The sequence below is a fragment of the Geotrypetes seraphini genome, chromosome 11 (assembly GCF_902459505.1).
Source record: "Geotrypetes seraphini chromosome 11, aGeoSer1.1, whole genome shotgun sequence".
In the NCBI taxonomy this organism is placed as follows: domain Eukaryota; kingdom Metazoa; phylum Chordata; class Amphibia; order Gymnophiona; family Dermophiidae; genus Geotrypetes; species Geotrypetes seraphini.
In genome coordinates this window covers 75,529,125-75,601,213 of record NC_047094.1, presented here as the reverse complement: position 1 = coordinate 75,601,213, position 72,089 = coordinate 75,529,125, and the positions used below count along the sequence as shown (strand labels likewise).

Below are 72,089 nucleotides of genomic sequence, written 5' to 3'. Positions count from 1 at the left end.
CAGTGTATAATTATAAATAGTGCTCAGTCACCAACCAATTAGTGTCATAAAAATGCCAGCAATGGTTGTAAGAAAGGGACCATCATAGCACTTCAAAGTCCCTTTTGCCGTCCTCCTGTTTGATCACATATTCTTACTTTAGAAAAAATATATCAAATAAGTAAAAAATACTTATCTGAGAGCAGTGTAAACTTGGTTGGTGACTGAGCACTATTTATAATTATACACTGGTATATTTTTTGGCACGTATGAAGTTAAGCATTTATGATGTTACAATATAGAAGAAAATAACTTGTGGAGTCATTGTTTTCAGTTTGATTTTCAACACAAGTCTTTATTATTGCTCCTGAATTTGTTTAGTTTTGATATTCTGGATACCAGAAATATAGGAAAGTATACAGGTCACACGCGATGTGCCATCTTTCTGTTGTGGTTGCATTTCAAATTATACGACGGAACAAATTGTTTTTGCAAATCACATTTGAAAAACAATTCTTGCCATCTAATCTATGGAAAACCAACATCCTTTTCTGGAAGCGCTTTATTGATGATGTTTTCATTATATGGCAAGGCACAAGTGAGCAATTGAATTCCTTCTTTATATGGTTGAATCACTGTGACCGAAACTTAAAATACACTTTTACATATCATGATCGACAGATACATTTTTTGGACCTTAAAATAACATATGAGGAAGGTACCTTCTCATACTCAATTTTTAGGAAGCCTACGGACAGGAATACATTATTACACTACACAAGTCATCATCCCTTACATCTGAGATGGAACATCCCAGTCGGTCAGTTCCTCAGGTTGCGAAGGATCTGTTCCACTATAGAAGAATTTGAATCACAGGCAGGAACTTTAAAAGAAAGGTTTTTGGCATGTGGCTATCCAGCCTCGTTTGTGAAATGGGCATACAAATGAGTAAGATGGGCAGAAAGGACATATTTTTTACAACCACAACAGAAAGATGCTACCTCCCAAGGGGGGAGGAACCCAAAGCGCCTGAGCCAATCAGGGCCTTAGGCTCCTCCCTGTGTATCACATGATGCACTGGGGCAGGGCCTAAGGCCCAGCAGACATGTCACTGGACCCGGAGGAGCAGGAGGGACTGAGCACCCCTCCTGCTCCCAACATAGAGGTACTAGGGGGCCAGACCACGGGTGGGGTGGGGTGGGAGGCCTACAGAGAAGGAGGGACTGAGCAATCCTCCTGCTTCCAAATTTTAGGTACGGGCCGGACACGATGTGGGCCGGTGGAGGGATGACTGCTGTGCTGGGGGGGGGGGGGTCGAATGCTGTGCCCAGGGGAGGGATGTCGAGTGCCGTGCCGGGAGTGGGCCATGCCGGTTGGGAGGCTTTTTTTTCCATTTTTTAAAAATAGGCCTGATATTTTGTGGCCTAGTAAAAAAAATGGAAAAAACCCCCAAAAAAACGGCGGAGCCCTGACAGCAGTGACAGGAGGCTGCTTCTCCTGTCACTACTGTCAGGGCTCAATCCAATCCATGCAGTCTATTGGAGGCGTACCTCCAATCACCTCCATTTGCATGAAGATGGTTGGTGAATCGGTCAGCCTGTCTTCAATCGCACATGGATCAGACACGGATCAGAAGGTTAGTGAATCTAGCCCTATGTACAGTCTTCTTCCTGACTCCTTTATAAGATAAAATCTAACAAAAGATCCTCCATTTTGGCTGGATCATGATTTGTTGGGAGAGATCTATCCAAAGACAATTCTCCCGTCCAAAGCATGAGCTTAAGAGCTCCTCTGATGATGTCACTCATTTGTTTTTTTTTAATCCATTATTCAGAAAAATCCAAGCACTGCCTGGGTCTCATTCACTGCACATTTCCAGAAGTTGTTGGAACCCAAAGGCTGGGTCTCCAACTGCTTTTTAAACTTTGTTTAACCTTCATTAGCAGTGCATATTGCCTATGGCCTGGCTTCCCTAGGTAGGCCTGCTCTTGCTGTCAAAAGCTAAGCAAGGTCAGGCCTGGCTAGTACATGGATGAGGGAATATCAGGTGTTGTAGGTTGCAGGGCCATATGTTGGGCAGCAGCAACACAGTAGAACCACACATTGTGCAGGAAAAGACAATGGCGGACCATTCCTGTACTCTGCCTCCGGTACATGCCTCATTGTGCATGCGGCCATGGGTCGATGGTCAACTAGAAGGCATACTCACACACACCAATGCAAATCAGATTTCACATACCAGCCACCTTTGGCAGCTCTAAACCTAGGAACTGCTATTAACCATTATACTATAACTCCACAAATCATGGTAAGGGGAGACTCATGCACCATTCTCCTAGCTCCCTGGAGCATAAAATCTACCCCTTGCTACATTACGTTTATGATTAATAGTTTACATACTACATTATCTGACTTGCAGTTCAATGTGGTTTACAAACTCAATTGAAAAATAGGTGAGAAAAGGAACTCCAAATGAATAAAAGGAGAGATCAATCATTCATGGTTTGACAGATCATGCTAAACAAATTTAATCAACTTTTTTCACTGGTATCTAAATATTTAGACGGGATGAATTCTGAATACGTTGAGTTAAGCTTTTAATAAAGCTTTTAACACTGCCCTACCCAGGAGTTTCATAAATAAACTGAACAGCTAGGGTTGGGTCTGAGGTGAATGACTATGTTAGAAACAAGTGGAAGCAGGGGCAAAGAATATTTGTTCCTTCCAAAAATACCTCTCTTTTATATTCTTTTCTTTATGTATGTCTAACTTTATCAGGGAGAAGTGGCAATAAAAGTCTTTCTCTTCACCTCGTCTCTGATGTATTTTTAGTGTGTTTGTTGTTTAAAAGGGGAAGGAGCCTCAGATCCCCATGCGTTGTGTAGTTAGTTAACTGAACAACCGCACTAGAAAGGGAAAATACCTCACTAGCTCCTCTCCCCCTCCTGTCTAATACAATCTGTTCAATGTTAACTCAGTAAAGAATATTTATCCCAGTGGAAATGCACTTATTAGGGGAGCGCCTCAGGTTTTAGTCCTGGGGCCATTTATGTTCAATATTTCCAAAAGTAATAGCATAGATGAGTTACTAAGGGTTACCATATGTAGGAAGACAAAAAAGACACACGACCCCACCCCTGGTCCCGCCCTTACCCTGCCCCTGCCTCCCACTGGTCCCAGCCCTGCCCCAGTCTCACCAATCCTCCTATCCCCCATTTCCTTATTTCGCCTTCTCATCCTCTGTACCCTTTTAGCCCTCATCTACCCTTCACTGCATCTCATCACCCTTTCAGTCCCAGCTCCATCTCTGTCTTTCCTTCCCTTCCCTTTCATATTCCATCCCGTTCAGCTTCTCTTCATTCTTTACCCTTTTCTCCTGTACCCCCACCCAGGATTAATATATCTCTCTTCTCTCCCCTGCCCTCTCCCCATGAATTGTATCTCTCTCTCTCTCCCTCCCTCCCTCCCCAGATCTATCATCTTTCTCAATCTCCCCACATTCCAGCTGTAAGGTTTTGCAGGGGTAATGTTGCAGCAGACAAGCCCCCAATTATATAAGATGGCAGCCTTATAATCCGCCAAGCCCCGAGTTCAATACCCTCATAGAAGGTTCAGTAGGAAGTGAAATTAGTGACAATGACAGCCAAGAGTGGTTGCATAAAGAATATATTATGCAGGAATAGGCTTAATATTACAAAAAGGCAATGTTTAGAAAGATACATCAAGAAATGAACATAAGAACATAAGAATTGCCACTGCTGGGTCAGACCAGTGGTCCATCGTGCCCAGCAGTCCGCTCCTGTGGTGGCCCTTAGGTAAAGGACCAGAGCCCTAACTGAGTCTAGCCTTACCTGCGTACATGCTGGTCTAGCAGGAACTTGTCTAACTTTGTCTTGAATCCCTGGAGGGTGTTTTCCCCTATGACAGCCTCTGGAAGAGTGTTCCAGTTTTCTACCACTCTCTGGGTGAAAAAGAACTTCCTTATGTTTGTACGGAACCTATCCCCTTTTAACTTTAGAGTGCGTTCTCGTTCTCCCTACCTTGGAGAGGGTGAACAACCTGTCTTTATCTACTAAGTCTATTCCCTTCATTATCTTGAACGTTTCAATCATGTCCCTTCTCAGTCTCCTCTTTTCAAGGGAAAAGAGGCCCAGTTTCTCTAATCTCTTGCTGTACAACTCCTCCAGCCCCTTAACCATTTTAGTTGCTCTTCTCTGGACCCTTTCAAGTAATACCATGTCCTTCTTCAAGTACAGCGACCAGTGCTGGACGCAATATTCCAGGTGGGGTTGCACCATGGCCCGGTACAGCGGCATGATAACCTTATATTGGGTTACAAATATACAGAAAGAGATAGAAATAAGCTTTACATATACAGAGTGGATTTAGAGACTGTTTCTGTGTGAGAGAGAGAAAGGACATTTTACCTGCATAGGTGCTGTGAGGGCAAAGAGAGAGCGGGGGTATATGGGTCCAGAGAGAGAGAGAGAGAAAATGAAGAAGAGTCTGGAGGGGAGGGGGGGGGGGCAAACAAGGGTCCAGAGAAAGAGGTGTTGCAGAGAGGAGGCTTTTATAGGTTGGAATCTTATTCTAAAAATAGAATCTATTGTATTTCCCAGTATCTTTCTGTTTATAATTTGTAAACTGTTTGAAACAATGGTTAAGGAAGGTGTGACACTTACAGGAATGGTAGATAGGATTAGTCTGGCTGGCTTCTTTGTCCTATACAAGTAGCATATCTTCTTGATAAACAATCCATCTGGCTGGATGCTTAATGTATGTGAATTCTGTGCAGGAGCATTTAGGGTCTATCTGCATAAACATTTCAGAGTCAGACTGATATAATGTCCCATAGGCCTCTGCTGACATTGGTTAGGCCAACTGAAAATGCTGACTGCTAGTAATGCTAGGTTGACACCAGCATCTGCCTCTATCTCCCTCTTCACCCTTTATTCCCCAAAAGCTCCCCTGTGGTGGCATCTCTCCCAACCCCCTAGCCATGGGTGCTTCTTTCTCTCTCTCCTTCAACCCCACTCAGCAGGTGTGTGTCTCTCTTTTTCCACCCTCCACCAGTGGAATTTGGACAACCTCTCTCTCCACCTCCCGAACCTTCCATTTACCTCCTCCTTGGCCGCTGTATTGAATCTTTCGGCAAACAGCAGCAGCAGCAGCAGCAGCAATGAAGTGAGCCTGCTGCTGTGGCCTGCATTGGAAGCTGCCTCTCTGCAAGTTCCACCTATGCAGAAACAGGAAGTTGCTGCAGAGAAGCGGCTTCTAGGGCAGGCCACGGCAGCAAGCCCACCTCATTGATGCTGCCCTGGGAGACTCCTGAAGGCTCCCTGAAGGTGGCTAAGCCCATGACAAAGCTGTATCTCATGGATCAGGAATTCCAGCAAATGTTTGCTATGCCAAAGGTGGTTTCTCTGGTAGCTCAGGTGACCAAATGCACTTCCCTGCCAAGTGAAAGAGGTGTGGTTTCAAAGGATCTACAGGACCACAGAGTGGATATGGTCCTCAGGAGGCAGTTTGAGGCTCTATCCTTAGGGATTAAGGCTGCTGCAGCAGCCTCCTTTGTGGCAAGCACCTGTCATTCCAGGCTATGAACTCAGAACCTGGAGGAGGCTGAGCTCCTATCACAGTTTGTGTTACCTGGGGTAGACTACATAGCAAATGCACTCTATGATATAATCTGAGTCATGGGGAAAGTCTCAGCATATTCAATCTCCCCCATTGTATGCTTAGGATCAGACAATGCACATAAAAGTCACAATCTGAAAGAAAGAGCTTGCCTTGAGGATTGTATACTATATGGGGTTGCAATCACAAAACAATTCCACAAAAAGTAATCAAAATGTTTAAATAGTGAAAAAGCGCCCTCAGTGTGGGGTTGTGAGCTCTGAAGACCTGCTCCACTGAGCCGTTCTAATGCTCTTAACACAACAAAGTCGGCACCACTTAATGGATCAGCCACACACCATCTTCAGGCCGCTTCATGTGTGTAATTTGTGCCATAAATTTGTGCTATAACTTAATCCAGTGAAAAACACTTGTGTCTATATTTGAAACAAAAATTGCAACTCCCATATAATATACAAAACCCCACTAAAGCCAAACCCGCAGACCCACCGGCAATGAATTTTGAAAAGTCAATCAAAGTACTTAGCTGAACTTGTAGCTTGTAAACACCAAGGTACATTCAAATGTTCATAAATAACCCACTCATTCAATTCCCGCACCCAACCAAGGTCCAACCGAGCTGGGTTTCAGGGCAAGCAGCCCCTTCATCAGGGACCAAACAAGAAAAACAAAAGAAATAGCTCTTTAGCAAAGATTTCACTGTCAGTCAGACTTTTGGATTATGAAGAGTCTGCATATAGGATTACAAGGGAGGAATGAATGAGCTCCATAAATGTTCAGGCTGTTTATGTTTCTCGTTTAACTTGTATTTTCTTGGATTCATTTTTTCTTCTTAGAGCTTGTTAATGTTTTAACTACATTACTGTTTTTTTCAGTGATTGTCTTAAATTCATCTGAGCAGATCAGATGCCTGGTTTCAGGGAATTCCCCATATCCCTCCTTATCCTGTCTTCTTTTGTAGGGGCAACAGAGACCACAGAGGAGGAGTTGAAAAGCTGTGATTGATATTTTCTGCAGCATGCTCTTAAGCACAAATGGATAAACTCATGGTTCAGCATACCAACCACTTATCTTAACTTCCAGAAGACATACCTCGTCTCTCATCCTCCTATCTTTTACCTCTTCCCTTTAACAACTGCAAGATCTGACTTAAAAATGTAACTTGAAGAACTAGATTAAATTCTTATTGTAAATCATATAGATTCCTTGCAGAGAATTTCAGGATATGACACTGTATGGTATGGTATGATCAACTGAGATCCATGGTACTGCAATGGAAACTTGGGTAAATTAGTTCTTAGTCACCATTATATCTCATTCTGCTTCATGATGGTAGTCAACAGTGAAACCATATCTTAGAGATCCCTTGAAGAGCATGTCAGAGTAGATCCAAGCATGTTGTGTAGGAGATATTGATAGAGGTAGGACATGGGGAAGTGGAACTCCTAAAATGAGAAGAAAAACCAGAGCCAGAGTTCCATATGCCAGTGAACCACCACCAGATTGCTAGTTGGACAATCTCTTACCCAATGAACTGGACTCTTAGAAACATAGAAACACTAGTCTTATAGCCCGTTACATTAACGGGTGCTAGGATATATGTGTGTGTATCTGTCTTTATTTCTTTTTCTCTCTCTTTAGCCGCTTTCTGTATTTCTGTCTTTTCTTTTTTTTTTTTTTCCCTTGGCTGTCCACAACCACCCCTTGCCTGCTCCCCGTCCATTCTCCCTTCCTTTTACCTCCCCTGTGTCCTCCACCATCCCATCACTGCTCACCTTATCCAGCAGCAGCCCTTCTCCCTTTGTTTTACCTCCCCCCTGTCCATCATCACCTCCTTCCTGCTCCCCCTGTCCAGCAGTAGGCCTCCCTTCATTTTTCTAACCCCCCCTCCCCGTCCATTACATAGGCTCATTCCATAGAGAGCAATGGAGAAACCATAGCATTCAAAAGCTGCTCCTAACAGTCTGGAACACAGTTCCACTACTTTTCAGACTCTGGAGCAGCAGGGGTCATCTGCTCCTGCCCCTCCCTTCCAGACAGGAAAAGGGGCAGGGAGGCTATGAACTGGAACAAAAAAGAAAACAGTTTCTAATCCAGCCACTCTTCTTCTGCTGCTTCTGTCCCCTGGCCAAATGGCTGGCTGGCTGGCCTACTCCCCTGGATCGGCGTTCTGTGCAGGAGTTGCGGCCATTTTGAAGATCGGTCTGCCCTGCTCCTTGCCTTAGTATATTTTTAAGTTGAAAGACGCGGCGGCGGCGGCTCCTCTCAAGATCCCCGACTGCATCGGACTTCCGACGCAGGTGGGGATCCTGAGAGGAGCCGCTGCCTCGTCTTTCAACTTAAAAATATACTAAGGCAAGGAGCAGGGCAGACCGAAGAACAGCACGGCCGACAGCCGCCGCATCCGACATCCACCTCGGGGGAGGAGAGAGAGTGTTTTGCGCGCATGTGCACTCCTATCTGCGGTGCCCTACAGCGCACGGAAAACGGAACACGCGATGGGAGTGCGCATGCGTGGCTTAGGCTTTTATTATATTAGATAATGGCAGATAAAGGCCAAATGGCCCATCCAGTCTGCCCATCCACAGTAACATAGGCGTCGGAATGGGGGCCACAGGGGCCATGGCCTCCCCAAAAATTGCCCCTCCTGTGGGTGATCCAGTGGGGGGGGAACCCCCACTTCTTGCAAGGCTGGGAGCTTGCTACTGGCCATCGTGCCTCTCTAATGCGCCCCTGCCGACATCTACTTCTTCCCCCATCCTCCCTCCCACCTGCTCACCCGCCACTTCTTTGAAAGGCACTGCGCCATGCTGCCGCTGGCCTTCGTCTTCTCTCCACTGTGGCCCACCCTCTATGACAACTTCCTGTTTCTGCTAGGGCTGACTGCAGTAGAGAGAAGATGCCAGGCCAGCGGCAGCGCGGCACAGCACTTTTCAAAGAAGTTAAACTTGGCTGGCGGGTGAGCAGGTGGGAGGGAGGAGGGGGGAAGAGTAGATGCCGGCAGGGGTTTGTTACAGAGTGCCGACCAGCAGGCACGCTGGCCGATAGCTAGGTGTAGAAGGGAGGAGCATATTGGACTGAGGGAAGGGAGAGATATGGACAGGAAGTAAGAGAGGGAGAGATGGACATGAGGGAAGGCAGAGGGGGGAGGAAGGGAGAAATGGATGTGGAGGGGCAAAATGGGGAGAGGGAGAAAGATTCGGGGAGGGGACAGAAGGGGAGGGAGAGATATGGAGGTCTCACCAGAGTCTTATATCAGTACCTCCTATTCCCTACTGGCCATACCTCTCCCTATGCCTAGCATCCATCTGGCTTTTGCCGTCACCTTTTCAACCTGTTTGTCCACCTCAAGATTATCACATACAATCACACCCAAGTCCCACTCTTCTGTCATGCACATAAGTTCTTCACCCCCTAAACTGTACCATTTCCTTGGGATTTTGCAGCCTAAATGCATGACCTTACATTTCTTAGTATTAAATTTTAGCTGTCAAATTTCAGACTATTCTTCAAGCTTTGCCAGGTCTTTCTTCATGTTATTCACACCATCCTGTGTGTCTACTCTATTGCAGATTTTGGTATCATCCACAAAGACGCAAATCTTACCCGACATCCCTTCAGCAATATCACTTATAAAAATGTTTTTAAAAAACAGGCTCAAGAACAGAACCTTGAGGCACACCACTGGTAACATCCCTTTCCTCAGCACGATCCCCACTCAACGTGTTCTTGACCCAGACTTTGAGACCCATCCTGAGGACACAAAAGCTCATGCTTAAATAAAATGATTTGTCTACAAGGTGCCACCAGCCTCTGCCATGTTTTCTACCCCAGACTAAAATGGCACACCCCCTCTGAACGCTTTTGACCAATAAAGGATTGTTCCTGGATGCAGGGCTAGTCAAGCCATTAGGCAAGACTCAGCAATCACCTAGGGCAGCAACATCTGAAGGATGCTAAAGAATAGCTGCAGTTACAGCAAAACATTAGAGCCTGACAACCACACAAAATGAAACAACAGGAGGTATTTTTACCAGTAGGGAGGACAGGCAGTTTTCAAATAGCCCATTTACCCAAATTATCTGCCAAGGGTGGTGTTCGGGTGATCATGATTGTTGCACATACAGGGGGGAATTTTATTACAGGAAACCTATGTTGAAAATCCAACTATCCATCTATTTAAATCCATCTATTTAATTCCAATTTCATAAAGGCACCTATACACCTTTATGCTCAGAACCAGCCCCAATACTGTACAAATATAGTTGTGATCTTAGCACGCTGAAATATTCCACCCAGTGTGTGGCAGTGGCCAAAAAAGCAAACAGGAGGCTAGGAATTATTAGGAACAGGATGGAAAATAAGACAGAATATTATAATGCCTGTATTGCACCTTAATTATAGCATTTAGTTCTAGCCACTGTATCTCAAAAAAGATATAGCTGAATTATAAAAGCATCAAAGAAGAGCGACCACAATGATAAAGGGGAATGGAACTCCTCTCATAGGAGGAAAGGCACAAGAGATTAGGGCTCTTCAGTTTGGAAAAAAAGACAGCTGAGGGGGGATATGATTGACATCTACAAAATCCTGAGCGGTGTAGAACAAGAAGTACAAAGACTCAGGGATACTCAATGATGTTACATGGAAATACTTTTAAAATAAATAGGAGGATATATTTTCTCAATCAACAAATAGTTAAGCTCTGGGACTCCCTGCCAAAGATGTGGTAACAGCAATTAGCGTAAGTGGGTTTATAAAAGATTTAGACAAGTTCCTGGAGGAAAAGTTCATAGTCTGCTATTGAGATAGACGTGGGAGAAGCCACTGCTTGTCCTGGATCGGTAGCATGGAATGCTGCTTCTATTTGGGGTTCTGCCTGGTACTTGAGACCTGGATTAGCCACCGTTGGAAGCAGGATACTGGGCTAGATGGACCACTGGTCTGATACAGTAGGGCTTTTCTTATGTTCTAATGTAAATGCTGGAAATTGGTACGACAAGTGAGGTGATTAAATTTGCAGACGATACGAAGTTATTCAGAGTAGTGAAGACGCACTCGAGAAATGGGCTGCGACATGGCAAATGAGGTTCAGCGTGGAAAAGTGTAAGGTGATGCATGTCGGTAACAAAAATCTTATACATGAATACAGGATGTCCGGTGGAGAGACTCCCCAGGAAAGAGACTTGGGAGTATTGGTCAACAAGTCAATGAAGCCGTCTGCGCAATGTGCGGCAGCGGCGAAAAGGGCGAACAGAATGCTGGGAATGATTAGGAAAGGGATCACAAACAGATCGGAGAAGGTTATCATGCCACTGTACCGGGCCATGGTGTGCCCTCACCTGGAATACTGTGTCCAGCACTGGTTGCCGTACATGAAGAAGGACACGGTACTACTCGAAAGGGTCCAGAGAAGAGCGACTAAAATGGTTAAGGGGCTGGAGGAGTTGCCGTACAGTGAGAGATTAGAGAAACTGGCCTCTTCTCCCTTGAAAAGAGGAGACTGAGAGGAGACATGATTGAAACATTCAAGATAATGAAGGGAATAGACTTAGTAGATAAAGACAGGTTGTTCATCCTCTCCAAGGTAGGGAGAATGAGAGGGCACTCTCTAAAATTAAAAGGGGATAGATTCCGTACAAACATAAGGAAATTTTTCTTCACCCAGAGAGTGGTAAAAAGCTGGAACGCTCTTCTGGAGGCTGTTATAGGGGAAAACACCCTCCTGGGATTCAAGACAAAGTTAGACAAGTTCCTGCTGAACCAGAACGTACACAGGTAAGGCTAAGTTAGGGCACTTGTCTTTGACCTAAGAGCCGCCACATGAGAGGACTGCTGGGCACGATAGACCACTGGTCTGACCCAGCAGTGGTAATTCTTATGTTCTTATGTTACACCTACTGCAAAGTTGATATAAATGTAAAAGTGTAAGGTACACTTGTGCCCATAAGCCCGATATTGAGCCCCCAGTGGAAGTGTCTGAGCCACTTACAGCCACAGGCTGACCTGACCCCAGATATTCAATGTCGGAATATGTGTGGCTCCCAATATTGAAAATCTGGGTATCAGCGGTCACCCAGAGATTATCTGGGCAGTGGGCAATATTAAGACTGGTGACATAATAAAATATTAAAAGACAGCAGATAAAGACCTGAATGGTCCACCCAGTTTGCCCAATAGTCACACTCATTATACTGTATATTCATGGTTAAATTGTCTTTTCTTTAATATTTCTAGGCAATAGACTATAGATGTCCGCTCAGTACTGCCTTTACATTCCCACTGCTGGAGTTGCTCACGCCAGTCTATCCTATCCATCCTGTCACTGGAGCTTCTATCAAAACTCTCCCCAGCTCATCCTAAATCAAATCACCATATACGAGACACAGACCATGTAGGATTGCCTAGTACTAGTCTTAGTTTATTTTATACCTGATAAACTTCGGTATATAAAGTTAGGATAGCTTTTTTGCTGCCCTTACTTTATGCAGTTTCTTAGCCTGTAATACCCTTTGGAAATATTGGGCAGATGTATTTACAAAATGTCATGCATATATTGCACCATTACTTCTACTCCACTCCTATTATAGTGCAGATACATCTACATATGGGACTGAATTCTACATATTGCGGCTAAGAAATAGGTGTTGAAAACCCCTCCTAAGCGCTATTCTATAAAGTTAGGAACGGTTTAGAGAATAGTGTCCAGGAGCTGTATCTAACTGTAGGCATGACCATTTGCACCAATGAAAATGTGGTACAAAACCTTGCGCCTAAAGGTTGGCACGGTTGCCCCTTATTCTATAATTACACACATGACCCTTCCATTTCCACGTCCCCTTTTTGATTCCATGTGAAAATCTTTGTGCGGATTGTACACCTAAATTTACATGCACAAAGTTAAATTAAATTCAAGTAACATTAATAATTTCTTGTTAAGAAGCCAATTACAGTGCTAATTGGCTTGTTATTCAATTAAGTTGGGCATATTCCTAAATTGGGCATATTCCTAAATTTGAGCACACAACTCAAAGTGCCATGTATAGCATTTGGGAGATAAGAAGATATACAACAATGACCCTATCAACTTAGAGGATCCCTCCATAGGCCTTTTCAGCCTAGTGGGATTATAAAAACCTAATCCTGAATCTGTTGATGAGGCTGCCATGGACTGGCACAGTGAGGTAAAAACCATATATGAAGGGCTAGCACCAGTCAAGAAATCAAATACTATCCCTGTAAATACTCGTCCCCCTGGTTTACCGATGACTTAAGAACCAAGAAAAGAGAATTAAGGAAAGTGGAAAAGAAATGGTACAAATCCAGGCTTAACAGTGACAGGTCTAAATGGAAGGAACTGCATGAAGAATATAAAAAAAGCCACCCTAGAGGCTAAAAAGATACACTACTCCCAACTATTAAAGATCCCCAAAAGATCAAAAATACCTTTTTAAACTAACAATGAAGATACTCATAACATCACAAGGAGGCAACCAATGCCTTAACACTGAACTTGACAGTGAAACGCTTTCAGACTACTACGCTGACAAAGGAAATACGGTCTCACCTCGACTCCACCGTGCTACAGACATCATCCCCCCATGACTCAGACAAGATAATTAAAACTACAACTGGGAACCTAACTCATTTCAAAACTGTCTCCTAGAACGACATCACCAAAATACCAGACGCTATTCGCCCTTCTGGCTCCATTCTAGACCTCTGTCTGTCACACCTCCTAGTGGCTGTAAAAGATTGCCTTTAAAGATTCCATCCTTCCTCTCATCAACACCTCTCTACAAACAGACTTAGTGCCCACAAACTGGAAGACAGCAGTCATCAGACTGATCTTGAAAAAAACCATACTCGACCCTAACATGCCTGGCAATTTTAGACATGTCTCCAAAACTAAACTAAACTAAAGCTTAACTTTATATGCCAGGTCATCAACCAAAGGAAGCTCGACATGGTTTACAATAATTAAGTAAAAACTAAAGAAAGTAAAAACAAAAATATGAAAAAAATTAATTTTTGAAATGTTTAGCAAATAGAAAGGTTTTTAGAAATTTACGAAAAGATTGAAAAGGACTGGGGCTCCTCAGAGTTAAGGGAAGTTCATTCCATAGTTGCAAAAGTTTGAAAGCCAAAGATTGACTAAAAATCTTAAATCCTTTAATTCCTTTTCTGGAAGGAAGGGAGAGTTTAAATTGTTGGATGCCTCTTGCATAGAAAAATCTGTAAATGTTCCATAATAAGGGAATGAGGGGAATAAAAATACCATATAAAATTTTAAAAGAGATACAAGCACATTTGAATTGAATTCTAAGATAAACCAGGAGCCAATGAAGACTCAGGAGCAAAGGGGTCACATGGTCACAATTTACTTTCCCAAAATCAACTTTGCAGCAGTTTTCTGGATTAATTGTAATCTTTGGATACAGATCTTTGTGATACCAAAGTAAATAGCATTGCAATAATCTAGCCGGGATAATATGATTGATTGGACCAAAACAAAAAAATATCGATGATGAAAAAGATGTCTAACCTTCCTCCAACCTACCCTTCGTCTCCAAGATCCTGGAAAAAACAGTATTAAATCAATTACACTCTTTCATCAACAAACAAGAGCCCTATCCATGTTCCACAGTACTGAAACCATCCTTCTCGACATCATTGATGACTGCTGAAGACTCATGGATAAGGGTAATGATATCCTTCTGGTTTTACTAGATCTCAGTGTGGCATTCGACACTATTAATCATCCTCTCCTCATTGCACGGCTCTCTGAAATTGGAATCCGAGATGTTGCATTATAATAGTTTACCTCCTTCCTGAATAATAGATCTCATAGCGTACTACTCAATGATGCGCTATCGAAACTGAAACCAATCAAATATGATGTTCCACAGGGGCTCTACTATCCTCCCTATTATTCAATCTCTACATTAGACCTGTCCTAGACATAGCCTACAAATACCAAATACAGATTCACTTCTTTGCGGATGACATCTACTGCTAGGAGAAAATTGTGACGCCCAGATAACAAAACTCCTAAACTGCCTCTCGGAAATCAAAAACTGGATGTCCATCAACAAGTTACAACTAAATGTCTCCAAAGTAGAACTCCTTTGGATCCACAAAGAACACTGCAACCATGCCCGTCCTTTGCTATGCTGAGACTCGACTACCATAACTGCAAAAGACCATGCAAGCCGCCTAGGAATTCTCCTTGACTCCAACCTATCACTTTCCAGCCATATCTCTCAGGTGGTATCTTCCTCAATTTACTACCTGCAACAGCTCTGAAAAATAAGGAACTACTTTTATGAATCTGACTTCACCCAACTACTCTATGCCTTAGTCTTCGCCCACATGGACTACTGCAACGTGCTATTCAACAGTCTCACTGTGAAGAACATATGACGTCTCCAGCATGTACAAAATTCAGCAATCAGACTTCTAAAAAACCTCCATGCGCATGACCCTTTCTCCAAAGCTTTATTGTTGGTTCACTGGCTGCCCATAGCCAAATGTTGTGTCTTCAAGGGTCTGATGCTAGAAGTCAAATTTTTGCATGACATGGTGCCGGACTACATGATGACCAAGCTTCCTCAATATGTGCCGAACATGTCCCTCTGCTCCTAGGATGAAATACGCCTCATAACGCCCCCTGATCGTGCCCTTCAAATGCAAATCGCCAAATGACTTTCCTACTCCCACTTCATACCGAGCTACTGGAATTAATTGCCCCCATAGAACAGATACCTTGAAGGTCTCCTCAACTTTAGGAAAGCAATAAAAACATACCTCTTCACCTAACTCCCCCGCCCACAACTGATGGATTACAAAGAAATGTATATTGGTACTAGATCCTCGGTATGTGTCATGTTAGAATAAAAACTTGTATTGAACTATGATAAATTTAACCTGTAAACTGTATATTATGTATGTTAACCTGTAACCCATTTTGAACTCTTTGGGGAGAATGGGATAGAAAATGAATTCAATAAATCAATAAATAAAATATACATATTAATACATGACGTCATGTCAGTGTGTGTATATATATATATATACATGGAAATGACTGCGTAATTTTTCCAAGGCTTTTTCTATACATAAAACTTTCATAAACTTTCTCGCATTAAGACAGGAATGAAACTCACTCATAAACCAGATTACACTGCAGAGGATCTCATCATCTCGGACACACTGCTCAAGTGCCAGCCTGCAAGGTCAACAGCTGAATGTCAATTTCTTGGCACTTTAAAAATTAGCTCAACCTAAAAATACTGCTGAAAAGGACCATAAAATAAAGAGGGAACCGAAGAGAGCTGGAAAGCTTGAGCAGCTTACACTGCAAGCAAATAGCATAAGTCATCCAATTGTATCTGGGTGTGGACTGACATGACGCAGCTGTGCACACCCTAACAGGAATGAAAAGGAGCTCTAAAAGGGGGCTGCAATCCTATTGCCTGGAGATAGGTAGGCAGGCAGTGTCAGGCATTAGCATCAGCAGCAGAGGAGTGGAATCTGCCTCTGATCCAAAGAAACGGAAGGTGAAAACACAGCACCGGGTAAGGCAGTGCAAGGTAACTCTTACAGCAGGATCTCAGTTCCACACATTTCTTAAGGCATCTATTCTAGCTGAATATGTATCTTATGAGCACATTATTCTATTATTTTATCTTGCAATGTTTACAGATTCTCCTTTGCAAGAGGTAATCAACAATTTAAATTATCTCTTCCTTCAAAAAAAGGGATTAATGGAGTCAAGATTTTTAGTCAATCTTTGCGTTTTGAGTTCTCTCAACTTTGGAATGATCTTCCATTTCTTTTAAGGAGTTCTGGCTCTTTTAATTTTTTTTGTAAATCTTTAAAAACCACTTTATTTGCTAAACACTTTGAAAATTAATCTTCTGAAACTTAGTCTTATTCTTTATGGTTTTTATTTGTTAAGTTAACTATATCGTTAAGTTAGAATTACATGGTTCTAACTGTACCAAAAGTCATTCTCAGGAATTTGAAGTTGAGGTTTGTGGGCAATTTGGTGTTCAATTACATGTGCGGATTTATTTATTAATTTAACACCAGAACAGAGTTTCTCCAAATATTACATGATGATAATATAAAGATAATGTGAGATAGAACCCGGAAGTCATCGGAGTTAAAAATACTGAAAATTGTCACAGAACCTTGTAATTCTAAGGTTGCGTATTGTAAACCGAGTCGAGCTTTCTTGGATTGATGTCTCAGTATATAAAGCCAAGCCTTAGATTAGATTAGATGTTAATTTTAAGACATATTTGATATTCATTTCTTTCACTATATTTTTATATTATATATTTTTGTAGAGATTATGCATGTATACCACTATAATTCTTAAGTTGTTGGATAGGGCTTAAATTTGTGGAGGACAAAACCAGTCAAAAAACTGTGATTGCTTTTCAAGCTTTGGCAATATATCTATATTTCCATCTATCTATAGTATATCTCAATGTGTATCTAAATCTATACATATATATATTCATAGATATACATAGAGATATATAGATATCTTTACCTATATATCTCTGACTATATAGTATCTATATCTATCTGCAACTATTTATATATTTACATCTGTATCTATATATCTCCATCTCTATCTATAATATATTTAGATATAGAATAGATATATACATCTCAGTCTACCTATCTATATCTATATCTACATCTATCTAATCTATCTATATATGTATATTTATACTGACCTAACCTATATATACTATATATATATAGACAGGTATATAGATATATATTTATCTATCTATACATCCATCTACATATCTATACATCTACATACTTTCCTAATATATATACTTTATATAAGAGCATAAGAATAGCTAAACTGGGTCAGACCAATGGCCCATCTAGCCCAGTACCCTGCTTCCACAGTGACCAATCCAGGTCACAAGTACCTGGCAAAAACCCAAATACACACACACACACACACACACACACACATGAGCAGCCGCTGAAAAGTTCTCAGCCCAACCAAGAAGAGAATGATGTGGAGCCATGAAACTTACAAATTATTCCATATTTTTCTTGACACTTTTCATTTCAGTGATATGACATGAAATGAAACGAAAAGTGTCAAGAAAAGTGTGGAATAACTTGTAAGTTTCATGGCTCCGCATCATTCTCTTCTTGGCTGGGCAAAAAAATTAGCCCCACTCACAATTTTATGCAGTTTTCTCAGCAATCACTTTGAATTTCAGTGAGAAATTTTACATACTTTAGTCATCATATTTACATATTACTATTAAGCATTTAATTATCATAAGCTATAGTATGTTGATCAACATACTGTACAACCTAGCAATTTTTGTGCATTAAAAATGTTTGAACTAAAACACAGTAAAATTATGTCATTCAAACGATACAATTAACAATGTGTCAGAATTTTGCAGTTACTATGAATGCTCAAAGTGTCTACAACATCAGCCTTGAGTCACTGGGAAGTTCTTAACAGCCTTGTCAGCCAGTCCCTGTGGCAGGCTGTCTCAGATCATCTGCAGTGCTCCTTGAGTTTGGTGATTTTTTTTACAGCTTTGGCCAGAGCTTGTGATAGGCCTTCAACATTGTTCCCCAGACATGGCAACAATTTTTTTTTTTTTCACAGTGCTGAGCTTCCAGTTCTTGAAATGATACGCAGTCACTATTGCGTTTGCTCAGAAACCTTGTTCACACAGGTTCATATTCTATAAATGGCACCTTAAGTTAGGCACCCCACCGGTGCCTAACTTAAGTGCAAAATGCTATTTAAAAATGAGTATAAGCGGTTTTTAAAAATATAGACGCTTACATCATGGCTATAGAGGCACTTTACATTGTTTAATGCCACTGTAGGCAAGGCGAATGCCAGAAGTGACATTAGGCATCGTAAAGTGCCTCTACAGCAACGATTCACATGAAAAGTAAATATAGGAAATGTAGGCCATGATATACCTGGCCTACATTTCTGGTGCCTACCTTCCACAAAGCCATGGTTGGCAGCTGGTTTTTAGGCTGCTAATGACGATGGCACCTACAACAAAATATTAAAATCTTAGGTGTTATATTCGACAATAAATTATCATTCCATGACCATATAAGTAATGTTGTTAAATCTACTTTTTTCAGACTACGTCAAATTCGTTCAGTTTCTAAATTCTTATGTTAAAAATCCCTCAATATTCTGATACATTCTTTAGTCATCTCTAAACTCGATTACTGTAATGCTTTATTCAAAGGTTTACCTCATAAAGAAATTAGACGTCTTCAAATTGTGCAGAATGCTGCCATTAAAATAATTCACAATGCAAAAAAATTTGACCACATCACACCCTTACTTAAAGAATCTCATTGGCTTCCTGTAGCACACTGTATTTTATTTAAGATATGCTTACTCACGTTTAAAACTCTTATTTCTCAAATTCCTGCTTTTATCCATAGAGTCTTAATTCCTTATACCACTTCTAGAACATTGAGATCACAGGATCAACATCTATTAACCATTCCCTCGTTAAAAATCATTAATACAAGACGTCTCACTATTTTTTCGGTGACAGCCCCTCAGTCCTGGAATGATCTCCCAATATATATAAGAGAAGAAAAGAACCTCGAAAAATTTAAGATTAAGCTCAAAAGTTTCCTTTTTAACGATGCTTTTAGTGAATAATGATCTTTTATTATTTTTATCTATCTTTTTTATTGTCTTTTTCCCCCCCCCCCTATGTTTTTACCTTTGTATTTTGAATTTAATATAGAATGTAACCATTAATGAATTTTCCTATTGTTTCGATATAATAAGTAACAACTTAATTATTATTTTTTTTTTAATTGTGTTTGTCTTTTGTAATATTGTCCATTTATATAATATTTTATCTATGTTTATAATTATTATTATTATCTTGTACATCGCCTTGAATGTAGAGTAGGCGATTAATCAAATTATTTAATAAACTTGGAAACTTGGAAACTTATAGAATCTGGGCCAAAGTGTTCTGGATTGTCATTTTTCTGCTACTAACATCTTGCCCATGATTGCCTTTTTTTTAAAAATTATCCTGTAAATTATTATATTATCAAATACAATATATTCAGATTCAAATGATTAATTACAAAAGTCTACATCACTGTGACATCATTACAGCAAGCTAGTACCCTGTTTACTTCCCAATAATGGTAGTTTTCTAGTGCAAAACACTCAGAAAATTGCTGGATGGTCACACTAAAAAGTCTGTAACTTCTCCAGGTTTAAAGACAACCTCATTCCACTCAGTTCATAAATATAGATAGTTAACAACAAATGAAGCTGTAAAATTTCATATTGAAATTCCAAGCGGTTGCTGAGAAAACAGCAAAAAAAACTCTAGGGGGGGTTATTTTTTTGGTCTCACTCTATATATAGATACAGTCGATAAAGTACAAATGCAGTATCTACAGCTGTGGAGTGTGTACAAATGCTGGGGTGGATTTGAGGCTATGGATCTTCTCTCTGTTGCTTTTTCCTCTCTATCAGCCTCTTTTATCAAGCTGTGCTAGACGTTTTTAGCGTGGGCCAGCAAAGTATTCTATGAGCGTCAGAGCATTTACCACGCCAGCCCGCACTAAAAACCTCTAGCGCAGCTTGATAAAAGCTAGCCTATATTTCCTCTTTCTTTCCTGTTATTTATCGGAGTTTTGTTACATTTCTGTTTGTGGATAGTCTGTAAATCACCCTGGCTTGCTTGTCATGACAGGCAGTATAGTCAATCCAGTAAACCATGGACTGTATCTCTCTCTAAAATGTTTCTCATGCATCCTCTGAAAATAGGGGTGTTGTTACCAAAAACATTTGATAGGATATGTGCCCTTATTCAATAAAGTTTTTTTAAATTTTTTTACCACAGACAGAATGGAGAAGTCTTTTCTGAATAATGACAACAGTGTATCTTAAATAGATAACCCCACACTATATATCTTTAAGTTTAAAAAAAATATTAATCTCGTTAATGCATAATGGAATTCCTCCAAAACAGTCCTATATAGATTGTAAAAACAGATGTTTCATGACTTAGTGCTATGAATTAAATATGAGATCCACATTTGATCCCTTTTCTGTCATGGCTAGTCAAGATCTGGGAATTTCAAACTGAAGGAGTGTGTGTGTGTGTGTGGGAGGGGGGGGGTCAAAGACATTTGACACTATTGTGGTGACCCCTGTGTTGGAACAGGCAACTTCCAGTCCTCAGGACAGTGACTATCTCCAACAACTCTGTATTAGGAAGGTTGGTGACAAATCAAAGAGTGGCCCTGCTGGCAATAGAACAGTGTAGAGGGGCTCTACCCAAACGAGGCTTATACTGTATTTCAGTTCTTAACCATCCAGAATTGTTGAATCACAAGATACTACCATCATCGGAGGGGAAGGAGCCAAAGGAAAGATGTTAAACAACAGTATTGATAAACTTCATAGAATTCTTTCACATAAAAGTTTAGAAAACTAACAGCCAGAAATTTTCCATTTTATGGTCTTCCTTTTTTTTTTTTTTGTTATAAAATGAATGGAGGGGGGGGGGTTTCTGTGATTATGCTGGCACAAATGAGGTGCTACCTAAAAGTTCAGGGAATTCAATTGTAAAAAAAAATTGCATAAACGAAACTGCTAGTTTCCACCGTCTCCTTGAGAATGTTTACAGCGATCCCAGCATTTTTTCCCATGAGTCCATGCATCTATGGAATCATCTTGGGTGAATGCCTTGAGGACCTCCTGCGATTCTGCCTGGATCTCCTCAGTTGTGTTAAAATGGCGCCCTTTCAGTCATAATTTCATTTTGGGGAATAGGAAAAAAATCACAGGGGGGCAAGGTCAGGCGAATAGAGAGGGTGTGTAATCACTGTAATGTTTCACCTGATCACCTCTATGCTAGTCCAGTGGTCATCTTGTGCTCTTTAACACTTTTGCCCATCCATATTTAGCTTACAGTTGACATATTTGGCTTATCTTTTCTTTATGTATGGTTCTTTTTTATATGCATGGTTCTTTTTTATATTCATGAATTGTTTGGTTTTATATATTGTCTATTCTGTTTTATGTAAACATTCAAATGTTCTAACTATTTAAGTATATGATTTATATGATTTTATTGTTATGAATGTTGGTTTGAGTTAGATATGATTCTGTTTGCAGTTTTGCCTCTGATGCAGCCCTCGGGTGAAACATGGCCACGTCAGACATGTTACATTAAATTTCTTTTTGCTCAATATACTCATTTGGTCTGCTCTTTGTTCTACCCCTAAATAAATATAAATAGCTCATCCTTATTTGTCACCTGCTGAGTTCTCCTGTTGAAAATAATTCAACATAAAGGAAAGACCCACCATTCTTTTGTACATAAGTTATGATCAACACTATAGTTCTTTGTATCTGCTTGGATTTGCCAGGATTTTATGTAAACACACTCTACCACTAATTGTTTCCATTGACATAGCCTTTTGCTTTTCTGTTCTCTAGGAATGGTGACGCCAGTTAAAGAAGAAAAGTCCTGGGAAAGGGTGGGGAGGAGGCTTTTCACCATCTTGTTTGCAGTTCTGGTACTAGGAGGCCTGGCTTGGACTTATATTCAGAGCTTCCAGTTGGCTTCTGATGAGTTCCGTGTAATTGCTTTTGGACTCTATGGAGCTTTCTTGAGCATTCATCTCATTATCCAAAGTTCCTTCGCATTCCTGGAACACCGTAACATGAGACGGAGCACTGCCAACTGTAGCTACACAAAAAAAGTGGCTCTGACCATATCAGCTTTCCAAGAGGACCCAACCTACCTCCGAGAATGCTTGTTGTCTGTCAAGAATCTCTCCTATCCCCCAGAACTCCTGCAAATCATCATGGTCATTGATGGTAACAAGGAGGATGACAAGTATATGATGGATATGTTCAAAGAAGTCTTCCAAGGTGAAGATGTGGCAACCTACGTCTGGGACTATAACTACCACACCAAGCCAGAAAAAAATGATGATTATTACCAGAACTACAGGGAGGATGCTGAATACTATGAGATTCCCTTTGAGGATCCCCCTGGAAGACTGAAAGTTGAGGAGATGATTCGAACCAAGCGCTGTGTATGCATTATGCAACAGTGGGGTGGGAAGAGAGAGGTGATGTACACTGCCTTTAAGGCTTTCGGAGACTCTGTGGATTATGTTCAGGTAAGGAGGGAGAGAAGGAGAGGGAATGAAAAGAGAGAGAATTTACAGTAAATGTGAGAGAGACTGGAAGAAAGATAGAAGGCTATGATCATTTGGCCCTGGAGCAAGTTTCCATTTTGGGCCCCCCCAACATTAAGTCAGTCTTGATTTTACTCCAATACATGCCTGTCATCCATTACCGGTACTTAAAACTGTCTGGTAACCTTGTTCTCACACACATGCATAGACATACATACATACATACACACACACACACACCTTCTCACCCAATGGGAATTCTCCTTTACACACACACAACTTCTCAACCAATGGGAATTCTCCTTTCCATTACAATTACTGACAGCTGCAAATATTATCACAGGAAGAAGAAAACTAGCTCTTTGTTGACTCAGTCACTGCCTAGATTTTACACCCCTCCACCATGTTCTCTATAATCACAAGGTGCGTAGTTTTATAACAGAACATTTAGGCAGGAAAAACGCAGAAGTATATATGTACCTTAATGAAATAGCCTTTCTGATAGCTCCTGCAAAAAGCTACGCCTGATGTGAGGCACGAATGAGGCATGTAAAAATCAACTCATAGGCTTATATTTTGTAAAATGCAGCAAGAATGTTGATCAAGTTTCAAGTTTATTCAGAAATTTTATAAACCACCCAATCAACCTTCTAGGCAGTGAACATTATGTTAAAAACATATATGGGGTGACTATACATCCTTTAGAAACAACAGTCATAATTCAAAACATAAAAAACAATTCAAAAGACAAACAGAAACAAGAGGGAGGAAGGACAAAACTACAATTTATCAAGTAAGAAAGAGAACATATAGGGAAAGAACAAAAGGGATAAATTCTATAGATGATGCCTAAAATATCAGCGCCAAAAAGCACTATTCTACAAACTGCACTTAACTTTAGGCAAGGTTTATAGAATAGTGCTTATGCCCAGGAACCGTGCCTAACTTTAGGTGTGCCCATTTCCACCAACAAAAATGTGGTACATATGCCCACACCTAAATTTAGGCGTGGATACCCTTATTCTATAACCATGCATGTAACTTAAAGGAACGCCTCCCAATCCGCCCATTTATTTACAGTAAAATCTCAATTATCCAGCACCCATAGGAATTGGTGGATACGGATAACTGTAGTTTCTGGTTATTTGAGAGTTAATGTAAAAACAGATGCGTCTCCATTCCCACCTCACTCTACCATCCCTCCATCCCCACTTCTAAGTCCAGCATTTTCTTCCCTTTTTTCTTGGTCACTTTCTCTCCCCCCCCCCCCCTTCTACTTTCTCCCTCTTTTTCTCTCCTTCCTTCTTTTACCCGAAGCAGCACAGCCGGTCCTGACAAACCCCCTCCCTCTTCCCTCACTCACCTGATGATACAGTGGCAGCCAGTGAGCAGGGGAAGCGCTAGTAACAGGCAGCTTCTGGCCAGCCCTGGCAGGGCCTTTCCTCTGCTGCATCACTTCCAACTAGTCATAATAATGTGACTCGACCGTGTAAAATATGAAAAAGAGTTGGATAAACACACAATCCAGCACAGTATGGTAAAAGTCACTTTTATTCAAATGAGCCCAACGTGGCCATATTTTTGATTGCACCTGGATGTGTATCCCAATAATAATCCACTTATGAAGACTGATCTCAAACTATAAGTAATAAAGCTTCTTGTTAAGCTTCAGTGACAAGGAGTTTCATTGTCCTGTAGCTTGAGATCAGCCTTCATAAGTGTATTATTATTGGGGTACATCTGTCTGATATAATTTTAAAGCTTGGAAATTGAATAAGGTTACAGGATCATTGTTTAGGCCCCTGATGCAGGTACAAACTGAAACATGACCATGTTTGGCTTGTTTGTTTTATCCAACTCTTTTTCATAATTGGGAGGGGGGGGGGAATTCTGGATCGTGCCTCTAATATTGGTTTGGGTGTTGTTGTTTTTTGCAAAAAAAACTGCACAGAGGGTCTCAAGAAAGGGTGGAACAATTTTATTAAAAGACCCAAGTAAATAAAATGTTCCAACCAAAAAAAGGTATACTGTTAAGTCAATTCAACATGTAATCCACATCCAATCCAAAAACTTGAATCAAAGAAAGAGCACTTAGGCCCTGATTCTCTAAAAGTGCGTCCCGATTTTAGGCAGCTGTAGACGTCCTACAGCTGTCTAATCAGCCAATCGGGATGCACGTTTAAAAAAAAAAAATGCTCCCCAGGCAGGCCTGAAGGCGCCTCCGGGAGCCTAGGGAGACCCGCAAGATGCCTAAGCTCGTCTAAGGGCCTTAGGCGGGCCTTAGGCTGAACCTAGGCAGCCCTACGCGTCTCCCTAGTAGATGAGAAGCTTAAAAATGTAGGCCAGCAAAATGCTGGTCTACATTGTAAGTAGACGCGGCCGCTATACTTATCGCGGCAAGGGATCTCTCTGCCGCTATAAGTATAGCGGGCCGTGGCCCCTGACCGATCACTGGCAGGAGGGTGCCCAAACCCTCCTGCCCGAAGACGCACCCCCCCTCCCCAACACTACCGACCGCCCCCCCCCCGACACTACCGACCGCCCCCCCCCCCCCCCCGACATTACCGATCCCCCCCCCGACAATATCGGCCAATCAGACCTTAGACTTAGTAGGGATGGGCGGACCCGCTATTCCTAAGGCCTGATTGGTCCAGGCTTCTAGAGCCTGGGCCAATCAGGCCTTAGGCTTCGGCGGGATAGGCCGGGAAGGGGCGGGCCCGCCTCATTTCGACGAGGCGTGCCTGCTTGCTCGACGTGCAAGACCCATCTGTAAGAACAGGTTTGGTGGAGTGGGGGGTGTTAGCGCCGGGGGGGGGTGCGTCTTCGGGCATGAGGGATTGGGCACCCTCCTGCCAGCGACCGATATTGTCGTGGGGGGGCGATCGGTAGTGTCGGGGAGGGGGGTGCGTCTTCAGGCAGGAGGGTTTGGGCACCCTCCTGCCAGTGATCGGTCAGGGGCCACGGCCCGCTATACTTATAGCGGCAGAGAGATCCCTTGCCGCGATAAGTGTAGCGGGCCGTGTCTAATCTAACCCGATTCTCTAACCCGCGTCTGTAACATGGACGCCGGTTACAGAATCGGGGTTTAGTTTAGGCCGATTCTGAATAGAACGCCTCTCCCGGGCGTCCTATACAGAATCAGGGCCTAGGTGTCTTGCGGGCCTCGCCTTCAATATAGGCGGCCTGCCTGGGGAGCATTTTTTTAAAAAAACGTGCATCCCGATTGGCTGATTAGACAGCTGTAGGACGCCTACAGCTGCCTAAAATCGGGACGCACTTTTAGAGAATCAGGGCCTTAGTGCCACAGGCTTTATTCACTCATTCGTGGCTGATAATAAGAAAAGCACATATAATAAAATGGTGAATCACTATGTGCCTGAAAGCAGGTGCAAATATGTATATGCATGTCCCTTAGGGTAATTTTAAAAGGGCAAGTACGCACATGCTTTCCCTTTTGAAATACCGTAGATACAATTTATGTGCACATCTACCACAAATGTATGACCAGAGATTCCCAAATGGTAGATTGTGACTTCAAAAACTCACATTTGGTGTTACAATGTCAACAGGATATCATTGCCCTGCGCTGTCCAAGGATCACAAACTCTCCACAACCATCCAAATTGTGGTCACAGCTAGAGAAAGATTGATGAGTGCTGTGGTAGTCAGCCTGGTAGGGTACAAAGATCACAATCACAGAGTTACAAGGACCAATAAGAGATTTCTGGGAGGTATTATGAATATGGATACACTACACTATGTCGCAATCTAATTGAAAGCGCAAGCTGAAGGCAGGGCCAGTTTTAAATACACAAATGTCCATGGCAGAAATTTGGAAGGATGCCCCAGAACCAACCAGTAGAGCGTACTTCCTTCACATTTCGGTAGGCTTGAGACCCCTGTAATGTGGGAGCCCAGTGCAACTGCACCACCTTACCATATCAGATGTAAATTTGAAAAAAAAAAAAAAAGAGAGAGAAATAACAATCATCACTTTATAAATTAACAAAAAGATAAAATAAATAATGGGAAATAAGAAAATACCATTTTATTGGACTTATCCATTTTTCAATTAGCTTTCAGAGGCCAAATCCTCTTAAGGTATCCTGCCCTGACCTGAGGAAGGGGGTTTAGTCCAATAAAAAGATTGCTTTATTTCCAATTCCTGTTTATAAACTTTTATCACTACAGCTACAATACTACTTTATTCTAAAGCAACAAAAATATATATTTTTTTCTACCTTTTGTTGTTTCTGCTTTATCATTTTCTCTTTGCATTCTTCTTTTCAAACAGGATCTGACCTATCTCTGCCCCTCCCATCCACTGCCCGCCATCTCTCTCTCTCTCTGCCCCTTCCATCCACTGTCCACCCTCTCTCTCTCTCTTCCATATGGCATCTTTCCTCTTTCTATGCTCCTTTCCATAAATTGTCTATCCTATGCCCCTTCTCTCCTTTGTAGATGATTCATTTCAGCTTCAACCCCACTCCATTTTTCTCTCTTTGTCTCCACCCCCTACCCTTGCTCTGGCATCACTCTCTTCTCCTTTCTTTCCTTCTTTCTCATTCTACCCCATGGTCTGGCATCTCTGTCTCCTTTCCTTTCCTTCCCTTCCTTCCCCCATGCCTTGGCATCTTTCTCCTCTCCTTCCTTTCAATCTCTCCCTCCGCCTCCATGATTTGGCATCTCCTCCCCTTCTTTCCCTTTGTCTGGCATCTCTGTTTCCTTCCCCTCTCTCCCCCCATGCCCTGGCATCTCTCCCGCCCCTTCCATGGTCTAGTATCTCCTTTCTTTCCTTCCTTCCTTTCCCTCCCTTCCCCACTGTCTGGCATCTCTCTTTTCTCTCACTTCCCTAGTCTTCCTTCTCCTTTCCTCCCTCCCTCTCACTCCCTAATTGTGTGCAGCCTTTCTCTTCCCCTTCCCTCCCCTCTCTTTGTCACACCCCTCCTCACCCCCTCTCCCCATCAGCAGCAAAGCCTTCACAGGTACGACAAATGATGTGATTAAATTTGCGGACGATATAAAGTTATTCAGAGTAGTGAAGACACAGGGGGATTGCAAAGATCTGCAATGTGACATAATCAGGCTTGAGGAATGGGCATCGACATGTGGATAAGTGTACAGTGATGCATGTCGGTAACAAAAATCTCATGCACAAATACAGGATGTCCGGGGCGGTACTTGAAGCGACCTCCCAGGAAAGAGACTTGGGAGCTCTTATCGACAAGTCGATAAAGCCATCCACGCAATGTACAGTGGCGGTGAAAAGGGCGAACAGAATGCTAGGAATGATAAAGAAGGGGATCACAAACAGATCAGAGAAGGTTATCATGCCACTGTACCGGGCCATGGTTTGTCCTCACCTGGAGTACTGTGTCCAGCACTGGTCGCCATACATGAAGAATGACACGGTACTACTCAAAAGACTCCAGAGAAGAGCGACTAAGATGGTTAAGGGGTTGGAGGAGTTGCCATATAGAGAAAGATTAGAGAAACTAGGCCTCTTCTCCCTCAAACAGAGGAGATAGAGAGGGAACATGATCAAAACATTCAAGGTACTGAAGGGAATAGACTTAGTAGATAAGGGCAGGTTGTTCACCCTCACCAAGGTAGAGAGAATGAGAGGGCACTCTCTAAAGTTATTAGGGGATAGATTCCGTATGAACATAAGGAAGTTCTTCTTTACAGAGAGTGGTGGAAAACTGATACGCTCTTCCGGTGTCTGTCATAGGGGAAAACACCCTCCGGGGATTCAAGACAAAGTTAGACAAGTTCCTTCTGAACCAGAACGTATGTATGTAGGGCTAGTCTCAGTTAGGGCGCTGGTCTTTGAACAGAGGGCCACTGCGTGAGCGGACTGCTGGGCACGATTGATCACTGGTCTGACCCAGCAGCGGCAATTCTTATGTTCTTGGGTTGACTAGCTTCGGTCCTTCCTCTCTGCTAAGCAGGACCCGGCAGAGAGGAAAGCCCGATGCCAGCAGAGCAGAAAATTGTGAATGCTGCCACTGCTGGAAGATCACAACACTTGCCCTCAGAGCACCCCCTTATGGGCTGCACCTGGGGTGAATCACTCCCCCCACTCATCTGCCACTTGATACACCACTGCCCCCGAGTCCAATATCAGGTACTGTTGAGGGAGCGGCATCTTCCTGCGGGCCAGCGTACTTGTTGGTTCTCTTTGCCACTCCCCTTCTTGGCATCTAATATTTTCACCCTCTCTCACTGATCGGCATTTTTTTCTATTACCCCCCCCCCCCCTCACACACACACACACACACACACACATCTTACCTTTAGATTTGTCAGTGGCAGCAGTGATTCACAGAGCAGCCCTGCTGACCTTGGTGCTTCTCTCCACTACGGCCCTCCCCAGCGGAAACAAGAAGTTGTTGGAGAGGGCAGGCCACATTGGAGAGAAGTGCCAGGGTTGGCAGAACTGATTAGTGAATGACTGTCGCCGCTGACAAATCTAAAGGTAGACGCGGGGGAGGTGTGTGTGAAAATGCCGATTGGGGGGGGGAGAGACTGAAAAGATTAGATGCTAGGAAGGAGAGCGGTAGAGAGAGCCGACCAGCAGGTACGCTGGCCGGCAGCAGCAAGATGCCGCTCCGTCAAGAGTGCTGCCTCAGGCCGCCGCCTCAGTTGGCCTTATTATAGGGCCACCCAGGCATAAGTGTACAGAATACCTGCAGTTTCACTAGAGAGGGTGCACATACATAAATGGAAACAAAGTAATTAAGCAATATTGTGTAAGGACATATGTAACTGCAAGCAGGACTGTCCCAAGCCGGAAGCATGCCCCCTGCAACACTCCCCCCCCCTTCAGCAATGTTTCTCAACTCAGTCCTGGAGTACCCCCTTGCCAGTCAGGTTTTCAGGATATCCACAATGAATATGCATGAAATAAATTTGCGTATAATGTAGACAGTGTATGCAAATCAAGTTTATGCATAGAAGTTGAGAAACACTGGCCTAGAGCTCCTTTTCAGCCCACTGCATTGTAGACAAACAAGGAAGATAATGTACTGCACAATTTTGGAGTCACTACCTCCCTCACTATGGTCCTGATTGTAAGGGTGTGGGAGCATGGGAGGGGCATGGGCAGTATATTATGTGTTCTCTCGCTGCATTGAGGCACCTGCAGTTATACCAAATCTAAGACTAGTGTAGCTATTAAGGTTACCAGATGTATGGGAAAACCCAGACATCTTTTAAGAGAACTGTCCGGGTTAGGGTTACCAGATCTCCGGGAAATCCTGGACATGTCCTCTTTTTAGAGGACTGTTCATGTGCCCAGAGGGATTTCCAAAACTTGGTAGTTTGTTCAGGTTGTGGAAGTTTCCAGCTCGGGACTGCTAATGGAAGCCCACTGCGCATTCACGGATGTCGATGTGATGACATCATATGCATTCATGTGACATCATCACATCGATGTCCACACATGCACAGAAGCCCTCCAGACCTCAGGAAAGGCGACTGGAGGTTTGGCTGGGGCAGAACTGGGAGGGGGCAGGTATCCTCTTTTTTTTAAAGGTGAAATCTGGCAACCCTAGTTCAGGTGCCTGGAGGGATTTCCAAAACTAGGGTTGCCATATTTTTGTCTGGGAAACCCCAAACACATGACCCCACCCTGTTCCACTCCAGCCCCACCCAGTTCTGCCACCAGTCCCCCTCCCCACAAAGCCTCCTCTCTTTTTCTGGACAACCTCCAGCTCCGCTCATGCTCAGAGGCCCCCCTTATGTAGCCGGAGCTCATCAGGGCTTTCAAAAACCTGGACAAATGCTGGGTTTTGGAAAGTTTGTCCGGAAACCCAGAGAGTCCACTAAAAAGAGGACATGTCTGGGTTTTCCCAGACATCTGCTATCCCTATCCAAAACCTCACTGTTTTTCTGGGTTTTAGAATGCCCTAAGCACGGGGCCGTATCTGGAGGGCTTCTCATAACATCTCTCTCACTCTCTCTGTTCTTATTTAAATAACATTGTATTTTGGCCAACACTTTTGTGGATCTCTTCCTTTATAACCTCCCTTTATTAATTTAAACACTACTCGTCTTATTTTCCAAAATTTCCATCTTGAAGTTAATATTTCCATTTTCCTTTATTAGGAGCTGGTTTTGTGCTCCCAAAATTTCAAGCTTTTTTCTCTGATCCAATACTTTATTTTCTAGTTTGCCCACTCTCTGTTGCAAAGATAAAGGGGTTCTTTTATTAAGCCTCACTAGCGGGGTTAACACGTGTGACTTTTCATCACGCGCTAACCCCCGCGCTGGCCTAAAAACTACTGCCTGCTCAACAGGAGGCGGTAGCGGCTAGCATGGCCGGCGGTTTAGCGCGTGGTATTACGCACGTTAAACCGCTAGTGTGCCTTTGTAAAAGGAGCCCAAAGTCTCAGATAATACCCCAGAACAGTTAGTTGTAAACTTTTAGATTTGAGATCCCAGAGACACTTGTAAATTGGAAATTGCTTCCCAAATTTAATTTAAATCAACAACTGGCGGTTTTACCAATGGAGTTACAGAGTATTTAAATTCCATATCTTTGAGGTCCACAGTGCCTGAAGGTAAATTTACCGGTGGTGACTTGTGCACCTCTTCCACCAATTACAAGGCTTCCCGCGGCAGCAAAGATGGCAATAGAGCAGTCAATATCTTCCTCACTGCTAGTTCTTCCTCCTGTTCATCCTCGCAGCTCTCAGAGGAGGCTGCTAAACTTCCCTCGCTCTCCATGTCCTGCAACACTGGGCGTGGGAGTGGCTGAGCTGGCGTCCTACACTCTTCTGGTGATAAGCTGGTCTCATCGAAAGAAGTGTGAGGAGTCTCCGAAACCGCTCCACCTCGTGCCAAGGTCTTGTCCGGCTCCACTTTAAGTCCCTGTTTTATGAACCTGTCCATCAAGCCAGGTAATTGTGGTTGCGGCCTGAGTTCCAAAGGGAAAACCTGGGTCTTTGATTTCCTTTTGACCATTGCTGGTAATAGGCACCGCAGCGTTTAGCTGAACGCGTTTAGCTGAACGCGATCAGGCCGCCATCTTAGTTAGACTCCTCCTCAATCTCGGTTTGAATACATGCTTATGTATTCATTTACATTTGCTAATGATCTAAGCCACTGTTCTTCAACCACCGGTACGCGGACCGGTGCCAGTCCACAGAAAATTCCTGATGGTCCGCGCAGGGCCGGCGAGATCGACATCTGCAATTTCCTGCCGTTCTGTGCAGAGCAAGCAAGATCGATGAGCTGAAGTCCGCACAGGGTTGGGGAGATCATGGAGAGCCTCCAAAAGTGGCTTTCTCCCCTCCCAGCTGCTGTCGGTACTTACCAGCGCAGCGATTCAGGAAGGCAGCATTGGGGCTTTTGCTGAGTCGCAGCCGCCTCTGATGATGCAACTTCCTCTTTCCTCAGAGGCGGCATGACCCATCAAAGGACCCAAGGCTGCCTTCCTGAATCGCTGCGCTGGTAAATACCGACAGCTGCTTGGAGGGGAGAAAGCCACTGTTGGAGGCTGGGAAGCTGCTGGGCAAGGGAAAAAAAAGGGACAGCTGCTACTGGACCTGGAGGGAAGGAGAAGGAGAGATGCGGCTGGGAGAGGAGTAGCGAAAGGAGTCTGGGAAGCTGCTGGACAAGGGAAAAAAAGGGACAGCTGCTACTAGACCTGGAGGGAAGGAGAAGGAGAGATGCTGCTGGGAGGGGAGGAGGGAAAGGGAAGGGAAGAGAGTTACTGCTGGACAGGGAGAGGAGGGAAGGGTGAAGGATAAAGGAAGGAAACAGCTGGCAAGGAAATTAGAGGAGGGGAAGGGGAGAGACAGGAATGAGAAAGTAGAGAGATGGGAAGGGGGATCAGCAGAGAAATAGAGATGGACAAAGATGCTAGATCTGGTGTAGGAGAGATAAAAATGAAGAGAGCAGTGAAGCTGGAATGAATCTTGTAAAAAGGAGAGAGGGGGCACAAGCTGGATGGAAAAGGGAGAGGGGCATAGAAAGAAGACAGATATCATATGGAAGGGGGAAAGGGCAGACAGTGGATGGAAGGGGCAGATGCTGGACTGAAGAGACAGAGAGGGCAGATGATGGGAAGAAAAGAGTGAAAAGAAGATGAAAGCAGAAACCAGAGACAACAAAAGGTAGAAACAAATAATTTTATTTCTATTTTGTGATTAGAATATATCAGAATTGAAATATATATATCCTGCTAGAGCTGGTGTTAGACATAACTGGGGACTTGAGCAAGGGACATCGACGCCTCTTTGAAAGCTCAAGGTTTGAAAAATAATAAAACATGAAAATGACCCCAGTGCAAGGTTTTAAAAATTATAATTAAGATTTATTGAATTATTGTTTCTATTTTTCCATTATGCGATCAAAAGAATAAAGCATAATTGCTTGCATTAACAGTTGCGCTAATGGGAGATCGTTACAGTTACCAAATGCTGGCCTTCTGATAACGAGCTCACCTTAATATCTCAAGTCATTCTATTATATACTTTTGGCTTATTGTGACATCATCAGTATCTCAACCAATAATAAGTAACATGAGTGGTCTTAAAAGTTAGACAAAGAAAATTCCTCTACGTTTCAAAGTTTCAGAAAAGTACATTTGTTTGCTTATAGTCGTTTCTGAATATAAATCATAATTTTCACAAAAGTATATTAAGAGAAATTATTTGTTAAAAAGATGCTGAAAAGTTCTCAGCCCTTCCATGCTGAAAAGTTGTCAGCCTTAGAGGAAAAAAACTCTCCCTAAATTGACAGGTTCAAATTACATAGCCTTAGCCTGGAGGAGGAGGAGGGGCTGGCCTCCCCCTGAGCTGACAGTCTCACACACAAGCCTTCCTATGTTAGAGCAGGAGTCTCTGACTTAATTACTTCCAGATGTTGCTTTAGGATTTCTTTAGGTTGCAAATATATATCATATGTTTTTTCAAAACCCATTCTTTTGTTCAATACACAGCCATACAATTCACTCCAGCACTTGCTTGGGCCCAATCATTCGTTCATAATTTGATTCATTCATGACTATATTTAATTCCTGTTATATCTTAATTTGGGACACGTTATGTTCCTAACCAAAAGCACATGTGGTATTAATTAACACCACGCTGCTGAGAGCGGAAACACTAAACAAAGAAAAACACAGTGAGGACAAAGAAGACAGAAACTAGTCACTGGCACAAAATGGTGTCCAAAAACAGAGAAGATATAGAAAAGACAGAGAACCCAAAATGGATTCCTCTGGTTTCCTTCATGATCTGGCCCAACAGCAAAGTACATAAAAAGAACACCATTCTTTCCCATATATTAATCTGTCGTGTGTTTTTCTGGCTTTAGCTACATTTATATTTAGATTTTTATTCACCCTTTTTTCGTACGCATCTTTTGGGTGTGGCCTTAACTAACACATATACATGTATCTAACTAGAAGTGCCCAGAATCATACGAAAAACAGGCACTTTTGTAGAAAAACTCCACAAAAATACTGCACTATAATGTTCTGATATCCAGTCCATTACCGTCCCATAAACATCACCCCCTACTGGCCACGAGCCACTACTCCTCAGACTGCAAAGTCCAGACAGTGGCTTAGGGCTCTCTCTGACCAGGGGGACAATTGCCCTAGTTGCACTCCCCTAACCCTATTCCTGCTATGTGTGACTGCGGTATTCTGTTACTAATATCAAAGGACAATGTCTCAACTTTCTTTTCAATTTTTTTAGGGCTTCAGACATGCCATTTGGTCGCCCGTTTTTTCCGGTGACACAAATATCTTAATGGCTATGGCTGTGGCTTCTTCATTTGCCCACTCTATAAATGTTAGAGTGGGCAAATGAAGAAGCCACAGCCATAGCCATTAAGATATTTGTGTCACCGGAAAAAACGGGCGACCAAATGGCATGTCTGAAGCCCTAAAAAAATCGATAAGAAAGTTGAGACATTGTCCTTTGATATTAGTTACAAAATATTGGTCAATGTTTGAAGAGTGACTGGGGTACTTACTTATATAGTGCGGTATTCTGTTAGCATGATATTTCTGTGTAGCATTCTGTAATAATTTGGCTTATTCAGTTTTCTTGATAGTAGAGGGGATATATGTGAAGGGGAAGGAGACAGGGGTTTTGTTGATCCTTGCTCTGTATTATTTGTATTTATAAAATTATAATTGTACAGAATATTGTTTCTTTTTATACTTTAATAAAATACATTCAATATAAAATCCTAACTGAGGCTTGTGCGGATGGGATCAGATGGTTTGCGAGGACTGAGCTCGCGGAGATGGGGCAGAAACGGGGTTTTTAAATTTCAGTCCTAGTAGTTTGCCGGATTAAATACAGTAAAGTATTAGAATGAGATACATCATTAGGGCGAATGACTAGAATCTGAGCTTGCAAATTTAGGGTTCACTGATGTGGCATGCAGCTGCCTCAGATACAAGATCTCCCCCAAGGAAGCTTGTCAGTACTGTTAGTCCAACAGAAAATGCATCATCTTATTATCTTTTATTTGTTATGTTTTATTTCTATTTACTACCTTTTAAAAAGTGAAAATAATATTAAGAATAACTTTTAAAGTGAAAATACATCAAACTACATTGCATTGAGCATTAAATGGGGTTGGGGGTAGCAATCACTGGCACAACCCAAACTCACTATTTAAGGGTCAACTTAGACAAGACAGCTAGGCACAAGTTTGCAAAAGCAACATTAGCATCTTAGCACAGTGTTGCTCCTGGTCAATCACAGGCAGGGAAATATTTCTGGGATGTATATATTTTTAAAAAAAATTGCTCACGAGTGTTGGTTTGTTGCAGGTCTGTGACTCTGACACCAAGTTGGAACAGTTAGCTACACTGGAGCTGGTAAAGGTCCTGGAATCCAATGACAGATATGGCGCAGTGGGAGGGGACGTGAGGATCCTGAACCTCTCTGACTCCTACATCAGCTTCATGAGCAGTCTCAGGTACTGGATGGCCTTCAATATGGAGAGAGCCTGCCAGTCCTATTTCGACTGTGTCTCCTGCATTAGCGGACCACTAGGTAAGTGGTTTTATTCAAGTCTTTTGCAGTTTGTAGGACAGAAAGAGGAACTAAATCACCAATTGAATTATATCAGCACAGTTCTACTATTGCCAGCTGAAAATCCCTCTCTAAGTTCATTCCTGAGTCATACAATAGATTCATCTAACTCTGGAGTTCTCAGTCCAGTCCTTGAGACACACCTAGGCAATCAGGTTTATGGGATATCCACAGTGACTATTCATGAGATTAATTTGCAAACTAGCCGAAAGCCTGAATTCATACTGCCGTTATACCGATCCATGGTGAGGCCTCACGTGGAGTAATGTGTCCAGTTTTGGAGGCCACATTATCAAAAGGATGTGAAGAGAATGGAGTCAATCCAGAGAATGGCCACTAGGATGGACTCAGGACTTAAAGACATCCCTTATAAAGAACTTCTGACCAGACTGCGCTTATATTCTCTCGAGGAGCGCAGAGAAAGGGGGGACATGATAGAAACATTCAAATACTTCACGAGTCGCATTAAAGTGGAGGAAGAAATATTTTTTCTTACGGGTCCTACGGCAACAAGAGGGCATCCGCTAAAACTTAAGGGGGGAAGATTTCATGGTGACACCAGGAAATACTTCTTCACCGAACGGGTGATTAGTCGATGGAATAAACTTCCACGCCAGGTGGTCAAGGCTAGTAGCGTGCTCGACTTCAAAAGTCAATGGGACAAACAGGTGGGGGCGCTACAGAGTTATGCATAAAAGAAGGGTACTCCAGGGAGGGAGGGTTCTTGAGTGGGCAGACTTGTTGGGCCGCCAGCCCTCTTCTGCCGTCATACTCTATGTTTATGTTTCTAGATGGACTGTTCAGGTTGAGTTCAGGTATTTTTCTGCCATCATGGAAACAGAGAAACATGACGGCAGATAAAGGCCAAATGGCCCATCCAGTCTGCCCATCCACAACATCCGCTTTCTCCTCTTCCCCCTAAGAGATTTCACATGCTTATCTTGAATTCAGATAGTCTTCATTTCCACCATCTCCATCAGAAGATTATTTCACACATCTACCACCTTTTCTGTAAAGAAGTATTTTCTTACATTACTCCTGAGCCTATCACCTCTTATGTCCTCTCCTTCCAGAGTATTCCTTCATTTGAAAAAGACTCACCTCCTGTACATTAATACCACGGAGATATTTAAATGTCTCTATCATATCCCTTCTCTCCCATCTTTCCTCCAGAGTATACATATTAAGATCTCTAAGTCTGTCCCCATACGATTTATGACAAAAACCACTAACCAATTATGTAGCAGCCCTCTGGACCGATATATCATGCTCTATGTTATTATGTATATATAAATATCTAAAATAAATATGATCGTGTATGAAAATGTATCCCATGCATATTCACTGTGGGTGTCTTGAAAACCTGACTAGCTAGCTGTTTCACTGGATTGAGAACCCCTGGTCTAACCCGATGTCCTATTTCTGACAGTATCAATTCATGGAAGCTAAGAGAAACTGTACAGTTTTCTTTACCCTGTCATACTTTAGCAATTTTCAGCAGTCTGGGATTTGGAATATATTGAACTCAGAGTGACATTCTTTGCTTTTGATAGGCTGTGATCTATCTTCCATAAATTTGTCTAATCCAGGGGTTCTCAACTCAGTCTTCAGGACATATCTATCCAGTCCAGTTTTCAGAATATCCATCATGAATATGCATGAGAAAAACTTGTATGCACTACCTCCATTGTATGAAAATTTATTTCATGACTATTCATTGTGGGTATCCTGAAAAACTGGCTGGCTAGGTGTGTCCCAATTTCTGGGTTAAGAACCCCTGGTCTAATCCCATTTCAAAGCATAACATCCTGTGCCTTGGGTTGAAATGGTGAGAAAACATGTTGAAGCCCATGCCATACTCCAATGCATGAGATTTCCTTTGGTGGTTCCAGCAGGAGACTCTATTTTACATGGTCTCTTGTCCTGTGTCATTGGCAGGGCTATACAGGAATGACCTGCTGCAGCAGTTCCTGGAGTCCTGGTATAATCAGAAGTTTCTGGGGAGTCACTGTACCTTTGGAGATGATAGACATCTCACCAACAGAATGCTTAGCATTGGGTATGCCACCAAGTAAGTACAGCTCCACATCTTTCTATATTCATCTGCTCCTTCTTTGCATAGCAGCTACATAGTTGAAGCAAGGATGGAAAAATGTTGTATAGGTCTAATACCTTATTTCCCTGAAAATAAGACATATCCCGAAAATAAGCCCTAGCATGATTTTTAAAGATGCTCCTAATATAAGCCCCACCCCAAAAATAAGCCCTAGTTAAGATTGACCTTTGCTCTGAGGCCTCCAAAAACAGCAGCGGCAGCAACATTCTAAACTGGCTGCTTCAAGGCCTTCCCCACCGGGGCCTTCCCTCTGCCGTGTCACTGATGATATCATCAGTGATGTAGCAGAGGGAAAGCCATGGCGGGGAAGACCTCAAAGCAGCCAGTTCAGAGTGCTGCTGCCGCTGCTCTCTTTGGAGGACTCGGAGCAGAGGTATATCAGTCTCGTGGAAGGAGAGTGGGTGGGGTTCTGCTGCACAGGAGAATGGAAGGGAGGGATAGAAAGATGCTGCACAAGGGTATTGGTGAGAGGGGAGGAAATATGCTGCACATAGGGGGAGGAGAAAGGAAAAAAGAATTGGGGTAGAAGAGAGAAGGGATTACTGTTGTACATGAAAAAAAATAAGACATCCCCCAAAAGTAAGCCCTAATGGGTTTTTTGGACCCAAAATTAATATGACAATGTCTTATTTTCGGGGAAACACAGTAATTAATTTGTGCCCATCAATCCATTAATGGTCCAGTAGCAGCTCTCTCTCAGGATTAAAAGCCAACCCAACTAAAGGAATTGAAAAGAAACTGTCCGACTCTAGACTTTCAAGGGCCAAAGCAGAAAACCATGTGTTAGAGCCACACACTGATGGCTGAGCACACAGCTTCTGACACGAACATAATATGAAAAGTTTGCTTGCTAACGCAATAAGCTAAAAATCACTAGCTCAACCCACCGAACACTAGCTATCCAGGTTGCAGGTGCTGTTATCCAGGTAACTAGCTTTGGATATTGGACAATACTTCTGTTCCCAGGCCTTTGAGGTCTGATTGGCTTGGTTCAGTGGTGGGTTGGAGGAGGGGGAAGGGCTGTGTTATGGGCAGTAAAACAAGTTCTGTAATAAGAATAAAGATAAACATATTAAACAAACAAAGGAGTTTCCTGAGCATCAAATTCAGTGTGGATTCAGTACAGTTCTGTATACATTTCCTTTTTTTTGTCATCTTCTGGATTGACTCCATCCTTCAATAAATATTTTATTAGATTTTAAATTAGTACATAATATACATTATATATATATATACATATACAGTAAAACCTTGGATTGCAAGTAACTTGGTTTGCAAGTGTTTTGCAAGAAAAGCAAAACATTTTATTAAATTTTAATTTGATATACAAGCAATGTCTTGCAATACAAGTACATGTGGAGGGGAATAATCAAAAAAAGCGTCTAAGTCCCCTTTTGGCCAAAGTCCCTAAACGTTCAACTCAGAAGCAGGGAAAGTGTCCATAACAAAAACAAACGTCCATGTTTTGATTATGGCCTTCCTCTGCCTAAAAGCCCAATCTCCACTACATCTACAAGTACCACCACAGCACGTCTACACTTTTTAGCCATAATGAAACAAAAACACGCCTAGGCCACAAACGTCCAACAGAAGGGCTTTTAGGCAAAGGAGGAGCCAGTCCTTCGCCTAAAAGCTGGATTCTGTAACCGGTACCTGTCAAAAACAACACCTGTTACAGAATTCCCCCCCCCAACGATCCAGGCAGGAGGGTGGCCAAGCCCTCCTGCAATGTCAAACCGCGACCCCCCCCCCCCCCCCGACAACATCGGGGCAAGAGGGAGCTCAAGCCCTCTTGCCCCAGCCAACCGTGGCACCCCCGACACGATCGGGGCAAGAGGAAGCCCAAGTCCTCTTGCCCCGTCGACTCCCCAACTCCCCGACAATATCGGGCCAGGAGGGAGCCCAAACCCTCCTGGCCCAGCCGATCCTGCCCCCCCCCCCGACAACATCGGGCCAGGAGGGAGCCCAAACCCTCCTGGCCACGATGACCCCCTACCCCCACCCCTCACTACATTAAGGGCAGGAGGGATCCCAGGCCCTCCTGCCCTCGACGCAAACCCCCCTCCCCCCAACGACAGCCCCCCCAGCTGACCCGCGACACCCCTGGTCGACCCCAATGACACCACCACCCCCTTTCCCCGTACCTTTGGTTTAGTTGGCCGGACAGACGGGAGCAAAACCCGCCTGTCCGGCAGGCAGCCAATGACGGAATGAGGCCGGATTGGCCCATCCGTCCCAAAGCCCCGCCTACTGGTGGGGGGTCTAAGGCGCCTGGGCCAATCAGAATAGGCCCGGGAGCGTTAGGCCCCTCCTGGGGGTGGGGCCTTGGGCACATGGTTGGGTTGGGCCCATGTGCCTCAGGCCCCTCCCCCAGGAGGGGCCTAAGGCTCCCGGGCCTATTCTGATTGGCCCAGGCGCCTTATTGGTTATACCTGTATTGGTTATACCTGTTGTATGGCTAGGTGTAGGTCGGCCCACCTCCCGCCCACTGCCCGCCCTTTCCCCTCCTCTAAACACATCTCTTTTCTCTCTGTGCGTTTAGAGGCAGGGGAAAGGCCTAAGTTGGTTTTAGATACGTCTAAAAACCAGCTTTGGTTATGGGTACTTGGACGATCAGGCTTTTTGATCGTCCAAGTAGCCATTTAGGACACTTTTTAGACGTTTGTTTTTGTTTTTTTGATTATTACCCCCATAGCATATACACATCACAACTGAGCCAATGGTTCTTCTCTGTCTGACGCTGCAAGAGTGTAGTGACTGTTCTAAATGAGCAAAGTCTTGCAATACAAGTACATATAGTATTTTGTATTAAAGTTTTGGGGTTGTGGAATGAATCGTCTGAGTTTCCATTATTTACTATGGGGAAATTCGCTTTGATATATGAGTGCTTTGGATTACAAGCATGTTTTCGGAATGAATTATGCTCACATACCAAGGTTTTACTGTATATACAAAACAAAATATCAAGTGGACAATACTAATGCAATAAATACAAAACATTAGTCATGAGAAGTTGTAAGAATATCATAATAACTATCATAAGTATATTAATTACAGAATTTAAGCAAAGTTTCCCATATTTGGTCAAATCGCCTCAAATTGCCACACTTAACTGCAAATATTTTTTTCATATTTAGCATATAAACACACTAAATTCCACCAATTGTTGTAATACAATTTAGAAGAGTCTTTCCAGTGGAAAAGGATAGATTTAATAGTTATCATAACTAGATTCTACAGTAACTGGTCTTTATAAGTATCCAGCACAACTGCATCAGTAGTGCCAAAAATAATTAATCTATAAGACAAAGGAATTGAGATGGAAAGTATCTTAGAAATGGATGACCAAATTTTATTCCAGTAATCAGCCACATACGGACATATAAAAACCATGTGTTCCAGAGTACCAACTGCCAAATTGAAAGACCAACAAACATTCCTTTGACTGTTATCAATTTTAGACAATTTCACTGGTGTCCATAAAGCCAGTCGAAAACTGGAAATGGATCTTCAGTTTGTTTAGAAATTGTTTGAAATTGTGTTTATCCAAATACATACCAGGTGGAATGTAATGAGCCCTGTACTGTGGAAATACAGAAGATAAACTTTCAGGTTATAGATGTGCATCTATGCTCAGTGTATAATGAGAACCTTAACTTCCACTATTAGGTATACTGGAAGATCTAAGTGCTACTCGGAGACACCAGCTCAGTTCCTGCGGTGGCTCAATCAGCAGATCCGTTGGACGAAATCCTACTTTAGGGAATGGCTCTACAATTCACTTTGGTGGCATAAGCATCATCTCTGGATGACCTATGAGTCCATTGTCTCAGGCATCTTCCCATTCTTTGTCACTGCCACAGTCATCAAGCTTTTCTTCAGTGCCAGCCTGTGGAACATCTTATGGGTTCTGATATGCATTCAGCTCATTGCCACAATTAAGGCTTTGTATGCCTGCTTCCTGCGTGGCAACATGGTGATGATCTTCATGTCCCTCTACGCTGTTCTCTATATGATTGGGCTACTCCCATCCAAATACTTTGCCATCATTACCATGAATAAGAGTAGCTGGGGAACATCTGGGCGAAAGAAGAAGGTGGGAAACTATATCCCACTGCTCCCTTTATCCATTTGGATCCTCATCTTGCTTGCGGGCTTATGCTACACAATTGGGAGGGATGCCACCGCTGATTGGACAGATGAAAAGAAAATGACTGAAAAGAATTATCTTATTTATGGCTCCATCGCCTTTGTTTTATACTGGGTCTTCATGATATCACTCTATTGGATTTGGATCAAGCGCTGCTGCCGCAAGAGATATGATTACTACAACATCAAAGTATAACATATCTCCACTTCACAGACTGAAATCAGCATGGCTTTGCACAATGAGAACTTTCTTGGGATATACAATGAGATGTGAATAGAGAAAAGATGACCAGTGGGCTTGAAGGAAGTTAAACAGGAGATCCAGGAATGAAAGTTTGGGGAAATTTTGTATTTTGGTGAGGAAGAAAGGAAAATACTTGAGTACCTGATTACTATTCAATGTACTGTAAACCACTTTGGGTGAATCTCTTTATGAAAATGTGGTTAATAAATCTTAATAAGTAGGCAGGGAACCAGACATGGGTAACCAAACTGGCTCATATCACTTCTTAGTCACATCATCAAGGATGTCGAGGAAGGAAAAATAAAACATGCTGCTATTTTCTTAACCACTATAGAAAGATGTGGGTATTCAGGATGGTAATGAGAACAGCGTTTTAGCCCTAAATGTAACACAGAGGTAGCTAAAAGTGGAAAGATGCTGCATGAGCTAGAATATAAAATGAGCAGATGACCTATCCACTTATTGGTCTGCAGATTTTCAGCCATTTAAGTAAAACTGCTGAACATATAGTCCTAAGCTTAGACTGATAAGTTATCCATTTAAGTTGCTACTTTTGTTTATGTAGTCCAGCTTAAATAAATAACTTAAAGCAGTCAAAACTGGTAAAAGTGACAAAAACCATTTTGTTCTAAGACCAGGCTCAAATAGTATGCATCCGAAACCGATCATCTAAGACTCATTGCTGATGGCGGGGTATTGTTCACTACGGGTACCTTTCCACCAGCCCTATGTCTCCAGTTTAGTTGTGAATATACCGCTATCACCATTAATACTGACTTGAGTATATGACAGAAGTACTCCAACCAAATGCATCCAATATGATGTGAATGCATCTCTATAGGCCCTAACTCAAGTATATGCCAAACATAATCTAATCAAATGCCTCCAATTCATCATAAATGCATCCTTGTATGCCTCCAGTACATCCAAAGATACCTTTATTACTTCTGCCGGTCTAAATCTAAAGCCCCCAGCCTAGAGTGCATATACCTCTATAACCCCTACTCCACTTCCCCGGTGTATTGTGAATGGACCCTTGATGCTTTGCTCCCGATATATTGTGAAAGCATCTCTGTTTCCTTTACTTCACTCTTCAGTATAATTTGAATGTAACCTTAATCCTGTCTCCATAATATTGTGAATGTATCACTGTAACCCGTTCTGGACTCTTGGGGGAGGACAGGCTATAAAACTAAATCAATCAATAAAATAAAATAATTTACTGGATAGTGGCTGAATACTGGTGCCACAATCTCAGTATGACTCCATTGCCACTTCCCTCTATAGATAACCTTTGGCCAGTCTTCAAGATGTCTGACCAATAATTATCCATTCGCTAGCCTCAACTTCCACATTAAATAAAAGATTTAATTATTCACCTTACATTCTGTGCTAAACAAATCCCTTTGTATTTTAAGTTGTCTTAATATTATAAAACACTTTACACAGTTTATTTTCAAGACACTAGAAGAAAGTAATCCCTTCCTCCCCTCCTTGGCTTTGGTTTAATAGATAACTGGTAGGGCCATAAATTGGCCTTTACCATCAATCCTAATTTGATTGATAGAAGCTTTGAAAATGGGGGTAGGTATTATTTCACAATAAGCTGGTCCAAGCACAGTGTATAGTGGTTTTGCATTGCTCACTTGGTGGTCCAAAAACATGATAAAGTTGCTCCACCACAAAGTGAAGATCACAAGCTAGTGGAACAGTGGGCTGAGAACTGGGGAAGCCAGGGTTCAGATCCTGCTTCTTCCCCTGACATTCCTTGTTACTTTTGTTAGTTATCTTTTGAGCTATAGGGATACTAGGGTATAACACAGTATTGGGCAAGGGTTGAGCTCCTCCTGAGAGCTTCTCAGTCTCGAAGTAGAGAATTGTTTTTTCCTGTCCCCATAGGAACTCATTTTCCCGTCCCATCTCCGTGAGTTCTTTTCCTGGCCCTGCCCCATTCCTGCAAGCTCCGTCCTCATCTGCACGAGCCTCAAATACTTTAAAATCATAAATGTTCAAGGCTTATGCGGTTAAGGCAGAGCTTACAGGAATGGGGCAGGGACAGGAACAGTGAGAAGACTCTCATGGACAGGACGGGGAAATTGAGTTCCTGTGGGGACAGGGAAATGCTTGAGTACCTGAATAAATTCATGAAAACCGTTCTGAGCTCCCCTGGGAAACGGTATAGAAAATAAAATAAATAGAAAATAAATAAAATAAATTTGTCCCCGTGTCATTCTCCAGCTCGAAGCTCTTAAAGTCACACGTCATTCCAGGATGGCGTGTCAGTGCTGGCTAATTTGCATGGAAAATTGCAGCATAGTCATATTTTGGCTTACTAATACAGCAGATATAAAGGCAGTGGCGTAGTAAGGAGGGACAGGGAGGTGCAGTCTGTCTCGGATGCCTTCTTGGTAGGGCCGCCAGCCCCCATCTTCCTCTCCACACCCCCTCCTTCCTGTCCCCCACTACCGAGTGCACGCACCCCTTCCCTTCTCTCATACCTCTTTAACGTTCCTGGTGTGAGCAGCAACCCCAACCTGCTGCTCACGCATGCGTTGGCTCTTCCTCTGATATCACTTTCTAGGAAGTGACATCAGAGGAAGAGCCGATGCTAGAGTGAGCAGCAGGTTGGGGTTGTTGCTCATACCGTGAACGTTAAAAGAGGTACAAGGGAAGGGGCACGCACATGCGGCAGGAGGGGGTAAAGAAGAGGGCAGGGGAAGTGCGCCACTGCCCTGGGTGCCTCTCACCCTCACTATGCCACTGCATAAAAGAATGTATAAACAAAGTTAGAATTCAGTGCAATTACCCCCTCATTCTGTAATGATAAGCACCAAGTGCATGTGCATGTTATAGAATACTAGCACTTACATGCATCAGAAGCCCCAATAATTGGCATTTAGACACGTATATGGCTAGGCCAGACATGGGCAACTCCGGTCCTCAAGGGCCAGAATCCAATCCGGTTTTCAGGATTTCCCCAATGAATATGCATTGAAAACAGTGCATGCAATTAGATCTCATGCATATTCATTGGGGAAATCCTGAAAATCAGATTGGATTCCAGCCCTCGAGGATCGGAGTTGCCCATGTCTGGGCTAGGCACTATTCTATAATGTGCATGCAGATTACTGGCAAATCTTTCTCTCAGCAGCAGATTATTGGCAAATCTTTCGGTGCAGCAGCTTTTAAGAAGATTTCTATGGTCCAACACTATGGGCTCCTTTTACTAAGATGCACTAGCGGTTTTAGCGTGCGCGCTAGACGCTAATGCCACCATTGAGCTGGCATTAGTTCTTGGTGCGTAGCGCGCGCTAAAAACGCTAGCCACCTTAGTAAAAGGCGCCGTATATATAACTTCAGACTACTTTGCACCAGCAAAATATCACTACATAGCAGGTTGCAGAGCTCATTGGCATGCACTGGAATCCACACAGCTTCTTGGCCTCCAAGCCTTCCAAATACTGGCAACATCTTCCTGGCATCCCAGCATTGCTGTACCTAAGCACCTATCTGCAGTGTGACTCCTAGCGACCATCAAACTCCTAGTAATAGAGACTGTTAAATATATTTATTTTGTAATATTATAGAATATTTTGTCTGAGTTTGTTAAAGATGTAAACAAAATAAAATCTAATTTTTTTTACACTAATGTTGCTCAGCTTTGTTATTTCCATGGCTCACTACAGCCAGTGACTGTGGCCAAGTAATTGTGTTTCTGTCCTTAAAGCAGCAGCTATCAAGAGAATTTGGCTCTAGTGCCTGTACCTTAAAAACTGCATTTTTAGAAAGGTCTGCCTCAGGTAAGGACATGACTTCTAGTTAGATGGAACAAATGAATGACTTCACCCTAAGTGATATCAAGCAGCTCAAAAGAGTACATGGTATGCTCTAAATGTCAAAATAACTCCCATGGAAGGGGTTGGGTGTCCTCCCAGATGACCCATCAGAGGGAATATGACTATCATTACAGTGTTGATCCCTATGGATACACCAGAGCAGCACCGAGGGATCACAGCATTCCAGCCCTTATGATGCAGGGGTGTTCCTTGTGACTAGGGCCATACTGCCAGGCATATGGACGAGGATAATGAGAGAAAAATATCGATTCTAAATAAGAAAAGTCATTAAGTTCTCAGTGGTTTCTCTGGAAAAGATTGAGATATATGCTCTCTTTGATTAGACAGTCCCCATTTTTCCAGGAACCCCCCCCCCCCCCTCAGTTTCCTGACTCTACCAGACCCGCCCAAAGGTATAAACTATACTTCCCCTCTCTACACGGTATTCACTAGGCAGGCAAACTGGGAAAATCCCTTCTCTTCAGAATCACAGGTCTTTGGAACAACCTTACTACCCCGCTGTGGAACCTGGGCTCCCTCCAATTATTCTGCAAGCAACTGAAAATCTGGCTTTTCACTAAAATGTAATTCTATCCCCCCTTACTCTTCTCTTCTATATATAAGTTCATGTAAACCTTTTTTTTCCTTCTCTTCCTATATTTTAAGTTCTTGTAAACTGTGCTGAGCTCCACATCCATGGAGATGATGCAGTATATAAACTTAAGGTTTAGTTTAGTTCTCTAACCATATCTCTTTATTAAGAAATTTCCATTGTTGGAGCCAATCCCACAAGGCTGGAGCAAGTTTTTTGGCTGCACATTCCAGTCCTATACCTGGACCAGCAGCAGTGTTCATCATCTCTCTTCCGCTCAGCTCTCCCTTCTTGGCTGTTGATGCCTCTCAGCTCATCTGGCATCTACTACTGCTAGCACATCTGATCATCACCTCAAATGCACATTGGACAATCATAAAAGTGTCTGTCTTGCCCATCCTTCCCTTATGCCATCCTCTGACCCTCCCCTGTCCTCTACCCATTACTTTTCTTGTGGCTCTCTGTCCTCCCCTGTGGTTTAACCCCCCCCCCCCCCGCATCTTTCCCCACTGTCGCTCTCCCCTTCTTCCCCTGTGTTTCTTCTGTCTCTAACAAGTGCAAACAAAGTAGGCCTTTTATCAGATTATTTAAACCAAAAGCCAACAGGACAGAGCCTTTCTTAAATGAAACAAATCTTTTTCAAAAACCTCCTTCCAGTTAGGGAGTGTTGCAGAATAAATGGTTATATAGCCAAATCAGTAGAAAAGAGACATTTCATAGGAGACATACTATAATTTGTTAAATAATTTCATCTACTTTGATTGTGGCTGCCAGAGGGAAGAGAAGTCCATGAATTAGCAGCCATTACTTTTCAGCATGTTCTTTTTCTGGAGAAACTTAATCTCACTCCCTATGTTCTTACCCAGTGGCGTACCTAGCATATGTGACACCCGGGGCCCATCATTTTTTGACACCCCCCATCTATATGAAAAATATGATTTTTAGTAACAATCCACATATCGCACAACAAGAGTGTACCTACGAAAAGGCAGCATCTTAAACACTGCAGTGAGCACTAGAACACTAACACATACATTGTAAAACTAAACAAGCCAGATCCTGTACAGTCAATTGATCCTGTATAGTCAATGCTATTAGAAAGCCCTGTCCCTTTCATACACACAGATACACCCTCGTCCAATATGGAATAATCACAAACTAAAAATAGAAATATGTAGACAAAAGTTAAACTGAACCGCCAAGAAACCAGACTCTGCATACAATGCAACACTACAACACCACAAAAACAGTAATACATGTCCTCTAATACTGTGCAAAATATAAAGACAGCAGATGTAAATTTGAAAAAAATGATACATAACAATCACCACTTTACAAATTAACAAATAAAAATAAAACAAATAATGAGAAATAAGAAAATACCATTTTATTGGACTAATCCCCGTAAGCTCGGTCCCCATCCCCGCAAACCACCTGATTCCATCCACACAAGCCTTGAATTGTTTTATATTGAACTTATTATATTAAAGTATAAAAAGAAACAATATTCTGTACAATTATCAATTTATAAATCAGCATCTTCTCCCCACTCTCTCTTCCCCATTTCCCTTCAGCATCCTCAGCCCACTCTCTCTCCACTTTCCTTCAGCGCACACACATAAAAACAAGCAAGTAATTTTATATCATTTTCATTCTATTCATTCATAGAAATTAAAGTCTAAATAATGCCAGTCACATAACAAAACATGATTTTACAAAAATAATTCCTTGCACAGTCAAGCCTGCAAGGATTACTAGATGTCTTTCAGCAGCTCCCCTCCCTCCCTCCCCCTTATCTTCGTGGCCAAGTCAAAATGATCTACCAACAATATAATTTTAAAAACACAAAGCACACGGTACGCAGAGAAAATGTTAATTATCATTTATATTCCGTAGGTTTTCAAAGAGGTCAAGGCAGATGACTTTATGCAATGTCACCACAGTAACAACTATACAAAAATAAACAAATATACCCCCCCCCCCTTTTACTAAACCGCGATAGCATTTTTTAGCACAGGGAGCTGCGCTGAATGCCCCATGCTGCTCTCGACGCTCATAAGTTCCCTGCGCTAAAAAACACTATTGCGGTTTAGTAAAAGGGGGCCATAGTGCAAAATATAGACAGCATATATAAATTCTCAAAACGGACACATTTTCATCACTAAATTGAAAATAAAATCATTTTTCCTACCTTTGTTTGGTAATTTAGAAACATAGAAAATGACGGCAGAAAAGGGCCATAGCCCATCAAGTCTGCCCACTCTAAGGACCCACCCCCTTGATTATACTGACCCACCCCCCCTGCTTTTACACCCTTAAAGATTCCACGTGAATATCCCATTTATTTTCCTCAAGTATAGAAACATAGAAAATGACGGCAGAAAAGGACCATAGCCCATCAAGTCTGCCCACTCTAAGGACCCACCCCCTTGTCTCTGGTTGCACTTTATTCTTCTGACTGTGCATCCAATATTTCTTCCCTTCTTTCAGCCTCCTGTATGCTTCCTCTCCTCCAGACCTCATTCCCTCCCCCAAATTTTTCTTTCTTTCATCCTGCCCCCTTCTTTCTTTCTCTCTCCATGCCCCTTTCTTTCTGTATGTCTGTCTTTCTGTCTCTCTCTTTGTGCCTCATTTCTTTCTTTGTTTCACCCTGCCCCCTTCTTTCTTTCTCTCTCCATGCCCCCTTTCTTTCTGTATGTCTGTCTTTCTCTCTCTCTCTCCGTACCCCATTTTTTCTTTTTCTTTGTGCCTAGCCTGGGCCAATCAGGCCTTAGGATTAGTGGGGATGGGCGGACCCACTATGCCTAAGGCCTGATTGGTCCAGGCTTCTAGAGCCTGGGCCAATCAGGCCTTAGATTTAGCGGGGATGGGCCAGGAAGGGGCGGGCCCGTCTCATTTCCACGAGGCGGGCCTGTCGACTGGACGGCAGCAAGACCCGCCAGCCGACCAACATTGAAAGGTTAGTTGGGGGAGGGAGATTAGTTGGGGCGGGGGATCGTCGGGCTTTCTGGCAGGAGGAGTTGGGCATCCTCCTGTCGGCGATTACGAGTTTGGGGGTGAGGGGGGTTCGGGGTTCCGACAGGAGGAGTTGGGCATCCTCCTGTCGGCGATTATGAGTTTGGGGGGGAGGGGGGTCCGGGGTTCGGGGTTCCGACAGGAGGAGTTGGGCATCCTCCTGTCGGCGATTAACAGTTTGGGGGGAGGGGGAGTTCGGGGTTCCGACAGGAGGAGTTGGGCATCCTCCTGCCGGTGATGGGACAGGCAGCCACGGCCGCTATACTTATTGCAGCAGGGAGATCCCTTGCAGCGATAAGTGTAGCGACTGTGTCTAATTTAACCCGATTCTCTAACCGGCGTCTGTACCATGGACGCCGGTTACAGAATCGGGGTTTAGTGTAGGACCGATTCTGTATAGGACACCTCTCCTGGGCATCCTATACAGAATCAGGGCCTAAATGTCAGCATTCAGTCATCAACTTGAAAATTCTTAATACATAAGTCATCCTTCAGTTATCAGTTAGAAATTTCTTAAACAAATACGTTTTCAGGGGTTTTCTAAAACAAGTCAGCGAGGAGAAAGTTCTAATATCTGAAGGAAGATCATTCCAAACTTTCACCATAGTAAATGCCAGAGTGTGAAAGCCTACCTAAAGTTTGAATTGCTCTAACAGAAGAGAATATTAATTTAAATTTATGTATATTCCTAGTAGGCTGGAGATGATAAGAGCTAAAAGAAAGAGGAAACAGTGGAGAAAAAAATCCCATATAAACTCTTAAAAACCACATTAGCACATTTAAACTGAACCCTCCAATACATTGGAAGCCAATGCAGTGCCTTCAGCAATGGAGTGACATGATTGTATTTGTTTTTACCAAAAATCAATTTGGCAGCCATATTCTGAATAAGCTGTAATCTCTTCAGGTTACATTTACTTAAACCAATGTAAAGGGAGTTGGCATAGTCCAGATAAGCTAATATTATAGCCTGGATCAATGTAGCAAAGTGATGTTGATGAAAAAAATGATGAACCCTCCTTAGCATCTGTAAACTAAAAAAACAATTTTCTGGATATGTTATTAATTTGGTTAGTCAAAGAGAGAGTGGAATCCAAAATAAATCCAAGGATTCTAGATGAAAATTAAATCTTCAGGGAATCACCCGAGCTTAATCTTATAGAAGATAAATTGTGTGTAACAGAACCAAACCATAATAGTTTGGTTTTGGTGGCATTTAACTTCATACACACAAAAGAAGCCCAGTCTTGAAGTCTTGAAATACAAGAACTGATATCTGCTGTTAAATTTGACAATGATGGATAAACTTCAAGTAAGATGAAAATATCGTCAGCGTATGTAAAAATCGATTCCGAGATAGATAAATTCAAATATTTCAATGTCATCATATATATATTAAATAATATGGGAGACAATGGAGAACCCTGAGGTACTGCACAAAACAGGAGACCAAGATGAGGAAAATTTATTCTCAGCGTGTACTTGATATGATTGTAATTTCAAGAAACTGCTGAACCAATTCAAAACTCCTTGATCTAAACCAATATCAATCAAAAGTTGTATAAGAATATCATGGTTCACAACATCAAAAGTTGCTGAAAGACAGCACATCGGCCATGGACCGGAAAATGTTGAACTTTTGCAACCAATAAAATAAGGAGAGTTTCAGTACTATGGTTTAGACCAGTGTTTTTCAACCTTTTTTGGGTAAAGGCACACTTGTTTCATGAAAAAAATCACGAGGCACACCACCATTAGAAAATGTTAAAAAATTTAACTCTGTGCCTATATTGACTATATATAAAGTAATTCTCTTGAATAGGAATCAAATAAACACAAAGAAAGTATTTTATAATGCTGCCACCGCCAACAACACCGTTGGCGGCGGTGGCACTCAAGTGGCTAAAGAGCCGCAGTTTGCCGGCCTAGGGACAACACTGGAGGGTGGCCAGCTGTGCACCCCCTTGGGACGTAAACCCGGGGTGGGGCAGACCGCCCCCCCCACCCTGGTATGCCACTATCTGTACCTCACTTCCTCCCTATGACCAAAAATTCTCCTTTCTTCTATTCCCCGTGTACACAACCATCTCTTTCCCTCCCTTCCTCTCTCCAAAGTCCATGCCTTCTGTGTCCAAACACTCATTCCCTCCCCCACCTCAGCATCTCTTTCCCTCCCTTCCTCTCTCCCAAGTCCATTTCTTCTGTGTCCAAAAACGCATTCCCTCCCCCACCTCAGCATCTCTTTCCCTCCCTTCCTCTCTCCCAAGTCCATTTCTTCTGTGTCCAAAAACGCATTCCCTCCCCCACCTCAGCATCTCTTTCCCTCCCTTCCTCTCTCCCAAGTCCATGCCTTCTGTGTCCAAAAACCCATTCCCTCCCCCACCTCAGCATCTCTTTCCCTCCCTTCCTCTCTTCCAAGTTCATGCCTTGTGTCCAAAATGCACTCCCTCCCCCCTTTTGTGTTCCGTGTTTGCCTCCCAGCCCATCTTTGCAACTTTCTCAGCAAAACGAAGCTCAAGCCGCGAGGCTTGTCTTCTGCTTCCTGCCTGCCCTGCCACGCACAAATAGCCAAACGGAAGTATTCTCCGACGTCAGCGCTGATGTCGGAGGGCAGGCTTTGCTTAAGCCCTCCCTCCGACGTCAGCGCTGACATCGGGGAACGCTTGCGATCGGCTATATGTTAGCTGCAGGGCAGGCAGGAACAGAAGACGAGCCTCGCGGTTCGAGATGTATTGAACTTCGCGGGTCCCCCGTCCAGCTCTCTCCTGTCCACGTGGGGCGGACCGCCCCTCTCCCTAGACTGGTGGTACTGCCCTGATGGCGGCCCTGACCGTACGGCACACCAGGCAACATCTCGCGGCACACTAGTGTTCCGCGGAACAGCGGTTGAAAAACACTGGTTTAGACGAAATCCATGTTGAAATGGAAGTATAGAAAATTCATCCAAATATTCCGATAATTGCCTCGAAACAATAGAATCCAAAATCTTTGTTAACAATGGTATGTTCACAACAGGACGATAATTGAGGGCTAATGTTGGATCTAATTCTGAATTTTTAAATAATGTGTTAAGTATAATTCGTCCCACATCTGATGTGAAGAAACCACTGGTAAGAATATAATTAACCAACATTGTAAGCTATGAAATAGCATATGTAGGGATGTTACAAAAAATGTATGAAGGAACAGGATCAAGCAAGCATTTTTTCTGACCGAATTTAGCACAAAGCTGCAAAAGTTGGTATTCTGTTATAGCACCAAAAGTATGACAATATCTATCAACTGGAATCTCATTAAAGGACTTTTCATTACAAGGTAGATTAAAAGGCACTCAGATATTGAAAAATGATGACCTTATTTTTAAAATTTTGTCATTGAAGAAAGTAGCTAATTCTTCCACAGAGGGTTTGATAGATTTATCTATCTGTTCTGATGTTGTTGTATTGGATTTCCATAATAAAAATAACGCATTACTTTGATCTTTTGCTATATTGATTTTATTGCCATAATATATTTTCTTAGCTTTAATGATCTCATGATTATATTCCTATATTTTCCTTCTCCACTTTATCTTATCTATTTCTGCATTACTTTTCTTCCACTTTCCTTCTAACTTTCTACACTTCTGCTTAAGTTGATGATGGTACTGAGAATACCAAAGGGGCTTTTTGTTTATAAGAGATCTCCTTCGTTTTAATGGGGGCTAATGATTCAAAAATTGATTCATAAGAACATAAGCAGTGCCTCCGCCGGGTCAGACCATAGGTCCATCCTGCCCAGCAGTCCGCTCCCGCGGCGGCCCAAACAGGTCACGACCTGTCTGAATCACCAGAAGGGGCCCCCTTGCCACCTTGGTTTCCCATTTAAGTCCTATCTTCCCATCGAAGTCCTAACCCTCCGGTCTTGCACATGCACGACCTGGTTGGGTTTCTATACTTTTTACCTGGATACCTCTCTCAGTATCCCACGATCCCTTTATCCCTCAGGAATCCGTCCAATCCCTGTTTGAATCCCTGTACCGTACTCTGCCTGATCACTTCCTCCGGTAGCGCATTCCAAGTGTCCACGACCCTTTGGGTGAAAAAAAACTTCCTTACATTTGTTTTGAACCTATCTCCCTTCAGTTTCTCTGAATGCCCCCTCGTACCTGTTGTCCTCTTCAGTCTGAAGAATCTGTCCCTATCCACCCTCTCTATGCCCTTCATGATCTTGAAGGTCTCTATCATATCTCCCCTGAGCCTCCTTTTTTCCAGAGAGAAGAGCCCCAGCCTATCCAACCTCTCAGCGTATGGGCAGTGTTCCAGCCCTCTTACCAGTTTCGTTGCTCTCCTTTGGACTCTCTCAAGTACCGTCATGTCCTTCTTGAGGTACGGCGACCAATACTGAATGCAGTATTCCAGATGTGGACGCACCATCGCTCGATACAATGGCATGATGACTTCCCGCGTCCTGGTTGTTATGCCCCTCTTTATGATGCCCAGCATCCTGTTGGCTTTTTTCGAGGCTGCTGCGCACTGTGCAGATGGCTTCAGTGATGCATCCACCAGCACACCCAAGTCTCTCTCAAGTCTGCTGTCTCCCAACAATGCCCCCCCCCCAATTTGTAGTTGAACAACGGGTTCTTTTTCCCTATATGCATGACCTTGCATTTTTCCACGTTAAAGCGCATTTGCCATTTGTTTGCCCAGTCTTCCAGCTTGTCCAGGTCCCTTTGCAGGTCCTCACACTCCTCCCTGGACCTAACTCTGCCGCACAGTTTGGTATCGTCTGTGAATTTTATAACCTCGCACTTTGCCTCCTTTTCCAGGTCATTGATAAATATGTTGAAGAGTAACGGCCCCAGCACCGATCCCTGTGGCACACCGCTCGTGACTCCCCGCCAGTCAGAATATTGGCCCTTTACTCCGACCCTCTGCAGTCTACCCGACAACCAGTGCTTGATCCATCTGTGCACATCCCCTCCCACCCCGTGGTTCCACAGCTTCCTAAGCAGCCTTTCATGTGGCACCTTGTCGAAAGCCTTTTGAAAATCGAGGTAAATGATGTCTATTGTCCACCCGACTGCTTATTCCCTCAAAGAAGTACAGAAGGTTCGTTAAGCATGACCTTCCCTTACAGAATCCGTGCTGGCTTGTTCTCAGTAGGCCATTTCTCTCGATGTGCTCGCAAATGCCGTTCTTGATCATAGCTTCCACCATCTTACCTATAATTGAAGTCAGGCTCACCAGCCTGTAGTTCCCGGGGTCACCCCTCGATCCCTTCTTGAAGATAGGTGTGACATTCGCCAATTTCCAGTCCTCTGGTACCTCTCCAGTTTTCAAGGATAGGTTGCAAACATGCTGGATTGTGCCCGCTATTTCTTGTCTTAGTTCCTTCAGAACCCTTGGGTGGATCCCATCCGGGCCCGGTGATTTGCCGCATTTTAACCTGTCTATCAGTTTGAGGACATCCTCCTTACTTACCTCTATGTGCTCCAATTTTCGGCCTGTTCCCCACTCATGAGCTTCTCTGAGTCCGGTATATTAGATGTGTCTTCTCTCGTGAAGACCGACGAGAAGAACGTGTTCAACCTCTCAGCTACCTCTTTATCCTCCTTTATCACTCCCTTCCTATCCCCATCGTCCAACGGCCCCACCTCCTCTCTCGCTGGTCGCTTCCCCTTTACGTAACTGAAGAATGCTTTGAAGTTTTTCGCTTCCCTGGCCAGCCCCTCTTCGTATTTCCCTTTTGCTTTTCTAACCTCTCGGTGTCATTCCTTTTGGCATTTCCTGTGCGTCTGGTGATTTTCCTCCGTTGGGTACTTTTTCCATCTCCGGAAGGATACTTTTTTGTCATTTATTGCCCTCTTTGCTTCAGTTGACATCCAAACCGGGTCCTTTGACCGCTTGTTCTTGCAGCCTTTCCTGAAACTGGGGACGTACATTCTTTGTGCTTCCTGCAGGGTGTCCCTGAATAGGGTCCAGGCGCTTCCTACAGTCTCCATCTTAAAGATGTTTCTGAGCTTCCTCCCCACCATTTCCCTCATAGCAACATAGTTCCCTTTCCTGAAGTTGAGCGCAGTTGTTGCGGTCCTCCTTACTATGGGTGTCCCCCTTTCTAATGTGAATCTGATCGCGTTGTGGTCGCTGTTGCCTAGTGGTCCTCCCACTTCTACCCCTCTTGCAGGCCCCCCTAATCCGTTTAGGATGAGGTCAAGAGTAGCACCCCCACGCGTTGATTCCATGACTAGTTGCTCCATGAAGCAGTCCCTCACAGCTTCTACAAATCCTGTTTCCCTAGTGCAGTTGGAGTGACCCCTACTCCAGTCTATCCCCGGGTAGTTGAAGTCCCCAATCACTGTTACACTTCCAGTCCTGCATTCCTGTCTCAGTTCAGCTTCCAAGTCTAGTCCGACTCCTTCTGGCGTACCAGGTGGGCGATAGTACAGCCCCAGCTTTATGCCTGCACCCTTGTTTCCCGGCAATTTGACCCATAGCGATTCCAGCCCCTCTGCCTTCGTTCCCATATCCATCCCGACCGAGTAGATAGAGTCCTTTATATATAGTGCTATGCCTCCCCCCTTCTTGTGGGTCCTGTCCCTCCTGTAGAGCTTGTACCCCGGCAGCGCCACATCCCATTGATTCTCCTCCGTCCACCAGGTTTCTGTAATTCCAATTATATCCAGGTCCTCCCCCTTGGCCACGACTTCTAGTTCACCCATCTTGGCCATGAGGCTTCTTGCATTTGCGTATAAGCACCGCAGGTCCCGTCGTTTTTCCTCCACCTCCGCATTTACCTGGTCCACCTCCCCTTGAATTCCGGGCAGTTCTCCTGTTCCCTGTGCTTCTGTTTTGCCTTCAGCCTTTACCCTCGTAGATTTTTTTGTCCAAATTTCTAAAGATCTGTCTACATTATGGGCTCCTTTTACGAAGGTGCGCTAGGGCCTTAATGCGCACAATAGTGCGCATTAAATTCCCAAGCGCGCTAGCCACTACTGCCTCCTTTTCAGCAGGCGGTAGATTTTCGGCTACAGCGCACGGTAATTTTGTGCTTGCACTATAAACCCTAACGCACCTTCATAAAAGGAACCATATATTCATAAGGGGAGTCAGGTAGATTTTGTTTTAACTGTAGCCAAAAACTGTCAGGATTAATCTTACTCTGTTTCGTAATTGTTTCTTTCAACGGTTCATTACAAATCTTAGACAGAAAGACAGGGATTCTAAAACATCCCAAGAAGTGATCCGTCCACGGCTGCTTAGACCATTCAATTTCCGAAATTGAAGATCTTAAATAGTCAGAGTCTGTGTAACAGATAATGTCTAAAGCATGGCCAAGAACATGAGTTGTAACTGGTGTGAAATTAAAATTTAACGAATTTAAAACAGATTAAAAACTAATCACATCATTATTATTCTCAGCCTCAAGATGAAGATTAAGATGACCAACTAATAATAGTCTAGGAAATTTTAATGAAGCATTTAGAATAGTCTCTAGAAGAAGATCTACAGACTTATTCCAAGGTCCAGGGGGGCCGATAAAATAATACTATACTTAAAGGATGTGATTTTAATTCATCATTTATAGATAAAATCATGTACTCTAAGTTAGGATTATTATCCTTTTCTATTAAACTAATATCTAAAAAAGTACGTTTTTCCAATCTAGATGTAAAAAATCCTTTTAAACCAGAAGGGGACAATTCCTGATGAGTAAAAGTATCTCCTTCAGGTCTGTAATAAACAACAGACTACAGTCATTATCAGTAATTAGATCATGAATAATCTGTTGCTTATTACATATCAATCGAACATTACAATAAAAAGATGGAACAGGAGTGAGAGAATCAGTTGAAGATTTAGACAAACAGTTCTCAGGGTCTAATGGTCTTAACACATTCAAATTCCTTTGTTTCACAATTTTTCTGTGAGAAAATCTCCTATTACTAACAATAACCAGTATGGTATATCCATCTTCAATTGAATTATTTAGATCCAAAGGTAAAAATGAAGAAGGATGAACACATACTGAATGACATTATGTAAAAAGCAGTATACAGCATAACCAGTAGTAAAAATCCATAATTAATTGATAAAACCAATAAGAATAGTGTGAAACCTAATTAATTAACATTAATCCTACATATAGTAATATTTAAAATTTAAACTGATCTTTCAAGCTAGGTAAATTAGATTATGGAATTAGGGGTTGGCTGAGCAGGAAACTCTTACAGTGGCCAGTAACTTAGAGAAGTCTTTGCTTCAGTACAAAAACCTGAGGACTATGCAGAGAGCTGTACCTGTATAGTAGAAGATAGACAGCAACAGTGAGCCAATTGATGTAGAACGCTTTTGATTTTCAGAACGCTTTTGATAAAGTTCCTCATGAGAGGCTCCTGAGAAAATTAAAGAGTCATGGGATAGGTGGTAAAGTTCAGTTGTGGATTAGGACTTGGTTATCGGATAGAAAACAGAGGGTAGGAAAATGAAAGGAATATAAATGAAGTGAACGAAAAAACTGTACATATGTATTTGATGGTTTAAGTCATATGTTTTGTTTGATGTGGTTATGTAAAACTCAATAAAAACCCTTTTGAACTTAAAGAAAACAGGCCAGGTCTCCCACCATGTTATTTGCGGTTTGTGGTTTTTAATAGAAAACAGCAAATAACACATGAAAAAGTTATTCGTGGTTTTTCTGTATTTGCAGTTCTGTTAATCCCCTATCACAGCAAATACGGAGGGAGAAGTGTAGTGCAGAACTCTAAACTGACATTTCCATAGCTCAGCACTCACCGATAAAGTGGGAATACGTTTAATAAGACAATCGACATCTACGTCTTGTGGTGAAATGCCAAGCTCCAGTCCCCACTTGCTACATAGTGCCTCCCAACACTTCCTGACAAAATGTATACAGTTCTTTATGTAACAAAAATATGGAAAGACCTTCATCCACAAACCAAAAAGGTGTGTAATTTTTTACCCAGATCAAAACAGAGGCCTCTCACATCTAAAGACTACACATAATGCTGTAATTGGAAATAAGCAAAATAATCTTGAACTACTATATCATCCCATTGACGAAAGTTTTCAAGTTTTATTAAAATTTTGATGTATCTCAATATCATTAATTCAAAGTGATTTACAATTAAAACAGGGTCTTAATTATTAACTAAAACCAACACAGACGGACATGACGTACCAATACATAAGGGAAGTAGGGAGAACTACAATAAGTATAGTAAAGGATACATAAAAGGAAAATACAAATGGAGGGTAAGAAATTTTAAAAGTAATGATAAAAATATAATAGAAAATTAAGAACTTTTTTTTAAAAAAAATTTTTTAATTCAATTTCTCAGAGCCTAGGACAGAGGACAATGAATGGGATCAATAAAGACTCCGATAATTAGGTCTCAAAAGCATCCTTGTACAACCAGCATTTTAACAGTCCTTTAAACCATGGCTGCAACGAGCCATTCGACCTGCAGCACATGAAACAATAGAGTCAAACCAAGCTGAGCCCATCTCTCAAAACTGGAGTTTTCCCGGCCTGATAAAAAGTGAAGATTCCCCTGAAGGGGTAGCTGGTCAGAAATTTCTGGAATCCCACTGACCTTCTGGACTAAGACTCTCCAAATATCTCTAAAGGAACCCAACAACACACTGAAGTGCACATGATTAGGATGGGATGTCCATGAAAAAGAGAGTGCACATGCCAAGGATGCTAATGCATAGTCAAAACAGGTAAAATCGTCCTGGCCCAAAATCCAATCCCCAAGATACTAGAGCAAACAGGCCTAATTATATTTCTGCACATCCAGAATATCGAACCCGCCATGCACCGTACTTCCAAGACCCTAATAAAAATCAAAATGCCCTTCAAGGCTTTCCCTCCCCCTCCCCCCCAAAATAAATTTAGAGAGAAGCTTGTGCAGGCACATAGATCCTTTTTCAACAATCTAATTGGTAAAAGTTGTAACATATAAAGCCACTTTGGGAAGACTATCATAGTGAATAATTGAATTTTACCATACATGGAGAGAGGAAAAAATTTCCAGCTATCGAAACGATTCTGGATACTTGTACTCCAACAACAGTGCCAAATTAACCGCTTTAAGACTCAAGGTGGAAAGTATCAGCTGCATACCGAGATATTGAAAGGAAAAATCCAGCCATTTCAAAGGAAATGGGCCATCCCAGTGATCTCGAACCCCCCTGGAAGTAGCGAGGGCCAACAACTTATCTAAATTCAGCTTAAACTCAGAAAAAGCTCCATACTTGGCAAACACCTCTAGCAAGGCTTTTAAAGAAGACTTCAGGTCAATCAAATAGACAAAAAGATCATCCGCAAAGGCTGAAAGTTTAAACTTGTGGGAGCCAACACGAACCCTTCTAATGTCCAGAGTCTGCAAAATGTCTCAAATCAAAGGATCCAATGTCAATACAAATAATAGGGGTGACAGTGGGCAACACTGAGGGGTACCTCTTTTGATTTCAAAGGACCTCAGCTACCTCCCAATCCATATTGTGACAGGGAAGCTCCTGTCACCAGTTTAAACCCGGTTTTAAACTCTGCCATGCAGAGGGCTGCCCCTATTCCTAAGCCCAGGAAGCTGCCCAGTAACCCTGTTCCTATCACGAAGAGCCAACAGGCAGGGCAAGGCAGAGAGAGAAGGGCAGAAACCACAATATCTGGTTTAGGGCACTATAATCCCTTTTATAACTCCTTGGGCAGTTCTCCAGTAAAGCCTCTGGTAAAGAAAACTAGCCCGGGAAGGGTTAAGGAAAGGGGCGGAGCTGACAGGCAAGACGAACCCAGAGGGAGAGTGGGAACGAGCCTGCAGCATAAAACCAGCACACCTGGGAACACTCGGGGGAATTCAGGAACTGCTAGAGAGAGACGTGCCGTGCAGAGCAGGAAGGAGCCAGCTAGGAATTCTCTTTCCCAGTCCAGGGCTAAGGAACCGGCTGTCTTACAGCCCTCCCGAACTAACAAACTTCTGGCTCTTAGGCAGAAGCTCAAGGGAGGAGAAAGGCTTCCAGAGAAGGGCTGGCCAGTAACGGGCCCTGAAGGGAATTCCTATCCAGCCTCAGAGAGCGGAGAGTCCCTAATGGATATAGAGGGAGAGGTCTCTGAAGGCAGTGAAATGGATTGCAGTCTAGCAGCCTGGGATCTCCTATCTAATCACAGTCAATAAGGTATGAATGGGGGAGGGGAATGAAAGTTAACATATTTCTGTGCAGCGTTCTTTCTCCCTTAGGCAGGACTGTAAGAAAGTGTGAATGAGTCAATTAGAGCCCGAGAGATAGGCCTTGCAGAGAGAGTGAAGGAGGTGGGAACCCTAATTAACTTCCCAGAAAAGCCTGAATGGGAATTCAGTGATCTGACATTACATAACCCTGAATAGGGGAACTTTTGGGAGGGGACTTACACCAGTCAGAAAAGGATGGATGGTTCCCCAGCCCCTACCCAGGAGCATAAGGGTAGTGGGGGCATTGTACTTCAGGTGGGTCAGGTGGGAAAAGCTTCCTGAAGTATCCACAGGCACAATTAGTAAAACTGAAGAGAAAACGTTTTTGTTTATTTTGGCTTATCTGCCTGAGCAACAGGCTGGACTGTATTATAAAAGAGAAGCATTGTGGATGTAGTGTTTGTTTTAAGTCCACTCAGCCAAGAGGGACTACTGGAGCCCCAGTGCCTTGAACTGGGGATAATAAAGAGGAAAATTTGAACTTTACCAAGAGAGCAGTGTATGCTAATTATTCTACTGAGATTATCCAGCGGGAGTCCTCCAGGGAGCGCTCCGTCCTACGCCTGGGGCGGGAGCTGGGTTGCCAGCGCTAGGCTTATCCCTGGCCCCGCCACAATATACACTGAAACTCCCCCACCTGAATTTACCTGTACCACCTTGTAGAACCCTGAGAAGTTCAGACCAAGTTAGCAAGAAGCTTCCAACACTTGTTACCATAAAGATGAAATTGATGTTTAAAGTAATGAAGAGAGCACATTGTTCTAGCATGAATCAACTCATTCAAAGCCTCCTGTGATGCTAAGAGAGCCTCTTTTCTCTGTGAAGAAGTGTGGCAGGCAGACCATATCTGATCAGCCTTCACTTGCCTCTCCATATAAAGAATCTCCCAATCGCTGGCTTTCTTCTCAAAACTCGAATAAGCAATAATTTCCCCTCGCAATACTGCTTTTGCCGCCTCCCAATACAGGACCATTCTCATGAGCTGCAACCAGTATCCCGATATATAAAAGGAGGAACCAATATCCACTGTGCACCATATGAGAGCATGATCTGAAACACTATAGGGGCCGATACCCGCCATACGCGTATGAGAGGACAAACTCTTGAATAATAACCAGTAGTCAATATGAGACTGAGAGGCATGAGCTCAAGATAAATGGGTAAAGCGTGCACCATACATCAAGGCGATCAAACGAAGAACATAGAAGAGGCATACCCTTAGAAGAGTCTAAGCGCTCTGTGGTATGGGGCCAATCTTATCTAAACCATAAACAATATTAAAATCACCATCCATTACAATAGGCACAGCATGCCAATGATTCAACACATGAAACAGCGCTATGTAAAACTTTTTCTCATACACGCTGGGGGCATATATATTACACTAGTCTTTAAGCCCATTACATTAACGGGTGCTAGAATAGATGTGTCTGTCTGTCTGTGTTTCTTTCTCTCTCTCTCCTTGGCCACTGTCTGTGTCCTTCTATCTTCCCCCCCCCTCCCCAAGCAAAACTGTCTGCCCCCAGCACACCCCTCCACCCAAAGAAGCCCCCTTTCCCTCTCCCTGACTGTCTATTCGTGGCCCCCTTCTGTATTCACCCCAGAGCAAAGCTGTTTGCCCCCAGCACAGACCTCCCACCCAAAGCAGTCCCCTTTCCCTAACTGTCTCTCCATCGCCCCTTCTGTCTTCCCTCCACAGCAAAAGCTGTCTGTCCCCAGCACACTTCCCCCCCCCAAAGCAGCCCCCTTTCCCTCTCACTGTCTCTCCATGACCCCTTCTGTCTTCCCTTAGTGCCCCCAGTGCCACCTTCCATGTCCTTAATGTCCCATTCAATGTCCTTAGTGCCCTCAGTGCCTTCTTCCTATATCCTTAGTGCCCTCAGTGCCCCCAGTGCCTCCTTCCCATGTCCTTAGTGCCCTTTCCTATGTCCTTAGTGCCCCCAGTGCCTCCTTCCAATGCCCCCCTCAATGCCTTTTAGACTTTGTTCCACCCACACCCTCCCCCCGAAGCCAGCCTGCCTGCCTCCCATCCCACTGTGCAGTAGAACCTTTAATTTCTACCCCCCATTCTCCCATACAGTCGAATTCGCCATTTGCAGCATGTTTCTATCTACCCCCCGCCCCCCCCCATGACGCCACTACCGCTGCCATGCAGCCGACCCCACTGACCCTCCCATCGTGAGACGAACACAAACCTGCGGCCTGCAGCAGCTCCACAGCACTCTACACTTTCCTCGGCAGTGAAAATCAAGACAGTAGAAGGCTGGAAGCAGAATGTTTGCAGTACTGTGGAGCTGCTGCAGGCCGGAAGTTTGTGTTCATCTGGCGGTGGGAGGGTTGGATGGTAGGCTCAACCCGTCGGGCCGAATGGTAGCCGTGTAGACATCTCCTTGGGCAGCAAGGTTCAGACGCGCACCGCCATGCGTTTTCGTCCACCCGGGGCTTCGGCGCCATCGACGGAGGGAAAGAGGCGCAAGATGCTTCATCTTGTTTCTTCGGCAGCCGCCCCCTCCCCCGGAGCGAATCTGACCTCTACCGGGCCCTCCAGTAACTCACACTCACACATCCGTGCTCTCCCAGCAGGGAATTTTGAAAGCTGCGGCACGAGGTGGAGAGCAGGGAGGCTGAGGTGACGTAAAACGCACGCATGTGCACTCGTGTTTCCGCGATGGATCAGGGAACACGACTTTTGAGTGCGCATCCGCGGCCTAGCATTTTATTATATTAGATAATAACAATGGTTGTCTATTCAAGATCACATGAACTAAAACAAATCTACCAGATGCATCAGATCAGATCACTGACACATCCAAACCCTTCTGGAATAAGATCAATATTCCAGCTTTTTGAATGACAGCCCCAGCTCCCACCACTGCTTAAACTTATCATGTTCACTGGAAATCAAGTGTTTCTTCCTGTAAAAAGGCAAGATCCGCTTTATGGCGGGTTAAAGTCTTTAATATCTTTTGCCATTTCACTGAAGCAGTCACAGCATTCACATTCCAGGATATCAATTTAACCGGTATCCCACTGAGCAAAGCAAAAATAGAAAAAGAATAGCTAGACAGACTGAAAAAAAGAGGTAAAGCCATCCCAGATGATAGCCCCACCCAGAGCTAACAAAGTAAAAAGAACTTTTACAAAGGAAGCTACCACTATCATGCCCCCTGAGGAGAGACCAAAGTGTCACTGCAAAACAGAACCAAAAATAAATAAATTAAAACCAACAAAACAATCCCCCCACCACCACCACCACCACCACCACAAGAACCAAATAAAAAATGAGAACATCTGATAACGGGGCCGCACCAGCGTGCCAAAGACTAGGCTGAATACTAGGCCCCATCGGGGACCTGGTCCAGTAGCGTCCAGGTCCTGAAGAGTAAGGTGAGCCAGATAAGCAGCCAAGGAGAGGCTTTGAAAGGACGCGGGGGTGCGCCGGAAAGCATGGGAGTGCGCCGGAGTATAGCAGTGCCTGTGGGGTGTTTTAAGTGATTTTGCCCCAAAGTTGGTCGCATCAGGACTCTGGCGGTGGGGAGCCAGAGTCCTGAAGGTTGTTTTTGACCACAGTGAGGCCTAATATATATGCACAACTAGTGCGCATGTGCATGCAGGGGAGTGCAGGCAGAGAGGGAACGAGACAGAGGCACGAATTTAGCAGCCTCTGATTGGCTGCCTGACCCCAGTAACCAGGAAGGAGGACAGCCCAACGAACAAGCTCTGCTCATGCTAGCTGGATGTTTTGGTGCACGAGAGATTAGAACAGGAGACCAATAAAACTTTTTGAACTAAAAAAAAAAAAAGAACAGGAGACAGAAGCTGTGCTTTAAAACTTTGCAAAATGCTATTTGGAAAATTAAAAGTTCAAAAGTTAACAAATGTAGATGGGATAGTTGGCTAGAATTTGGGGTAAGCTACCAAGTTTTGCATGAATGTGTGTGTATATATGCATGTATGAATGCAGGACCATGGTATAAATGTGTTCCACAGAATGGTTTGAATGTTTGGATTCTAAAAAAACGTTGGGAGACAGTTGAGATTTTTCATTAGAACTGGTGGCTACTGAAGATTATCTGTAAGAAAAAGAGTTATCATTTGAACAAACTGAGTATAAAATGGGAATTTTGGTCAAAGTCAATTGGTAATAAGATTGTAATTGTTGAGACTATTTGTGTGGCTATTTTGAAAGATTTTGAGCTCAATAGCTGAGATTTGTTATTGGTGCTATTTGATACTAATGATTTTAAGAAACTTTAAGGTTGCGCTGAAGGAGTTAATCTAAATTAATTAAAAAGAAGTCTGGTGAATGGATTATTTTTCTGTGAAGAAAATAAGTAGAGAAACAAAAGTATTTGGCTAGCTTGTGAAAACCTTTGATAAGGAGTTAATAAATTAAAATGTACTTTTTAGGCTGCAGAGGACAGCGGGGATCCAAGATGGCCGCGGTGCAGACGCTCTGAGAGCGACGCTTCTCACCGCTCCATTCTTATTTTTTCTTTTTACTTGCGAATTGGCTGTTTCCTACCTAGGATGCCGAAGAGAAGGGGCAGGAATGCTGTTGGTGCCTCGCGGCGCTCCGAGGTACCCTCCTTCGGCAGGATTGAAGAAATGTTGCGGCGGATGCAGGAGGCAGCCTTGCCTGAGTCGGGAGCAAGCCCGCTGAGAGCACCGGATGGGGGCGAGACCGGCGATGTCTCTCCAGGGCTCGAGACCACCTTGAGCCCTGACCCGAGAGCTCCACCTCCGTGTCCCCGGTTGGCAAGTTCCCCAGGGGTGGAGGAAACCCCGGAGATGGGGGAAGTACTCCCCCAAGAGGCAGCAGGGCCATCATGGGAGACTGAGGCAGTACTCTCTGTTCAGGGAGCAGCTGCAGAAGAAGCCGGGGGAGGTCATGTAACCGGAGGTGAAAGATTCCAGCCAGGACCTAACCAGGGGAACTTTTCTTCTCTTGACGGTGAGCATTTTAGCATTTTGCACAGTTTTCCCACTATTGAAAAACCAGCACAAGTGACCTTAGATTCACTGTGGGATTTGATTGTAAATTTCACTAAGACAATTAGTCCCAACTTCCAACATATTGAAAGGAAATTGAATCAACATTCTAGAGAGCTCAAAGATTTGTCAACGGAAGTGACTATCTCAAAGAACACTACTCAAAAGCTTGATCAAGAAATATCTATGACTAAACAAGTTCAGCAGTCCCTAATCAAAGATAATATCAATTTACGGAAGAAAATTGAGACACTTGAAAATAATTCTAGGAATAATAATTTAAGATTAATTAATTTCCCTAGATTGACTTTGGTTACTCCTAGGGAAATGCTTAGGAGATATCTGATAGAAATTTTACAGGTTTCAGAAGAAACTTTACCACCATTTGTTCAAGTGTATTACTTGCCAAATAAAGAAGGGGCGCAAACGCAAGTTAATGTATTGAATCAAGCACCATTGAATGTATCTGAACTGTTGGAAACTTCAGAAATAGAAACAGTAGTACCTTCAACAATGATTTTGACCGCAGCTCTCGCTTTGGATAAAATATGGTTGATGAGACTTTTCTTCAAAAACAGAAAGAAAGAGTTCCCCGGGTGCAAAATACAAATGTTTCCTGATCTTTCTAAAGAAACTCAAAGACGGCGAAGAGAATTTTTGTTGTTGAAACCTGGAGTCACTTCACTGGGAGCAACGTTTTACTTGCGACATCCGTGCAAGTGTATAATCTGCTACCGTTCAATTAAATATGTTTTCTTTGAACCACAACAACTAACAGCTATGTCCAGATTGGATAAAGAGAAACCATCAGCTCCATAATTAATATACCTGCCTTTTCTCAGTTTGTCTGTAATTTATCTTCTAATAATATTTCTTTAGCTCGCTTTAAGAAATCTTGGATCCACTTTTGAGGACTTGAGTTGAGTTGATTGGAAGTTTTTTCCTGTTTTAATTTTATTTGGATAGTTTATGATTTATATTGTTATAGGTCATATCTCAACTAATTTACTTTCTGTACAAATGAATACTTGTAATGTCATTTGAAAATTAATAAATAATTATATTTTAAAAAATGTACTTTTTAAGGGTTTATTTCTGATACTATTTGAGTGAATTAATCTTTGGGAAGGAAAGTTTTAAATAAGAGACGTCATAGAAACTTGAGGCTCCATAGAATTAAAGGCAAGTGTTCCAGTGTTGAACCAGAGATACAAATAAATGGAAGTTCATTTATCTCCCCTCCTTTACTAATGCGTAGCGCGGGTTTTAGTGCCGGCAGCGGTGGTAACTGCTCCAACGCTCATATGAGCGTCTGAGCAGTTACCGCCGCTGTCGGCTCTATGAACCGCGCTACGCGTTAGTAAAGGAGGGGGTTAGTTTAGTTAAAATATTGTAAGACTGGGAAACTAGAGAGAGTGCTGACTGTGGTGAAGCCTGGAAATTGGATGAAAGGTGTTATTGAACATACAAGGAGGGAAGGTTAGTGTTAGGGAATTCTGTTTAACTTTATTGTATTAAACAGAAATACACAGCCTCTCTGCCAAAGACACTGACCTGGATGTGCATATACAGGAAGTAAGTTTTATTTCTTTTATTTATTCAAGTCAGAGTAGTAGGTTTGGATTAGAGAATGACATAGGGACAAATTTTTCCCCATCCCTGCAGGAACTCAATTTACCCGTCCCATCCCTGTGAGTTTTGCCCCTGTCCCTGTCTCTGCCCCATTCCTGTAAGCTCTGCCTTAACCACACAAGCCTCGAACACTTGTGATTTTAAAGTGTTTGAGGCTTGTGCAGATGAGGACGGAGCTTGCAGGAATGGGGCAGGAAAAGAACTCGCCGGGACAGGACGGGAAATTGAGTTCCCATGGGGATGGAGAAAATTTATCTCCGTTTCATTCTCTAGTTTGGATCCTGAGCTTCCTGCCTCTTCAGCAGTTCCAGCCCAGCAGCCCAACTGGTACCCTACGTTAAGAAAGCACCACACTGCGCGGGGACACAGTAATGCTAGGAGACTTCAACATGCCTGATGCAGATTGGAACACACTCTCCGCGACTACGGGTAGCAGCAATAGAATATTAACCTCCATAAAGGGTGCACGTCTCAAGCAATTGGTATTGGAGCCCACCAGGGATCAGGTGATACTAGACCTAGTTCTCACCAACGGAGATAGCGTCACAGAAGTCTCAGTAGGAGATACACTGGCCTCCAGCGACCATAATATGGTATGGCTCAACCTCAAGACAGGTTTCCCTAAGACAAACACAGCAACAAGGGTTCTCAACTTTAGAGGCACAGACTTCAACCGCATGGGAGATTTTGTTCATCAGGAGCTGCATAAACAAGCAAAACCCGACAATGTGGAGGATATGTGGTCGTCTCTGAAGTCCATCTTACACGAAGCAACAGACCGATACATAAAGACAGTAAGTAAACGCAGGAGAAACAAAAGACCCCAATGGTTCAGTAAAGAAATTTCAGACCTAATTAAACAGAAAAAAGAAGCATTTATCACCTACAAACATTTAGGAAAACAGAGGGCGAAAGAGGATTATCTAGACAGATCTAAAGCTGTCAAAAAAGCAGTCAGAGAGGCCAAACTCCAAATGGAGGAGGAGCTAGCACGGAAAATTAAGAAAGGGGATAAATCTTTCTTCAGCTATATTAGTGACAGGAAAAGAAACAAAGATGGGATAGTACGCCTGAAGCAATTGGACGGTAGCTTTGCAGAATCAGATTCTGCCAAGGCAGAACTACTAAACAAATACTTCTGTTCAGTCTTTACCCGTGAAGCGCCGGGAGCTGGTCCACAGCTGCAGACGGGAGATAACCAGAAAGACCCGTTTCAAGATTTTGAATTTACACCCAGTAGCGTCTACGAGGAACTATCAAGACTCAAAGTAAACAAAGCCATGGGACCGGATAACCTACACCCCAGAATGCTCAGGGAATTAAGAGAAGTCCTGGCAGAACCATTATCTGTTCTTTTCAATCTTTCCCTACGCACAGGAAGGGTCCCCTTGGACTGGAAAACCGCCAACATAATCCCACTCCACAAAAAGGGCTGCAGGACAGAGGCAGCAAACTACAGACCAGTGAGTCTCACGTCTATAGTGGGTAAACTTATGGAAACACTGATCAAACAGAATCTTGACACAATCCTAGACGAAGAAAAACTGCGTGATCCACACCAACACGGGTTCACCCAGGGTAGATCCTGCCAATCTAATCTGATTAGCTTTTTTGACTGGGTTACTAGACAACTGGACGCCGGAGAGTCATTGGACGTGGTATATTTGGACTTCAGTAAAGCATTTCATAGCGTCCCTCATCGAAGACTACTGAACAAACTGAGATCGATAGGATTAGGAGACACTCTAACTACATGGGTTGGGGATTGGCTGAGCGGTAGACTTCAAAGGGTGGTGGTGAACGGTATCCCATCCGAAGCATCAGACGTTATCAGCGGAGTGCCACAAGGCTCGGTCCTGGGCCCGATTCTATTTAACTTGTTCATAAGAGATATGACGCAAGGACTTAAAGGAAGGGTATCACTGTTCGCCGACGATGCCAAACTTTGCAACATAGTAGGCAAAAGCTCATTACCTGATAATATGACACACGACCTACTGCTGCTGGAGCAATGGTCAACTACTTGGCAGCTAGGCTTCAATGCCAAAAAATGCAAGATAATGCACCTGGGTAAGAGAAACTCGCATAGAACTTATGTACTAAATGGTGAGACCTTGGTTAAGACCACGGCGGAACGCGATCTAGGGGTGATCATTAGTGAGGACATGAAGGTCGCCAATCAAGTGGAGAAGGCTTCCTCCAGGGCAAGACAAATGATGGGGTGTATTCGCAGAGGTTTTGTCAGCAGGAGACCCGAAGTCATGATGCCGCTGTACAGATCCATGGTGAGGCCTCACTTGGAGTACTGTGTTCAGTTTTGGAGACCACACTATCGAAAGGATGTGCTGAGGATCGAATCGGTTCAGCGAATGGCCACCAGGATGGTCTTGGGGCTCAAGGATCTCATGTATGAAGAAAGACTAAAGAAATTGCAGCTGTACTCACTCGAGGAAAGAAGAGAACGGGGAGACATGATTGAAACGTATAAGTACATCACGGGACGTGTCGAGTCAGAAGATGATATCTTCTGGCTCATGGGACCATCGACCACCAGAGGGCATCCGCTGAAAATCAGGGGAGGGAAGTTTCATGGCGACTCCAGGAAGTACTTCTTCACCGAAAGAGTAGTAGATCATTGGAACAGACTCCCACTCCAGGTGATAGAGGCCAGCAGCGTAACGGATTTTAAGAAAAAATGGGATACTCACGTGGGATCTTTTAGAGAGTGAATTCAGGGGAGGGGATATTTGGAATGGGCAGACTTGGTGGGCTATAGCCCTTTTCTGCCGCTTTTTCTTTTTTTTTTTTTTTTTTTCCATGAAAGTTTATTGAAATTTTTCAAAAATCAAACAGGAAAACAGAAAAGTAAACACAGTAAGCATACAGAGGCATAGCTTAATATTGATGAAGTATCAAGACGCCATAGTAAACAGGACATTAGATAGAAATAAAAATATAAATTAACTTGGGAGATTATCATTGTTGCTTAATTGCAAATAAGTAAATAATGGGGACCAACAGATAGAAACAGATCTAAAGTGACCCTTTTGTTTGGATATTGTCAATTCAAATTTATGATGCTGCAAAACCATATTCCACCAGTGTTGAATATTAAGGGATGTCAAGGTTTTCCAATTAGAGAGAATTAGTTTCTGAGCAATGAGTAATAATATATCAAATAGTTTCTTGTAGGGATCAGATAAATCAATGTTTGGAGATTGCGATTTAAACATAATTATGGATAAGGATAAATTGCAATCTATAGAAAATATCTTCTTCATAATTGTCCATACCTCCATCCAAAATGAGTGTACAAATGAACACTCAAAGAGCATATGACTAAGAGTACCTCGATCTCTCTCACAATTCCAACAAATATGAGAAGTAATAAGGCCAGCAATATTGAGTTTGTGAGGGGTCCAAATTGCTTTATGATATAAGAAATAAGCAGATTGTAGCATATTAGCAGATGTTATAACACGTAAGGATTTGGACCAAAGAGAAGCCCAAGCTTTGTTATCCAGTTGAGAATTACAATCTCTTTCCCAAAGTTCCTTTAATGCGTTAGTAGATTTTTTATACCAGGTAATAGCAATTTTATATATTTTAGAAGCAACATGTCCAGTTGTTAACAAGGATAGAGCTGTGACAGGAAGAGTAGGTGAGCAAGAAGAGACGTTTAAAAGATTGGATGAGTGAGAAATACAGTGATGTAGTTGCAACCATTTAAAATAGGAAGAAGATGGCAGAGTAAATTTAGTCTGAAGTATGTCGAATGGGAGCAATCTCCGCTCTGAATCCAGGATATCTTTAAGCAGGAAGATACCTTTATCAATCCATTCTTTCCAAAGAAATGTTTTTTTATTTATGAGTATATTAGAATTAATCCATAAGGAGGATGACAATGAATTAACATATGGATAATCCAACTTGGAGTCAAATTCTAGTAAACATTTGGATGTCATTTGTATTACAGAGTTATCAGTGAATGAAAGTGGTGCAGTCAAATAAGCATGAGGTTGGAGTGGTAACATTAATTGTTTTTCCACTTCAAGCCAAAGCGGTGAATAGCTAGTAAAATCTGCAAACCAAAATAATCCTTGATGTATGAGAAAGGCCTTGTGATATGTGTAAAAATCAGGAAAAAGTACTCCCCCGTCTTCCTTTTTAAGTTTAAGTTTTTTTAGGGCTATACGTGGTTGTTTATTTTTCCAGAGAAAGGAAGATAAAAGAGAATCAAGTTTTTTGTAAAATGTAGGAGGAAAAAGGCATGGTATCATAAGTAAAATGTAATTTATTTTGGGCATAAACATCATTTTAATTGTTTCAAGGCGTCCCCACCAGGATAAATATAAAGGGTGCCAC

General features: G+C 43.0%; 1 protein-coding gene across 2 annotated transcripts; it reads left to right on the top strand.

The window, feature by feature from the left end:
* The first annotated feature begins 16,094 nt into the window (after window positions 1-16,094).
* Window positions 16,095-42,645, top strand: LOC117345585 (hyaluronan synthase 1-like). 2 transcript variants are annotated; one of them, XM_033914433.1, is made up of 5 exons: window positions 16,095-16,193; window positions 22,139-22,830; window positions 35,651-35,876; window positions 37,854-37,986; window positions 41,701-42,645. In XM_033914433.1, the coding sequence occupies exons 2-5, from the start codon at window positions 22,141-22,143 to the stop codon at window positions 42,374-42,376; spliced, it is 1,725 nt and encodes a 574-aa protein (XP_033770324.1). In that variant the 5' UTR covers window positions 16,095-16,193; window positions 22,139-22,140; the 3' UTR covers window positions 42,377-42,645. The 2 variants fall into 2 exon arrangements, with proteins under 2 accessions (XP_033770324.1, XP_033770325.1); XM_033914434.1 differs by having other exon boundaries at window positions 16,096-16,208.
* Window positions 42,646-72,089: the final 29,444 nt, after the last annotated feature.

Bases quoted from the DNA above. Each gene is read 5' to 3' on its own strand.
- LOC117345585 (XM_033914433.1), top strand. From the start codon at position 22,141: ATGGTGACGCCAGTTAAAGAAGAAAAGTCCTGGGAAAGGGTGGGGAGG. The intron at 22,831-35,650 runs GTAAGGAGGGAG...GGTTTGTTGCAG, and splicing joins ACTCTGTGGATTATGTTCAG to GTCTGTGACTCTGACACCAA. The intron at 35,877-37,853 runs GTAAGTGGTTTT...TGTCATTGGCAG, and splicing joins CTGCATTAGCGGACCACTAG to GGCTATACAGGAATGACCTG.